The 72089-nt window shown below is 31.3% G+C and overlaps 2 protein-coding genes across 2 annotated transcripts; one reads left to right on the forward strand and one right to left on the reverse strand.

The window, feature by feature from the left end:
• Nucleotides 1-8527: 8527 nt before the first annotated feature.
• LOC120081166 (ARM repeat superfamily protein) lies at nucleotides 8528-11657 on the forward strand. Its single transcript, XM_039035849.2, has 6 exons — nucleotides 8528-8677; nucleotides 8758-8824; nucleotides 9850-9948; nucleotides 10055-10153; nucleotides 10817-10942; nucleotides 11228-11657. Exons 1-6 carry the CDS (start codon nucleotides 8648-8650, stop codon nucleotides 11371-11373), a joined length of 567 nt encoding a protein of 188 aa, XP_038891777.1. The 5' UTR covers nucleotides 8528-8647; the 3' UTR covers nucleotides 11374-11657.
• Nucleotides 11658-18294: 6637 nt separating this feature from the next.
• LOC120081868 (amino acid transporter AVT6C-like) lies at nucleotides 18295-23361 on the reverse strand. Its single transcript, XM_039037044.2, has 5 exons — nucleotides 22808-23361; nucleotides 22420-22572; nucleotides 22116-22319; nucleotides 19718-20180; nucleotides 18295-18628 (listed from the first exon to the last, which is right to left on the reverse strand). The coding sequence occupies exons 1-5, from the start codon at nucleotides 23163-23165 to the stop codon at nucleotides 18502-18504; spliced, it is 1305 nt and encodes a 434-aa protein (XP_038892972.1). The 5' UTR covers nucleotides 23166-23361; the 3' UTR covers nucleotides 18295-18501.
• Between the last annotated feature and the right edge of the window lie 48728 nt (nucleotides 23362-72089).

The following is a 72089-nucleotide window of genomic DNA, read 5'->3' on the forward strand; positions in this document are numbered from 1 at the left end:
TTCTGAGAAGTGACTGACTGGTAGAATTGCTAGGTCTCGGGATGTCGACTGCTATCTGAGGAGGAAAACAATAGAAAATGTGAGCTTAAAATGCCCAGTGAATGACTTCTTGAAAAGAAACATACTTTTATAAACTCATGATATAAATATGTTTATAATAAAACATTTACCTTTACATTCCAAGGTTTAGAAAAAAGAAGTTGAAAATATAAAATCATAGCATTTGAAGCCCTGGTCTAAAACTATCAACATTCCTTGTAAAATTCTTCTACTCCTTTGCATGAACATGCGGGAGAGTCCTTTTGCTCAATCCCTAATGACCTTAGTTGAGAGAGAACCCTTTTGCTCGATCTCATCAACGCCAACAACATAGATCTTACGTGCATGTAGAACTGAGTAGGATCTCCCTTACCTTACCATATCTTCAGTAGCAAGGATCGTCATATAACTGGGTACCTTACCATACCTTTGGTACAAAATGCTCAGGAGTAGGTTTTACATATTAAACATACATGTCAACATTATAAAACAACATTCTTATTAAGCTTATGGGAATTGGTAAAGAGCTCATTTCCAATGCTAAGTTATGGCACGATACTCAAGTGGAACACATGAAAATTACATGTAAATGTCTTTAAATCATGAACATGTGTTCATCCTCGACTCCCATTACTTTAAGCATGCATTGGAACATCAAGATAAAAGTAACTATGTGTTGAAAATTCATAAGTAAAACACTTAGAAAATATTTTGAAAACTAATAACTTATTGTCTTTGGGTTACTTCCTTGAAGGATTATAAGCTTTGATGCGTGAAATTATGATGTGTTATAGTGTGAGTTTGCGATGATGTGTGTTACGTGGTGATCATGCAAATTTTCCTAACAAGACCCAAGTATAAACCTTCTTAGGTTTCCTGGTAAGTCCAGGGTCAAACACAGGGACTACTAAGTAGATATGCGACACTCTTTGATTCTATTGCGGTAGTAAAAACAAATGAAGTGGATAGTGTTTTAATTAAGATTTTTCCTATGCGACGGAGTTGAACGCAGAGTTGATGAAAGCGTAGAGTTACAATAAGTATGCGATGAAGGGGTTGAGAAGGAGTTTAGCTAACATTTCCTAAGGTTATGCACAAGTTATGCGATCATGCTACACACAAATATCAGTACTACATCTCTCGATGCAGAATGTCATAATTCTTATTTCTAGGACGCATGCAATGTATATGCAAAACAGTCGATAGGACTTATTTCTAAGTCTTTACTCTTGCCTATGCAATGATGAATGATGCACACATAAAACAAGGTGACCGTATACCATCACTCCTATTTCTAGGGTGCATGCGATGTGTAAATAACAATAGAACTTATGTCTAAGTTTCTACTTCTTGCTTATGCGATTCTAATCCGGCTCTCTCAAGCCTAGATTCTAATTTTACTCTCTCAAGTCTAGATTCTATCTTTAGACTACTCTTTCAAGCATGTCTAAAGGGTGAGTGATGCATACATAAGACAAGATGATCGCATAAAATGTAAATCTTAAGTCATGCTAGCTAAGTACTTCTCAACCCATTCAGAAATTTAGCTACTCATGTGTGGTATGGAGAGATTGAACATAGATAGAAATGAGGTTTCCATTTTCTACAAATAAAGTACTGAATACAAAATAACAAATGGATTTGAGAGATAAGGTGTCTGGTAAGCAATGTCTTGCTTCCCGTGGCCTTTTACACTGCTCTTTATCACTCAAACTCTGTTCTAGTTGTGTATTCTTACTCTCGCAAATGTTGGCCCTCTCTTCTTTGTGTTGCTTTCCGGCAGTTTCTTGATCTGTCCAAGAGCGATTTCTCTTGGCTTCTTCCTCGACTCTTTGCTTTTCTCCGTTCGCCATGTATATGTATGAGTATGTGCGTGAACAGACTAACTAACTGACTCTTTTTTTTCTCTGGTGGCCTTCGGTATTTATAGATTTCAAGGTGAAGCAGCTTTTCATGCTAATGATTGTAATGATGGGCGCCATTAATTCCCCTATTCTGTTGCGCCGTTTAATAGTCATCAAAAGTTGAATGTACTTGCTACAGTGTGGCTTTTAACGGCTTGTCAACTAAATTCGGAATCGACCGTTATCAGCTTTCCATCCCATCATGCTTTATTATGTTGTCACCTTGATGCGAGGTCTTTATGCGATCGCCTTTTCAAGAAAACTTCTCATGATCGCAACTTTAAGCGCGTTGACGCATTGTGCCTTTGGATCGCAATTTCATGTACGCCGTCGCATTGTATCTGCACAAAATAGGTGAATTAACTGCTTTTATGCGATGAGCATTTGCGATCGCAATTCCTTTCAGTTTAGCACTTTCGGACATGATATTGCCTATTTTACCATTGCGTTCTCTCATTGTTTTACTTATTTGAGTTGTAATAACTTATATTTCTACCAGTTATCAAGCTTCCTCTATACGAATTTGCCCTTGCAACTAACTAGATAAGTGGCAGCTTGCATACAAGAGGCTCCTAGGTGACAAAACGTGTTAGCTTCGCCTATGCGACGAACGCTTGTCCACACTTAGCATCTGCTGACCAGCTGCTTGCTTATGCGTGGGTTGCAACTGCCTATTTGTTCATCTAACCAACATTTCAGATTTCATTTCCAGCTTAAATAACTTAAATTCCAGACTTAATTTCATGAAACTTCCTTCTAAGAACTTATTCCTAGACATCTCAACTATCTTACCTTAGAATTCCAACTTCTTATTCCTTTTTGCGAGCTTGAAATTCACCAATCTTTACAACTCGTCTGCGTAGCCTAAGATCCTTGAACACTTGAAGAAATTCTTCAACCTTCAGTTCAATTCCATGGAAAATTTCCTTTGGCAACCTTATTTCAACTCCTTCAACATCCAAGCTTAAAGTTGGCAGAAATTCTCCTCCCCTAACTCACGTAAAATGTCAAAACCAAGCACCTCCATTCAAACTTTCTTTTTATACTAAAGTTGAATGGTTATTAAGTTTCTTAAAAAAACAGCTGGCACACTTAACCCATCCTTAAGGCCTTTAAGCATGCCACATAGCCTACTAATTAAGTGTTTAAGTTGAATGCTTAAGTATTTTACCAATGCCCAGGCTTGCATTCTTGCTAGCTTTCTATCCCGACCAACGCATACCACGACTAACACCGCATCCCCTTGCTCATGCATCACTATTCAGCGCATACGCTAGTTTTACCCTTAGACATTCGTGTTTAAGCCTACTGCTCATAAACGCACCCCTTACCTCTAGCACGCCTCAACACTCCTCGGCTACCATGCGTTCACTTAGGCAACCTCAAACACCCACATACTATCCATCACAGGATTTCACTGACCTCTAAAGCCCTTGACGCATACCTCCTGTTACACTTAGCCAATTTCCACTCTTAGGCCTACAGTCGCTCATGCGTTCCTCACTTCTACATTCCTGATTCCTTTTCTAGGCGTTAGCTTTTTTATCTTGCCCGAGAGCTCAACTTCTAGCACTTAGGTAATTTCCTACTTCCCTTTCAACCTGGCGTCGCACCTACTTGCATTTGTCCTAGCTTCCCCAAATTTTGTCTAAGTGTTTGCTGCTCTTTACCACTCGAGAGCACCCCATTTCAAGACTTAGAAATTTTTCCTCATCTCTACCTCACATGCCTACTCATTATAACTTCCATAATATTTCAACTACTACAAACATCATAGTTACAAGCTTAGTAAGATTAAAACACATACTAGGGCAATTAAACACGTAATTAAGGAAACTTAAACATGATTAACTAGTAAGATAGGTTTAGGGGTTTACACTAAGGTCGTGACAAACATGGTGCATAGCGCCAGTGTCTATCCACCATCCCTCAGCACTATCGATCACATTTACTTATGTGATCATGACAACTAACGATTCTTCTATCTGGTTCACCTATTCAACAGGACGACACCTGTTTCTACAGTTCCTTGTCACGTGTCCAGATTTACTACAATTAAAGTAAAGGAACTGTACCATTTCTCCCGAGGGGATTTCTGCTTTTTCTGATTGTTCTGGTTGCCAGAACCATGGTTCTGACCTTTCCTCTTGGTTTCCTTGGACTTTTGGTCAGACTTTATCATGGCAGAAGCAGATCTCCCAAGAACGATATTCAATGCCTCAAGCTATTCTTAAAATCCTTCCACAAATGAGGCAATTTATCAATAATCACGGCAATTTGAAATTGCTCGTTTAGGGGAATACCTCCACAGATTTGTCATCCGTCATCTAGAACTTTAAGGTAATGGCTGACGACATACTTTTTCAACCCAGCCTCCTCGGTATCGTACTTCTTCTACAGGATCCCAACTTCTTTTGTTGTAATACTCATACAGATCATTAGTCAAACCATTTAATATGAATTTTTATACAAAACAATCTTTTTTTTTCCCACTCAGTAGCTTCTTCCATCTATTGATCGGTCGGATCTTTCTTTGGGACATTTGGCTTCTTTGTACTACAAACATCAGCAACATTCTTGATTGTGAGGAAAAATAACATCTTTTACTTCCACTATTTGAAGTTCGCTCCTCTGAACTGGAATGGAAAGTTGATGTCGGAGGTGATCATAATGTCGTTCTAATTTGAAAAGGTCATAGCAACAATGACAGATGTAAAATGTCTTAAAATTATTGGAATGGCTACCCATCGGTAGACAGAAGAAACTCATTACAAGCCAAGTTGCGAATCTTGCTCTTTTAAGACGCTTTGCGACTCTGCCTAAATGTGCAAACAGTTCTATAGAATTGCCATGTCATTAAAACAGCCTAGAAGAAAAAAATTGTCAGTTGCACGGTAACCGATCGAAAAACTCACACCCTTCAGAACTGATATGCTTGAAAAACTATGAAGGAAGAAGAAGAATTCATAGAGAAGAAGAATTCTGTGAAAATATCTTGTGAAAATATCGAGGACTAACTGTGACGCAAAACCAACGAGGAAAGAAGTGCGCATAACTCAATAACTTAAATATTCCATTTAAATTCATCTAAAATTTTAGAATGTTATACTATTGGATTTAGAGAATCGAGGAATAAACATCGATACATTTTACTAATTTTTTTCATCCTTAAATTGAAAAAAAATACACATATATTTTTTTTTCAATTTTGTATCTAATTAATAGGTGTTTGGTAAACAAATTATATAAATTCCATAATGATTTTGGGTTTTGTTGACCAATTTCCAAGCATCTCTCTGCCACATGGCTACCAAATTTACTCTATGCTAAATTTCCCCTCCAATCGTCCCACTATGTGTTCTGTTACATCTTCGATGCAGGGCCCAATTACATGTTGAATCACATAGGTTTTATATGGACTGAAGTGGTCGGTTTACAACAAGGAGGAACCATTAAAAACCAATTTAGTTAGGTTTCGGCTTTTGAACTGAACCTGATTCGATTTGATTTATAATAATTTTTTATTTTTATTTTTAGGTTAGGGAAAAAATATTTGTTTAAATTAAAATTAAAAAAATAAAAATAAAAGTTAGAAAGATACAATCAAATGATTTGTCCCTTTTATTTGATAGTTAAATTGATATGTGAAGCATTTTTATTTTAATTATAAAGATTAAATCATTGGTAACACTATCTATTTATCATTTTAAAATTTTATTATTTTATTATTTTTAAATAATTTTTAGATTTAATTTCCAATTTTTACATTAATTTTTTATTAAAAAAATTTATCAACCACCAGATTAACCAATACAAAAAAAAATTGTCCTATCACATTAACCAATTCAAACATTTCAAAATAAAATAAAACTAATATTTGAAAGGCTAAATTAAGCCTCAATTTTTCATCCACTATTTAATCCTCTTTTTTTTTTTTTTTTTTTAACTAATTTTAATAATTTTGAATAATTTTGCTTCAATTTTTTTATACATTTTTTGGGTAAATCTATGTCCATATTCATTTTATTAAAAAAAAAAAAAAAAGTTAACATCATTTGTGTTTTTTTTCACACATTCGATTTCTTTATTAAGGTATTGTTTAGTTTTCAAAAAAAAAAAAAAAATCTTTTAAATTAAAGTTTAAAATTAAAAAAAATCAAATCATCCAAATTAAAATACCAATTACATTTTTTATCCAAGTAAGCACAATTTTTTTAAATATTTTTTTTTTACTAAGATGGTTATCACAATTTTTTTAAAAAAATTAGTACAAAATATATTAATTTATATGTTCTTTTAAAAATGTTTAATTTATATATTTTTAATAATACATTTTAAACTTAATTAAAATAGTTTTTATTTTTCTTCACCAAATAGCCAAAATTTTAAAATGTTTTTTTATGACTTATTTAAAGAATAAAACTATCTCATGAATCAAGGTTGTATTATTAAAAAATCTTATAAGTTTTCTTTTTAAATTTTACACAATACATGCAACGTACATAGTATCAAATTAGGAATAATAAAAGTGGAGGTGATGACCTTATGGATATCTAATAAGATTTTGTTAAAAAATATTTTAATTGATAAAATTAATTTTTGAAATAAATTGACAAAACGTTTTAAAATTAAAAGTTGAAAGTAATAGTTTTTTAAATATATTTTTTAGAGTAGGGTAATCTAGTAGATGGGAGGCGATTAGAAGTTAGTGTGAGAGATAGTTTAGTTCTAAGATTGGCGAACCTATTACTTAAAAAAATAATTTAAGTTAAAATATATTTTGATTCTTGTATTTTGAGTTTCATTCGTGTGTAGTTCATATACTTTTAATAAATTTTAAAATTATCACTACTATTAGTTTATTATTTTTCTAAAAAACAAACAAAAGTATTCTTAAGTATTATACGAATAAATTTTAGCAATATAAATGAATTTCTATACAAATATGGATGTAAGATTATATATATATATATATATATAAATAGTATTTTATCTACATCAAATGTAATAGTCATATGTAAGAAATTGTAAAATATATTTGAAGGCTTTTGATTCACATCTCAACATAGTGTTAAAAAGTTGGAAAAATATTTGTGTAGTTGAACGGTGGAACAAAAAGTTAAACAAAGAAAAGCCATAAAAAATTCGTACTTTTTGGTTACAAAAATTAGACTAGATACATTATTCAACTTAACTTTGCATGCTAAATGTACCCTAAAAAATTTAAGAAAATTGATAGCAGGTGTTCAAGGACATAGATATTACATAAATTTGATAAGATTTTAAATAGAAGTAAACAAGGGTACCCAAAAAAACAAAAGAGGAAGAACTGATATTAAATATGTATTATTGGCCAAAAGATTAGAAATCTAAATCTCCACTCTACATATGATTGATCAACCGCTAGATTTTTATTAAAATTGGTAAGTTTTGAAAAAGTTAATAATGATTAATTTATGCATTAATCAAATTTAAATACATGAAGAACCTAGTATTATAAAAACATGTGAATTTTAGAAACCATAACATTAGCTTTTCGTCGATATGTCAATATTTTCATCGATATTTTCATATTCTTATGGATTCGACATCGACGTGGGGTGAATCGATATTTCTATTATATCATAAAAAAATCCATTTAACATAAACATTAAGCATCTATATGCCACTGTTATAAATATAATATAAATATAGACATGTTAACTTGTTTGAAAATCATAAAATGTTTATTTATTAATATAAATTTATTTTTAAATATTTTATTTTCATATATTTTCTAGAAATATCCATCAAAATCGATCTTTTATTGATATTTTTATAGTAATTTCCGTAAAATTTGGACCTAAATATTTTCATTGATATCGACATTTTAAACCTTGATAGAAGCTTTTAAGACTACTTTTTGTTAACAAAAATTGAGTTTTATTTAATAAAATTGAAAGTTTAAGAGCGGTAAAAGTTGAAAATCTTTTCTTTTCAAAACTATTAAATATATGGTTAAAAAATCTTTGATTGTTGAACTTTCCAATTTAGTCCCTAAACTTTAGTTGACAACAATTTAATCCTTATACTTTCAATTTTATAACAATTTAGTCTTTATATTTTCAATTTTGTAACAATTTAGTCCTTAAAATTTAACAATCAACAATTTAATCCTTATCGTGAAAAATATTAATATGATTTAATGAAATTTCATAAGGCATAGATTGATAAACTTATCGATAATCAAGTTTATTTACAAACTATAAAGACCAAGAACCCATTTGGATTGACTTGAGATTTTTTAAAAAGAAAAAAACTCATTTTTATTTAAACACTTTTGACAAAAGCAGTTGAAAATACACTTCAAAAATTATTTTAAAATACAAATGACCATTATTTATTAAAATTTAGGAACTAATGGTTATAAATTTGAAAATGAAAATACAGCTTCTAACTAAAATTTAGTCGCACACTTTTATGAAAGTTCAGGTTTGCTGTTTAACCTTTCTTTTTTTCCTTTTTCTTTTTTCTTTTTTCTTTTTTTTTCCCTCATTTAGTTTGGATTTTAAAATTTTGTTTTTTGAAATTGGGTCATTTCATAGTCGGCCCAAAACTCAAAGCCATAAATCCGTAACGGCGACGGAGCAGGTCGCATTTCACAAACGGAGTCAGACCCACAGTGGCGGAGGCCGGAGCCGGTGGCCGATTCTTTGTTCTTCACCATGCGCATAATCGCATCAAAGCTAACCACTGTAAAATTCTCCTCTCTCTCCAACTTCCTATTTTGAGAATTTTCGTCCATGGTTCTTCCCCTTACTTAAATTAGTTTCAGCATCTGTGCAGAAGGGAACCTGTGCGAACCCTGCAATTTCGCACTTTTTCAGCTTACGACGAAAGAGGTAATTCTTGGCTCAGTTGATTTTCTTTGAAAATGATCGACTCCTTTTCTGTTATCTGAAGAAATGGATTGTTTGGTCGCTTAGATGATGCACTTTAAATGGGATTTAAAGAATTCCTTAGAATAGGAATTTCAAGCCCTCAATTAAGGATTCTGTGAAAACCTAGATATAAATGTCACTGAAGTAGGGATGTTGACATGATTAAGTATTTTAGATTTGTTGATTAAGTTACGAATATTATTGTTAGTATTTATGTTGCCATTGTTGATAATTTTTTGGCATTTTAATTTTCAGCAATATTTGTACAATATATTAGCAATACTGGTTGATCTGTAACGTTGATGTTGTTCATTTGATTTATGATAATATGAATGGATTATTATTGGTTAAGTTATCCAAAAATCCCCTGATGGGGTTGGTTTCATTTATATCCAAAGCTTTGAAAAGTTTCATTTTAATCAAGTTTGAAGTTTGTTTCAAAACAACCTTTGTATATTTTTGTCGTGAACAATTCTAAACACATACATGGAAAAGAATAAAGAAAAATGATGCATTTGTCAACCATACCTATTGTCCTCTTCCTCCAATCAACTTCACGCCCCCAATTTGTTGTTATTTCATCTATGCTTTTTTTGCTAACCTTAACTCCTAAATTTACTTCTTACATGTTTAGATTTCTTCACTTAAGCAATAAATAAACATACACAAACTTTTTCGTCTTATTTTCAGGGGTATTTTGAATAATTTATCAATTTTTATTATGTCGATGGATTTTATACTTGGTTCTAACTACTAAGTGCTGGGGGACAGTACATTTGTGGGTTTTTTTTTTTTTTTTTTTTTTTAAATTTTTAAATTTTTAAAATTTTAAATTACAGTTCTGGTAATTTTTTAAGAATGATATTGTGATATAACTTACTCTCCAATCTAAAAGGGATATTTGCAATCTGCAAAAGTAACTAGATGAGTTCCATGCTTATTGTCATTGTTTTTGAACGCCTGATTGAGATTTTAGTTAATTTCAGAGATTGAGAAAGAGGCGGAAAGAAAAGTAGGATGGTTATTAAAGCTAATCTTTGCTGGGACTGCGACATTTATTGGTTACCAGATTTTTCCATACATGGGTCAGAAATTCTGTCTCCTAATTGCTTTTTGATTTCTTTGGATGTGAAGTGTTTCTAGTTTTCAAATCTTTCACGGTGTTATCTTGAGTTAAATTTGTTCTTACAGGGGATAACTTGTTGCAGCAATCCGTATCGCTCTTGCAAGTTAAAGATCCATTGTTTAAGAGGATGGGAGCGTCTAGATTGGCTCGCTTTTCGATTGATGGTACTTCTACCTACCTCCTCTTATTTTCCTCTCCTAAAATGGTTATATCTTTTGAAACTATTGATTGTTAAACTTATCTCATACTTTTATATGTTGTTGGAACTTTTCCTGGGGTCAACAATGCCATGCCTGCTCTCTTTCTATGGTAGATCTTGTTAACCCATCCCATTTTCTCCCCAGGATTCTATATAAAAATATTTTAAGACCTTTTTCTTTTATTGAGATTCAGTAATCTTGACACCAACATAAATACATACAACGGTAGCTAAAGCGAAGATTTTCAAATTGAAGATGAAGCTCTTTTGTACTGCAACTTAGAGAAGTGTAAAATGCTGCATTGGAAGATAAAAGAAGCATCTTTCAAGAAGGGATCATAGATTTGCACTCTTTCTACCTTAGAAAATTGACCTTTAACTGAAATACATTTTGCAGCTTTTGCTTGCTAAGTTCTAATGACACTTTTTCAAACTTTTTCCTGGTGCATTTGATCAAAATTTGCCAATTTAGAAGTCTAACTAGAAAACATCAAAAGTTTAGACAGTCTGTCTCTAGTTTTACCTGAAACCTGATTGCACTTTTATTGGTAACTTTAAGAATCATAACTGCCTTTATAGTCAGGGAAAGCCTTGTTGAGTTTATGGTATACTTTCTTTGCAATTACAGATGAAAGAAGGATGAAAATAGTGGAGATAGGTGGCGCTCAAGAGCTCTTAAACATGCTCGGGGCTGCCAAAGATGACCGGACACGTAAGGAAGCTTTGAAGGCTTTACATGCCATCTCACATTCAGGTTCAAATTCTAATATACTCATATATTACTTTAATTTATTATTTAAACTTTAGTTCGTCTTATTCACTTAGGATTCAAGTACATAAATATCATTAACTCATTTGGGTTTGTGATATGCATGTTGAGCCATGCTCGCTTTGGCCAGTTGAGTCTTAATCTTGAAACTAACACAATGATTTAGAGCTTCCTAATATGCCTAGAAACAGCGACGATGTTGGTGGTTTTACATCCATTTTGAAACATTCATTTTTCATACTTAGTTTTCTCCTTTGTTATATTTTTCAGATGAAGCTGTTGGTGCCTTGCATAAAGCAGGGGCAATCTTGGTTATTAAATCTACTCCAGATTCGGCTGAAGATATGAAAGTGAACGAGTACAAGTCAAACCTAATGAAGAGATTTAGAGATCTTAGCTATGATGTTTCATCTTGACAAGTAAGAATTTTATTTCTTTCTTTATTATTATTATTATTTTGAGAGAGAGAGATAGAGAACAATAACACTTACTGGCGATGTGAGGAGGACGGTACTGCAGCCTGACGTCATTGGAGGGCGGAGGCACCTTGGGCATGAGAGATGGATTGAGGGAGATGGGATCGAGAGAGGAACCATGCAAAAGAGAGGAGGGTGGGGGGAAGGGTTTTGAAAGAGAAACCTCTTTTTTATTTGTTCATTGAAATTTAACGCTACTAATTTCGATCGTGCTTTTGCTCTCATACATATTCTTCTTGTTCTCATGTCCTCTATTCGTTTTTCTCTTGCTCGTGTTTCTTGTCTAGCTTGCACTCTGGTTGAGGATTCTATAAAAAACTTTCAATCTTGCTTTTCCTATCATACTTCTCATTCTCACGTCCTCCCTTCGTTTTTTTGCTCTCGCCTCGATCATCTATACGTACACTCCATTTCAATAGAATGCTGTGTCCTATACACACCTGATTTTCACTGTCGAGTTGATGATGTTTGAATCGTGTTTTGAATAGGTGGAACAACGTTTCAAAGTTGACAATAAGAAATTCTTTTACATGTTGAGAGGTTTGCTGAAATAATCTCTTTACATGTACATAATTTTTTCCATATTGATGAGTAGTATTGGTAGATATAACTTATTTTTTCATTAGTAATGATAAGTGGGTTAAATTTTATTTGCCCCAAAAATTTGGGTCAATTCATCAATATTCCCCAAACTTCACCACCTTTCCATATTTGTGAAGAAGAATGAACTTTTAACTTAAATTATAAGTTTAGTTTCATTTGTCTGGTTGGGAATGACTTTGGGTTTTTGGTTCATAGCAAAAGAAAAATGAAAAATGAGTTAATTTTTAATACCTTTCTCTTTAATTATTTTAATAGTTTTATTAGCATTTATTTAAATTAATTCCAAGAATTAATTAGTGGAAAATTAACTTGTCAGTTAATTCTAAAACAGTTTTCATTTATTTCTTCAATTATTTTTCCTTAAAAGTCTTCTTAGTTGTGAAAAAAAAAAGAGAGAGAATGTTTGGTCTTTCTTCATATGTTTTTCCTCTAGATCTAAACATTTTTTCCTTTGATTCCAATTCGTTCTCTGACGAGTGCACATCAAAGATCGGGAGTTGTGTTAACCTTGGGGAGCAATCGACTTTGGTGATTTAACACCGAGGTTGCATCGATCTTGCTTTCAAGGCAGTGAGTTTATCCAAGGTCAAATATCTACATCTTGGATCATAAATAATGTGATTGCCATGACTTTGTTAAAGGCTGCTGGATGGTGATTCTTTGTTGGATTTTACTTGATTTTGGTATTGGATTTATAAATCAGGTACCTTCATTTTCCCCCAATAACAATTATGATATTTTTTTTATAAAGGTGAGAAAAAATTCTAGTGTAAGAATGCTAGAAGAAGCAATTGAGAATAGTATGATCCATGAATAATATATATTCTAAGGACATACCAATTGCTACATGAAAGTTGCAAATATTAAGATGTACTAGAAACTTTTCTATAAAATGGGTAAAAAAAAAATGGAATGCTTTTGAGAAGTTATGGATGCTTTGCTAAGCATGATCTAAAATTAGGATTGATTCTCCAAATTGAGAAGTAAAATTAATAAAGATGGAAAGTAGATATTTGGCAGAATAACTTAAGTTATTGTCCAAATATATCTATATATATTATTTAATTCTTTTCGAAATGGTTATGAGGAGTTTTGGAGACAACTCAGCATATTGAGTTTTCACTTTATGATGAGTAAATTAGTGGATTGATTTATATTGATTGTCATATATGCTTGCGATAGAATTGTCAAGAATAGTGTGTATAATCGTCAAATGAGATATATATACACCTCAGTCATAGAGTCGTGAAGCAATGGTGGAAAGACAATGGTGGAAAGATGGAGTTATCTCCTTAAATTTTGTGAAGGTTGAGAAAAATTTGACGAATCCTCTAACCAAAGCCTAACAAGGAGAAAATTCAAGAATCCTCAGTGTGCATGAGACTCAAACCCATAAAAACTTCATAGTCCTTTTTTTGGGCGGCCTTAGTACGGGACTTGATGGATAGAACTAAACCCTTAAAAGTTCCATAGCTCTTTCTTCGGGCGGTTCTGATATGGGCTTGATGGATAATTGTAAAATCTTCATAACTCAGTTTTTGAGTGGTTTGTCTTCGATAGACTTGATGAAGTTGGTTATGTTATAGACTAGATGTGAAGTTTTCATAGCTCAGTTTTTGAGTTGTCTATTGCGATAGACTTGATGAAGCAACAAATGTGAAGGTGAAGGTGTGGTCGCTTTCAATGAAAGAGTTTAAAGGTCTCTTTCTAGAGCTTTCAGGCAGATCCAAGGTTTATGTGCATGGCCTTAAATAGCATGCTTTGTATCGCAAAATCAAGAAAATTTATATAGTAAAATATGTAGTGGAGGTTTCAACCATAGTTATTGAAAGTTCAAAAGGTAACTCACTCTTTCTAACAAAGTTATTGCCCTACTTCACTATACATCCATTCAAATAGTTAAGGGGGAATTTGTACGAATGACCTAAAAATTGGGTCGAAAATGTCAAATGACTCATTTTTTGAAAAAAAAAATGTCGAATGACCAAATTTGGGTGATATTACCAAAATATACTCGCGCGTACGCGGAAAAGCATTTGCTCTTGCTCTTGCTCTCGTTGATGATCTATTTGCAAATATCCATGGAACAATGGGTTATCTTCTTCTCTCTCTTGCCTGTCTTGCTCTAGTCGGTCTCGTTTATCCATCTCATCCATGTGCTTCACTCTCTCCATATCTCTTGCTCTCTCTCCATAGCTCTCGCTCTCTCCATATCTCTCTTTCTCACTCTCTCTCCCTCTATATGTCTCGCTTTCTCTCTTTCTCTCTCTCTCTTTCTCTTTCCATATCTCTTGCTCTCTTTCGCTTTCTCTTCATATCTCTCCATGTCTCTCGCTCTCTCTCCCTCCCTCCATATCTCTTGTTATCGCCCCTTCTTCCTTCATAACTTTCGCTCTGTCTCCATCTCCTTCCATATATCTCGCTCTCTCTCACTTTCTTTAGTTTTATCAACTTTAGGAAATATTTTCTTTAGACATTCTCGCTAGTCTCACTCACATTCTCTCTTTCCACTTGTCTTCAACCTAATAACACATTGGGAGGGAAAACAAAAAAAAAAAAACCCATAGGTTCACAATATTTTTACCCCAGAACGACCCACCCTATCCCCATTACCAATCAGTTTAAGACACAATCAGCACATATTGAAATCACTTTCCGATCAGATTCGATTTATCAGCGGCAATGGAAGATTTTATAAGCCTAAATGATGGATTTCAAATGATGGGTTTTGCAAGCCATTACCTTTGAAGAGTTTTAGTTTAGTTTTAATGTTCAGTAAAAGGGTAAGAAGACAAAGAGATGAGGATATTTACGTAATCTGATATAGTGATGATGTAAGCAGAGGGTCAATTGACATTATTTTAGCGGGTCATTTGACATTTTGAGCCCAAAAAATGAGTCATTCGTGAGGGTTGTTGAGAATGACTTTGGTCTTTTGGCCTATAACAAAAGAAAATTGAAAAATGAGTTAAATTTTAATATATTTCTCATTAATTATTTTAACAATTTTATTACCGTTTATTTAAATTGATTCCAATAATTAGTTAGTGGGAAAATTAATTCTTCAATTAATTCTAAAACAGTTTTATTTAATTCTTCAATTATTTTTTCTTAAAAGTTCTCTTAGTTGCAGGGAAAAAGAACATAATATTTGATATTTCTTCATATGTTTTTCCTCTAGTTCTACTGTTTTTTTTAGCATTTTTCCATCAATTCCAATCCATTCTTTGACAAGTGCACATAAAAAATCGAGAGTGGTATTAATCTTGGGGAGCAATTGATTTTGCCGATTTAGCATCGAGGTCGTGTCGATTTTTCTTTCAAGGCCACGAGTTTATCCATGGCACAACTATCGTCATTTGATTTCTACATGTCTATTTAATTAATGTACTTTAAAAAGTGTAACGATCTGAGTTCAGGAGGGGTACGTGAATGAACCGATATCACATATGAATGAGAGGGATCTTGAAGACATGAAAGTATGACTAAGAAAGGCTTAAAAGAATTAAAAGTTACTACCTATATCAACAAGATGCACCTTTTTTGGTGGCTCAATCATAAGAACTTCAAAACTAAACGTGCTTAGCTTGGAGCAATCCTATGTTGGGTGTGAGTGAGGACAAAGCATCCTGAAAGGACCCGTGTTGGTTTGTGGAGATAACTTTCACTTCTAGAAGCATTCGAGGCAAGTGAGGATGACATAACCAGGTCGTAGGGGAATGCCGGGGCCATTAGGGACCGAATCCGGATTCCGAATCCTAGGCCTGGGGTGTTACGAAAAGTGTTTGATAGGTTCTCAAATTTTCATTTTTGTATCTTATAGGATTGAAAACAGTAAAAAATGTGGAACAGGTCGTTTACTCAAAACCTATCAAACACTAAAAGTTTTATATTCATTAGGTTTCTATTTTTTTTTTATTTTTTATATTCATTGTTTTTATTTTTTTTGTTTAAAAAAAAATAATGGGTCATTTCCTACTTAACAGAAACACTTCTTAGATTTTACATATTTACTAGTTACAAAATTGAAAGTTTAAGTTCCATTAGACATGATTCTCAATTTTATACTTTAATTGTTTATCCCATATGTTTCATAACTTTTGTCTAATACGTTCAACTTTTAGTTTTCTGTTAATTAGGTCATTGAATTTTCAATTTTGTGTTTCATAAATCATGAACTCGGTCAACATTATTTAAAATTTATATACACAGCTAAGGGCCCATTAGACATAAATTTCTACTTTGCTATTCTATAATTAATTTTTAAAAATTTTTAATATGTCAAAAGTCTATTGTGCACAAAATTAAAAGTTGAGGAAACTACCTAATATTTTTAAAGTTTAAGAACTTGTTGTACACAATTGAAAGTTGACGGGCCTTAAACATTTTATTATACAAACTTAGAAATTTCAGGGAATAAACTTGTAACTTAATCAATATTTTATTTCTTTTATAGTAGATAATTGTAGAAAAAACATAGATTTGTTTCTTGAAAGAAATGGCGACCTATCCAGCTAGATGAGGAGTTTCATGGTAAGAATAGACTTTTTAGAAAAATTTTCAAAAATAGCACGTAGGTTTTCACCTTACAAAATTAGCATATTTTTAAAACTCGTAAAAATAATTTTTTTTCAGTCTATTTCGAGTGAGATCGATCAAGAGATTTTAGTTAAAAAAAAAAATAAATTTTTTCCAACTTATCGATTGTCTGAAGCCTTCTCGGTACATCTCACTAGATTATACATTGAGATTATGTGCATCTCGGTGTTAATCTCGGACAAAATAACATCGAGATTCTTTATATTTGAGCTTTCTTTGTGAAATCTCAGGCATAATTAAATTAAAATTCATATATTTGAGTTTTTTTTTTTGTGAAATCTCGAGTATAATTAACACCGAGATTCTATATATATCCCAAATCTTACCCAATTTTTCGAAAAAATTGATTTTTCCCAAATTTAAAAATGTTGAATCAATCTGGAAAATGTATTTTGGTAATTGAAAAATCCATTTTGAATTTTGGAAATTCAAATAATTGTGGAAACATAAATTATGCTAAAGATTTGAAAAATTGTATAATAATTTGATATAATATTTAATAAACATAATTGAATTCGGAGAAAATTTGAAAATAATATAAAATTTGGTATAAATTTGGAAAGATTACAGGAAAGAAATTAGCAAATCTCGGTGGGTAATCAAGCTTATTGAGAAGGCTCAAAATAATTGATAAGTTAAAAGTAGATTTCTTAAGTGGTCAACCTCACCTGAGATGAACTGAGAAAACCTATTTATACGAGTTTTCAAAAAACGTGTTAGTTTTGTAAGGTGAAAACCTAAACGTGCTATTTCTCACAATTTCTCAGATTTTTACTCGAAAAGTTCTCTATACACTATATATAGTTCATAAATGTCCTAGATTTTGCATTATTTCGTTAAAAGTTTTTTAGTTTTAATTTTGGACCAATTTAACATTTTTACCATTATTTCAAAATTTTTGAAATATTTAATTGTTTTTTTATTAACATCATTTTTTAATCTTGACTTTATTTTTGTTATTTATTAATTTTGGTTGATATTCATTTAATGATTGTTCAAATTAATGTTACCTTCATTTTAGGAGACTTTATTTATTTTCTTCTATATTCCTATTTTTTCTAGCTAAAAATCGACCACCTTTGCATTTAGATCTCAAATATATATCAAATATAAAGGTAATGTACTAGAAAATGTAAATATACATTACATATATTGTTTGATATTTAAGATAGTATATTATTATACAAATTGTCTTGTTCATGCATTTATCAAATATATCATGATTTATCTCTAGAAAATCAAATATATATCGAATATATTGTGTTGTATATATCAAATATACATTTTTTTCTTCCAACCTTCTTTTCAATTTTTGCTTTCATTTACGTGGGAATAAATTCTAAATTTTTCGAAAATCTTTCTTTATTTTTGAAAAGAATATCATTTTAGAAAGTTCACAATCATGAGAAACTTCTCTTGTACGTGTCTTTTAATATTAATATTATTATATATTAAATTATTTTTTAAAAAACGAAATGATTTGGTGTGTTGAAAAAGTAAATTTAACCAAATTTTTGTGTAAAATAATGATCCACTAGACTATTCACGTAAAAAAATGGAAAATGTAGATAAATGTATAATTGAGACTATTTATTTAGACTAGTGTTTACGCTATTTTTGCTATTAATTTCTCAAAAATAAACAAGAGAATACAACAAATGGAGAGAATCCAACCATAAATTTATAAAGTTATTTCAAAATATACAAAATTGAACTTAAAAATAGGAGAGAGAGAGAGAGAGAGAGAGAGCTCTTACAAATACAAACTATACAACCAATCATCATCTCCAAAAACAAATAATTGGAGTTTCCAAAACATTTTTTTTTTTAATAGACAGAGAGAATTTCCAAAACATTCAATAATTTCTAATGATTGCTTTTCAATGCTTTATTTATGTTTATGGAAATGGCAATAATGCTAGTCAACACTGCCAGAATTACCATTCCTAAAGCAACCACCTTATCCTTCTTTGTTGCTATTCCATTCACATCCCTGCATCCCCAAACAATTTTTTGTTAAAAAAAATAAAAAAAAAATCCCTAAAGTGAGCTATAGCTTAATGGTAACGGAAACTATTAACATGTTTTATTTTAATTATTGTTCTTTCAAATGTACAATTTTAATCTATATATTTTTAATAAATCTTAAATTTAGTCCCTCGAAGTTATTTTTGACAAAATTAAATAATGATAATAATTTTCATATAAGAAATTAACTAACCGAAATATGTTTCCAAAATTTGTAGGAAAAGTTATCTTTTTAGTCATCGGATAGGTGGGTTTGGTTTCTATATTTTCAAAATGTATCTTTTTAGTTTCTAAATTTTTAAGAATAGGGATATTTAATTAAATAAGTTTAAAAGATTCTTCAAATAATTTTCATTATTATTTTAAATAATTGTATGACATTTAAATTAGAAAAACAAGTTTTAAAAATTTTCTCTTTCTCTTTAGAATTATTCTTAAAAATAATTTTCTAATTTTAAATATTCTATAATTATTTTAGAAAATTTTAAAAAAAGTTACTTCAAAGTCCTTTTAAACCTATTCTTAAAAACTTAAGAGACTAGAAAAAATACATATTGAAAAATCAAGAACCAAATACACATATTCTTATAAACTCAGAACTAAAAAATAGCGTTTTTAAAGCACAATGACCAAACCAAATACACATACTCTTCAATACTAAGAGTTAAAAAGATAACTTTTCCTAAACTATAAACCCATTTTGGGAAAATCATCAACAATAAACTAGAAGTAGAGACTATTTTTTCGACGATTACCATACCAAAAAAAAAAAAGAAAAAGAAAAGAAAAAAAGACCGTTAACAAACATGATTTTCAAACAAATCTGAACTGACTTCAAAACCCTTATGTTAGAGATTTGAATGAGTAAACTTATTCATTTAAAATGTTCTATGTCAACACAAGACCCTACAAATGATGATCAACCTAAAAATGGAAACAAAGTAACATCATATAGAGAGAGAGACTTGAACTAAAAACACTCTATGTTAATAGCACACTAAATCATTGGTAGACTTAAAAAAGCTTAAGCTAATAAGTCAGAGTAACGAAGTACCTGAGAGCAATGGCACCGGGGAAAATGAAAGCGAGGCAAGCAGCTGAAGTTGAGCCCATGAATTGAAAGATGTACCATATATTTGGGAATGCTATTGCAGCTAGGTAGGAGAAGACCAACAAAGCCATTGTAATTGCCAGAAACCTGGTTTGATCTGTGCCCAAAGGAGCCTTCTTTGGGAACAATAATTCATTTATGTTGGACCTTAATGGGAAGTTTAGCAAAGGGAAAACAAGCATCAAATGAACTGCATAGCTTAATCTCACTACATCATTCAACAAAGCCCCTGTTGTATCAGCACTCTGATCAAAGTTCATCAGAATATCTGACATTAATGAGTCCCCAAATAACAAGTACCCGAAAATTCCGATCACGAAATAGACAACGGCGCAAAGAAGGAGCGCGATCCGAACCGCAATGATCATATTTGATGGCTTATGAAGCTCAGAACTTATTGGATGAACTGTAAGATTATTGTATCAAATAAAAATGACCCAATGAGGAAGTTAGTTCTGTTGAATAATGAAGAATAACATTTCTAAAATTTTGTTTAAAACAGATCTAAATGGATCTAAGGCTCAAAAGAAAGTGAAAAGATAATAACTTTGTAAAAGAAAAAAAATAAAGATAAAAACTTGAGGCACCAGCCCTGCCCTCTAATATTTTACCATAGGACAAATATTTCTATTTATTTTTACTAGCATCAGAGAAGAGATGCATAGATTAAGTGTAGGGATGGCAAATTCTCTACATGATTGGGTCTTTGCGGGTTCCGATCCAATTGGAGAATCCTCAATTTGATCGGATATGGGGTCAAATTGAGGATTTAAATTGGGTATGTAGAGAAGGGATCCCCACCCTCTATTAGCTACCGTTTTAGTTATTTTTTTTTAAATTTTAATTTTTTAATATAATAAATGTCATTTTTATTAAATTTATAATAAAAAATATTAAAATAATTTTCTAAAATTATTAATTTAAACAAATATATGTAATAATAATACTAATTTCTTATCCTAAAATTTATAATTTATAGTGAATTTAGTTAATTTTAAATAATAAAAATAGTAAAATAATAAAATAAAAAGCGGCAATGGGGATTAAAAATCCCATGGAGATAGGGATGGGAATGTACCCCGCTCTGCCCAGCTTCATTGTCATCGTTAACTAGAAGTAGTCTAATTATGGTCAAAATAAGTAGTGGCCAGTGGGGCAACATATTTCACATCCGATAATCATGTGCACCCTATGTTGGTACTTTCTTGTTTCACTTCTTACCTTTAAAAGGAACCTAAAGCTGAAAACTAACAAATTCTTTCTTCAAAAAAGGTAGCAAATTAAAACCTACTAAACTAACGAAATAAACCACCATGAAAAGTCGGTGGTCGGTTCGGTTGACGGTCCATTTTAATTTACTATACAGTAAAAACCAATCAAAATTGGTCCATTTGAAGAAGAGAATTCAAATTTCATAAACCAAACCGACCAAAGAGTATTTAAATCAAATGATAATATAAGTCCTATGCCCTAAGAAGAAAGAATCATTCTAAATCCGTCAGCGTATGCCCCACCCACTCCACGCTCCACTTGAAAACTTTATTCTATGGGCCCACTACCCCCACATGCTGATGTCAATAATCAATTAAATCTTGAAAACAAATATGATGGAATATATTGGGAAAAAAATTAAAATATTATTTAAATTAATAAATAAATATTTTATACCTAAAATAGGTAAAATACCATTTTGATTCCAATTTAATTTTAATACGTGTATTTTCATATATCCAATTTTAATCTATATATTTTCAATAAATTTTAAATCTAACCTTATTTGTTAATTGTTAATTTTTTTAAACTCTTTTTTATATTAACATTTTTGTTGTCATTTTTAAAGCATATTCACCTATTATATTTTTCTAAAATAAAAATTGTTATAATTATTAACTCAATTTATAATGACTAAAATTAGATATTTGAAATTACATAAATTAAAATGGTATTTTAACTTAATTTATATTATACTCATCCAATAAGAATTATTTTGTTACTTCTTTTTAATTTTTTTTTTAAAAAACAATCATTTTAAAAAAGATATTTATCACTTAACAATTCTCTTTAAACAAATGTATAAGTTGCATAAAAATAAGTGTAGTTTAAGAAATACCTAATTTTTTTTTTTAATGATAAAATGAAAAGGATCATGTGAAACTCCCGTAAATTTAGAAATGTGACAAAAAATTTGAGTAGGGCACGACACTACACTACATCTAATAAATTGCTTTCGATTTGGTTCGGTTCGGTAGGAGGCAATGAAAACCAAACCTATTGAACTCGATCGAAACGAACGGAACGGACCAAATACTCTGTTTCAAAGAATGAGGTTTTGTAGGTTTACCATTGAAATGGAAGCAGAAAGCTGTGACGAGAACTGGTACAGCAGTGAAAAGGTCGAAGAAGGAGGTTTCTTCGTCAAGCTCCGGTACCAATCTGGTGCTCTTTGTTTTTCCTTCAAAGATCGCCATGATCGCCATTACAGAGCTTATCCCAACGAAAACAACGGCCAGAACAACCGATACAAACGAACTGAATCTCAAAGAATCTGGAAAATCGCAGAAATCAAAATCCAACGCCATTAAAACGAATAACATAAAATCATACACTCATCAGTTTAATTCATTCCATAGTTTCCAGTTACTGACCGACTCGTCGGAGGAGAACCAGAGGAAGTAGAATGAAAACAAGAGTGAAAAGAATCGAGAACTCTCTGGCGTTCCACCAGTGATTCCCAAACCATTCTTGTAAAACTCCTAAATGTACCTTTCCCCCTTCTTTATTGCCGGAGAACACATCTCCTGGAAATTCCACACATCATACAAAATTAACAGAAACGATTACGAGAATCAATCGGAAAATCAGAGAATCGAAACAATATGCGATTTCATGAATCTTTTCTCTAAAATCCATGGCCGTTTCGGCAATCAGATAATGAAGAATTTCGCGAATCCAGCCCTAATTCCAGCGTATTAAACTACGAAGCAAGTAAAATCGAGCAGCGATTAAGATCTGTAAAGTCCGGAAGAAACTTACCTATTATAATCTGATACATAATCAAGCAACCGAGATTAGTAATCATGATACAAATTTGCGTAGCAATCGAACCAATCGGACCGAACGACTCCTTCATGACGCCGGCGTAGGTCGTCGAGTCGCCGGAATGAGTGAATCTAAGCAAAAGCTCCACCGATATGTCAGTAAGGAAAGCGACAAACACGATCAAAACGAGGGCGGGGATTATGCCGAGGACTTTTAGAGCGAAGGGAATCGACATGATTCCAGCACCGATTATACTGGTCGAGACGTTGAACACGGCGCCGGAGACCGACGCAGTCCTCGTGCACGGCTTTGCTGCCGGCAGTAGAGGTACGTTTTCCGGCGCCGGCGACATCACGGCGGCGAGAGGATGATAAACTGAAGAGAATAAAGCTGGAAGGAGATGAAGAGGATGAAGAGAAGGATAAATGTCGTCAAAAATCTTCTATTACGCGGCGTATGGTGGTTGGTGCTGCCTAATTTTATTATATATATTAGATTTATATATAAGAGAAACAAATATTTTAAAAGTATAAAGACTAAAATAAAGGGTTTTATTTGAATCTATATATTGATATTTAGAGGATCATAATCGAGATATGATTTTGATATGAAATTACCAAAATGTCTTGTGAAAAAATATTATTATTATTATTTTATTCAGATAAGGACAAACAGAAAAAGAATCAAATTTTGAGCTATAATTTTAGTAGGCCACAACAGTTTAATGATCAATGGGCAAGAAAATAAGCTAATTCATTGTGAAAACAAAGGGTATGATAAAAAGAGATTTCGTCGAGCACTTGTGTCGCCTTTTAACGAATTAAGATCATGAGTAGATCCATTAATAAAAAAATTATTGAATTCAAATAAATATGTATTTGACATCAAATTTGAATTCTATTTCTAAAAATTATCTATAGATTCTGTGATTCAAACCGTTCAAATTCTAAGAAACAACATTTTTATGTTTTTATGTATCTATTTTGAATTTTGAATTTTATAATATAAAATTATATTATATAAAGAAAATATTTCTAAATATAATATGTCATGTTATAAACTCAATTAATTTTTTTTTAAAATATAATATGTAATTTATATGTACTATATTATAAATGGTATAACATTACACAATAATAATTATATAAATTTTTTAACATAAATTATATTCGTAAATAAATTAATAATAGTTTATGGTCAACTAAATATTAATACGTAATTATTATAATTGGATTTATAAATATATAATATCAAATAAATTTTAAACAAATGTTTAAATTGGAATCCAATTTCAGAATCTACAATCAATTAAATATCTGAAAATATGAAATGAAACCCTATTTTTATTGAATTTCTTGTTTTCAAATTCTTTACCAAACAAGCTCTTAATCACCTCGATCTTTCGAGGAGTCAACTGAGGGATACAAGAAAGACCTTATAGCTTCTAGGATTTTGATATCATAGATTCTAGGAATGTACTGCATTCCTACAAACTGGACACGATCAAGATGTCATGTAATACCCACCTCCATCCTGTGCTTTTTTTTTAGGGCTCCACACAGCTACTTGTTTTTATATTATATGTTGCAATTTTCTTTATATAAATATATCTTTTACGTAATTGAACCCCACATCAAGTTTAAATAATCAATCAATGAGAGTTATTAACTGTTGTAATACTTTTGAGATAATTTGAGAGCTCTTGCTGACATACTCTATATGGTTTATTTTGATGCTAAATAATTTTATTGAAATACAATAAAAGCAAGCTGGTGAAAATATAACCTCTTAATAATTGATGCATAGGGGTATGTCTAATATATATACACATACATACATACATGTAAAATTGTAAAATAGAATATCAAAATAAGTAACTACGTGGAGCCCTCAATAAAAAGCAGAAGGACGGAGGTGGGGTATTACATAATCATCTCGATTGTGTCCAATTTGCAGGAATGCAATACATTGCTAGAGCATATAATATCGAAATCCTAGAAACTATAAGGTTTTTCTTGTATCTCAATCGACTCATTGGAAGATCGACGTGATTAAAAGCTTGTTTGATAGAGAATTTGAAAAAAATAAGAGATTCAATAAAAATACATTGCATTTCACACCTATATATATATAATATAAGGAATGTATGAGGCCAAGATAATGGGAAGGTGGCCAAATGTTTTTGTCTATTTGGCTAGAGGAAAGTAATAATGGTAGGTTCTTTAAATTCAATTATTGAGATTGTTACTCCATTAATAACAACGAAATTCAATCTAACTTTAACTTAACTTAATTATAATCATTTATAGATTAATTAAGGATAAACTATCATGTGTAATGTATTTTTTTTTCAAGAAAAAAACTATTTTATGTAATGTCATAACTTATAATATATATATATCTATCTATTCTATATTTAAAAGGTACTATGTGGGGAATTTTATCTTTTATTTGATGTCTATTATACCCTTTCATTTAATTATTTGTATATTTTCTTTTCTTTTTCATTTTTTTAAACAAATTATTCTTTTAGAAGGACATGATGGGAGAGGAGAGAGGAAAAACATTAATAGATGGGAGAGGAGAGAGGAAAAAAGTATCTGTACAAATTGTAACCACACTATTTTAGAAATTAAGAATAAATTTAAGATGGGAGATTCGAACCACAAATTCATGGTATTAGTATAATTATATCTCAATTAAGGTATGCTTTTTTAGTTGGAAATTAATTTTTTTTGTTATTTGTAAAGGAAATATTGAACTATGTCAAAATAGAATTTTTATAATCCATAAATTTATTTTAGTCGATAAAAAGGTAAAGGTAACATTATTATCTCAAGATTTAACATTTTATTTCAATTACATCATAGGAAAATTATTTCAAATAATAAAACTATTGAAAATATTTACAAGATATAACAAAATTTTAGAACTATCAATGATAAACATTGATAGACTTTGATAGATTCTATCAGTGTCTATCAATGTCACTAATAGATACCGATAGAAATCTATCAATGTCACTCATAGACACTGAAGCATCTATCATTGATAGTTCTAAAATTCTGCTATATTTTATAAATATTTTAATTCATTTTTTTTTATTTAAAAACAACTCTTCATCATATGTACTTTAATTTTACTCATCCATTTATTTTTTTGTAGTCTTTTCTCTTCTTCTATTCTCTTAATTTCATGTCAAAGATTTAAAATTTAAAATTAATTATAAGTATATTTATTAAAAAATATCATTCCCCATTAAAGATTATGTCTTAGTATTTTTTTTTTTTTGACACATCCAACTCATGCCATTTATCTTGTAAATTAAGCCAAAATAGATATATATATATATATTTTTTTTGTAATTACTTAAGTTTATAATAAATATTTACTAACTAAACTCAATAAAAAAATAAATTCAATCAAAATTGAAATTTTATCATAAAAACTAAGTCATAAACCTTTCAAATCACATGCATCAAACGTGTTTTTCCAACTAGTATATATATGTTGGGTCTTAACTTAAAAAAGAAAAGGAAAGGAAAAGACAAATACATGGGCCTTCCATTTTAAATATTAATAATCAACAATTAATGATATTTATTTTTATATCATTGTTATCTATTTATATATTTATTTTTGTAAAGTTATTATAATTAAAGTGTGACGTGAAAGAATCAAATCTCTGACTTCGAAGACGATAGTACAAGCACTATGTCATTGTTATTTTCTTTCTAGAATGTTTGACTCGTCTCAATTATCACTCTTCCCAATCTCCATTCTTCTTATATTCCTTTTAGTACGAAATATTGATGAGATTGGTAAAAAAAGAAAAAAAAAACACTATGGAGCTAAGATTTTTACTATGAAAGGATGGTGTTCTCAACCATTTATATTATGTAATCTATCTACTAACTATGTGTGCATTTTTTATCTAAAAAAATACTACGGTGCATTTTAACGTGTTAAAAGTTATATTAAAAAAAAAAGGAGATTTTTATCTAAAAATATGAATTATTGTTTTAAATAGTAAAATTATTGAAAATATTTTGAAGCATAATAAAATGTGATCGAGTAGTCTATTGACGATGTAATTGACTTGAACATTGAATGTATTGATTGGACCATGATCTTTCTTTTGTTTCTAGAGGCTTTTAGAAGAGAGATGCAAATTTGCAACCTCTTTCTATTTTCCATTTTTGGAGGCTTTTTTTTCTAAAGCATTTTTTTGGAGGCTTCCACTGATATGGTTCTGTCCACATATGATGTGTTTGCTTGATGGTGGAGCAGTCGGCTCTTTTTCTTTTTTTTTTCTTTTCCTTTTTTTCTTTTTTTAATAATAATAATAATTATTAATTTTAAATTTTAAATTCAATGCAAGTGGGTGATAAATACGTGAAATAATTGTTCTTTATAAGCAACATTTTTAATCCAATTCAATTATTCGAGTTGCGGATTTATTTTATTTATACTTAAATTGAGTATATGAATTAATTATGATAGTTGAATTCTAGAACAGTATGGTACTGTTCAGTAGAGGTGATCAAATTATATTAGAAAAAATTAATCTGACCTATAAAAATGACTGTACTATCATCCTTTGGTCAATACAGCTGAGAGTTTGATAGGCTGTTAGTCCACAACAATAAAACATTCTATAGATTTTATTACTATCTATTAAAAACTAAAGATAAAACGATGTGAATGTATTTAGTAGAAGTAATTGAATAATATCTAAAATTTGATATGATCAACAAAAAATCAGAAAATTAGATGTTTTTAAATATAGAAAAATGACCAAAATATTTATATAAAAAAATTATTGTTTATATCACGATAGACTACTATATATTGTTATAGACGGTAATAATTTTATTATTATTTATAAATATTTTTATCAGTTTTATCTTTTAAAATAATTTTTTTTTAAAAAAAAAAAAGAAAAAATATATCTACTTGTTTGGCTAACTGCTGCAAAATATTGCTCAACTTGGAAAAACCCATGGACACCTTGGGAAGACAAGACTGATTTTCTCATTCCCAATGTTTTTTGGAAATATTTTATTAATATATTATAATTTTAAAAAAGTATATTTTTATTTATTTACCTTTCTTGTTTTATCTTCCCCTTTTCTCTCCCTTTTTTTTTCCTCTCTATTTTTTTTTTTCAATCAAGGGTAGCAACAAACGACATAATGCTTCTTATTCTCAGTTAGAAATGTTAAAAAATCTGATGATTTGAAAAAATCGATCAATTTAATTTAATTCATGTGGTTTAGATTAGATTATTAGTTCATTTAGGTTGGATTCAAATAAATGAAAATTTTATGGATTGAATTGGTTCATGAGTTCACCTAATATAACTCGAACTAACTCGAATTTATTATTAACTTTGAAATATATTTTTTTTTGTTACTCATAACACAATTATTTATATATATATTGATTTTAATTTTATTTAATTTCAATATTTTTGAATAATTTATTCTTCAACAACTCTTAAAAGTAGTTTCTGTGTACTTTAAAAAGAATTTTTTCACTATATAAATTAAAATGGAGTAGTTCATCTTATAATATATGAAAATAATTTAATTAGATTTTTACATATTACGTTTTATTTCTTTTTAGAACAAAATTTTAAATAAATAATCTGATTAACTCGAACCAAGTCAACCTAAATATTTCATGATTGGGTTGGGTTGGGTACATTTTCTAATAAGGATTATTTGGATTGATGAAATTTACAATTCGGATTGGGTCTAAAAAGTCTTTCAATCCAACCCAATGTAATTGATGTATCAATTTTACAACGTCCATCTGAAACCAAAACCAACACCGATTAATCGATGTTGTCTCCTAGTGTTTCGGTTTCAAATTTTATTTTAAAGTTAGTGTTACATTGTTATAGGTCGTATTTATATTCTAACGTTATAACAAATATTATGAAAAGTCAATGTTAATGTTTGTAATTTCTGAAAATAATACGAATGTTTTTTAAATAATCCGCAAAGTTTAAAACCATTGTAATTTTTTTTAGTAATAATAAAAGAACATTTTAATTAGCCTTAAAATATTGAATAATTGTCCAACATTTAATAATAGTTAGTAGAAATATTCTTGTTGACATACGAGCAAGGACTTTTTTCCAATTAGATTTTATAAAATACCCCAACCTTTTTTTAGCTTAGATTTTTATTATATTTCTAGACTTTACAAATTTTATTTTTACCTTGAACTTTGAAGAAATTATCTTTTAAACTTTGAAATTGTCCCAAATAATATATTTTCCAGGAAGAGAACGAACGTAATCTAACTTGGCAACTGATACAAATGAAAATAGTATCCAACGGAAAAATAAATAAATAAATAAAATTAACAAGACAAAAATATTATATGATATAATATTAAATTTATGTTCATATATCAATTTAAGTTTTTGAATCAATTGGTGATTTAATATGGTATTAGAGTAGATGGTTCATAGAGTTTTGTGGTAAAAGAAACCTATGTGTTTAATGGCTCTGAAGTCTGTATTTTTAAAAGAAAATATCTCATTTGATATCAATTACTTTCTAATTTTTTAAACTCGTGCTTGTTTTTTTTTACAATTTTTTAATTGTAGTTGTCATTTTTCATAAGTACACATTTGAATCCTTAGTCAAAATCTAAATTATAAAAATAAGTTTTTTGAAACTATTTTTTTTTTTAACTTTTTAAACTAGGCTTTGATTTTAAAAAACACTCATAAAATCTAGAAAACAAATTTAAAAAAAATCAGTAAATGTAAGTAGTTTTTATAACCATTTAGTTTTTTATTTTTATTTTTTTGAAATTAAACTTCAAAACATTCATTTCACCTCAAATTTCTTGATTTATTATCTTTTTTATTAATGTTTTCAAAAATCAAGTCAAATTTTGAAAAAAATAATTTTTAAAAATTTGTTTTTATTTAAAAACTTATTTAAAAATTCAATTTCTATAATTAAAAAAGATGTGATTATTATAAAATTTGAGAAAAAATATGTTTAATTAATTTTTTAAAAATAAATAAATGATTATCAAATATGATCTTGGTAATCATTTTAAATTTTGATTTTTGGTTTGTCTATTGTTTGTTTTATGTTTTTTTAAAAGCGGAAAACGTGATAACTAATTTTATCACCTGTTTTAATATAGAAAACCACAACCATTTTTTTTTTTTTTGGATTTTAAATATTTTAAAAATAAAAAATTATTTGGCAACTGTGTGTTTTTTTTCTTAAGAGTTTCGTTTTATGTGAGTAAAAAAAACCTTTTCCACATCCACTACGGTTAATATTAATGTAAATAATCAACATACTTACATCCTTATATTTTATTGAAATCCTCAATTTTAATGTACAATAAAATAATTATAATATTTTATTTTGTGTTAAACTACCTACATTTATAGTATAACATAAGATATTAATTACAGGTAGTACAATTAAATTAAAAATAAAATGATTATTGAACTTTCATCAAATGAACAATTTAGTTTATGAACTTTGATTTGTAATTATTCAGTTTATGTACTTTCAAATTTGTAACAATTTGGTATTTATATTTTCATACTTGTAATAATTTAGTCTCTATGATGAGACATATCATCAAAATTAATTATCAATTTTTATTTCGTAACAATTTAAAGATAAGAACCGAGTGTCATTTTTTTATAAATAACTAAGATCAAGAGGGAGGAATATAAAAATGATGAAGCATTGAAGAGGAAGTTTCTTTCCCCTATGGAGACTTCCATGAAATGAAAATGGGTACTTTCGTCATATAGTCGACATTTGTTGCCCTAATTTATATCACGGAGTACTACTAATCTTTATAGTTTATAGAGTACTATGACTCTTAATCATTTTATGAAGTTGCATACGTAAGAAATTTTATTAAATCTTAATAATATTTTCATGATAGAGTTAAATCGTTATAAACGACAAAGTACAAAAACTAAATTAATATGTACTATTGTAGTGCTGCATTTTCGGCCATTAATATTAACTTAATTGGTTAATTAATATTTTGAAGATAACAAACCTGAATTAATATACTACTACTTTTAGGTCGCGTTTACGGAAGGTGTATCGCAATAAATGAAAATTAATTTGAAAAGCGGGACCCATTTTTTTTACATTCTTTAGTGTTTACCGGCGTTCCACATTCGTACTGTACTGATAGATGACCCTAATTGAAAATTCGTAATCAAGTAATGTAATCTAAATGACGAGCGTGAGGTGATCAATTGAATTGTATCAGAAAATTACGTTGAATCGTTACCGTTATAGTTATGATTATCATTATTGTTACTATTTCAGTTACCGTTACCGTAACGGTTTGACTCTCAAATGTAAAGTTAACCATAATGGTTATAGTAAAATTGACAAAATTCTTAATAATGTGATAAAAAACAATCTAATTACATTTGCAACTGAGGTCTATTAAGATTTATGTATCAATGAAATTTGATTACGATTATACCAATTTTCATTACGAATTAGTAAGCTTGACTTTAGTGCTTTAAGATTCCAATTACGAAACAAGTTTATCGAAATATACGTGATTGATGATGTGGCAAAAAAGGACCAATCACATGGCAACACGTGGCAATCCGAGAAGGATAATTACATTAATCTGAGCGGCCGAGAATTTCACAAGTGTAACTGAATACTTTGCGTACTTCTGAATATTTTATTTTTCATCACAATATATAAAGTTGAAACGTGGCACGTCATTTCCTCCCATTTGACTGGCCGTACTATTATATATTATTATTTTTCTAAGCCAATCACATACGTGACAGACAATGGTCAATTAAACTCGAAAAATCAGTAAAAATATCTGAAAATTATACAATTTTCCAGCAGAAACATTTTAATTTGGAGCATTTTTTTAAAAAATATTTTTACTTGAGTTTTTGGAGCTATTTTAAGGGTTTAAACTCAAAGAAGAATTTGTAATGATTTGATCTTAAGTTCATTCAACAAAAACCTTTCGTAATTATTTCATTTTAAATTCGTTGAAAAAAATCAAAATGAATAAGATTCTTAAACTAGCAAAAAGATTAACTAGAGGTCTACTCTTGAACCCACGATAAAGTGGGTTGGTTCTCATTTGTAAGAGAATTACTGTAGTAAAAAATTTATGAAACATTTGTTGTGTAAGAATCTAGGATTTCTACTGAATGGATATATGGATTGCCACACTTGTTCTACGGTATGTAACATGTCCAAGTATCTAAAAATGCTCGAGCCTTTATGAGGTACATCTCAAGAGTTTTAGATGGGCTCCCAAAACATGGATTTTCCAAATTTCTATATTGAAGGCTTTTTTTATTATTATTATTTTTTTATTTTTAAATTTTTATCTTTCATTTTTTCTTATGTATGTGTATATATCACGCTCTTCTTTATTGGAATTTTATGTACAAAAAATAAATATTATTAATCGTATATATCAATCTTATTGGTTATACAATATAAACTATATCGATTGAAAAAGTAATGAAAATTAATAAAAGCAAACATGTTATATGAATTTTAAATTATATTAAATTGATGGATAATTGTAAGATTATTGTTGGAATATTTTGTAAATTTAAGACATTATTGAGTAGAATCCTACGAAACAAACGTAGTTATCCATGTATTTGTTGGGAATATCCTAGAACTTGCAGTTCGTGTTAAACATTCTATTTATCAATAATAATAAATTGTTGATTTTGCATTCTATTATGAAAATCTAATAAGCATGTCAATGGCTATAGTCTGAATACTGTAACTTTATATAGTGACATAAATAGGATCAAACTAACAGTATATAGCCTAAATAGTCTAATAAGTATATAGATGAAATTAGGTATATCATCCTAGTAATACTATTGGATACGACCCACTTTGTAGTTGTTACAAAGAGTTGTAACGCTACAAACGATGTGATCCACAAATCGTTCATGTTGAGACATGTGAGTGAGGGCATCCTATGCAATGAGTTTTCATATAGACTGGACCACAAAAATAATCACTTTTTTTTAAAACGACCGTTTACTTTTAAAACTGACTATTTCATTTATTACACAACCTAGGTTAACTCGATCTTAATCCTGAGCTACCTATGAACTCCTGTTTGTTCGGAATTATTCTTTGATCTGCAAATGGTGAGGGTAGTCCAACAACACTGCTCAATAAGCTTCCCATTTTGAGGATAAGACTGGATGAATAGTTGGGGACATAGCCTTGCAAGATGGAATTCACTCCTACCCGATTTACGGTTAGCAAATAGGTTGTTCTCTTAAGTACTGATTTCAGGTCTTGAACAATCAGGGCCCCCCTTGATGATAGAGAAAGGATTTGATTCATAGGTATTATGAATCAAAATTGTTCATTAGAGGGTCAGTGGGAACTTAAGGAACAAGATGTATTCACAGGGGTAAAACGGTTATTTTGACCCAGCTGTGATTACGAACAACCTGTGAAGGATCGACTTACTGATTATGGTTATATAAAGTGGGCATAGTATATCTACAGTGAGGGGAGTTCAACTATGGGCTATAGTGGAGTGACCCATTAGTTAACTAATGGGGTTAGATCGGTCGAATGAGTTTAGCCAATTAATCTCGAATCGTTGGAGCCCATGATCTGTAGGTCCGCGAGGTCCCCCTACTAGCTCGTAAATGGATAAGCTTTAGAGTAGCTTGAGAAATTAATTTGAACGTTCAAATTAAAATTAAATGGAATAGGAGAATATATATTTAAATATGATTTAAATATATGAAAATAGATTTGTGCAAAAATTAATTTAATATTTGATATTGAGTTAATTAGTTTTATTTAAAAATTAATTTTATAAAATTAAATTTTCAGTTGTAAAAATCAAAATAGATTTTGAAATCAAGTTTTGATTTTGAGAAAAATTGAAAATATTGAAATACATGCACAAAATGGAAAATTAAGGATTTCCATTACCATCTTCTTCATGCTCACACAAAACTCATTTCCTCATCTTCATTAAATCTAAACATGAGCTGCAAGTCATACAACATTATTTTTTGCATGTTCACCTGCAATAAATAAAAAAGAATGGAGTGAAATTGAGGCATGCATTCTATAGAAATTTTAGAGAAAATTTCAGCTGGCAGAAGGGTTCTTCAAATAGTATGCTGCCGTGAGCTTCTTCTTGTGGTTTCATTGCTTCAAACTGTTCTTGAGTCCCACAACTCGTTCTAAAGCTCCAAGAAGATAGTGGAGAAGATATTGAAGTGGTTCACGGTGTTCTTTGGAGAAAACTGCTGCTGATTGATCGAGATTTTGAAGTGTTCTATAAAGATATGATCACAAACCCTCTTTATTTTAGATGAGCATGCTTTAGTTTCTGCCAAAATTAGTGAATTTGAATGCTTATTGATCTTTATTACTTCCGCTGCATGTTATTACACTCTTATAGTATTAATATTTCCAAAAGAAATGATGAGGGTTATTTATGGGTATTTTGACGAGAGAGAGATGTGTCTGCAAAAAATGGTGAGTGAAAATTTCGTGTATTTTGACAAAGCGTCGAAAAAACTTCATTGCCACGTTTTCTCTCTCTCTCTCTCTCTCTTTTTTTTTTTTTAAATAGTATTTTGATATTACAATGGGCCCAAAAGGAAAAAGGAATGTCAGTCTCAAGAAATAAGTTCTTCTTGTTTGAGCTAATCCAAAATACAAAAGAAAGTGATAGCTAATGTGTGTGAAGCTCCTTAGGCCACTAATGACATGCAGAAATGCATGTCATCTTAGGCCTTTTACTTAGAATTATGAAGGTTGTTAGGTAGAATATGCGTAAATCATGATAGGTATTCACGAGAAAATGAGCTTGCGTCAATCAGCATGTTGAACCTCAGCTAACCTATTATTTTGCGTTATTATGCATCCAACGTTTTATTTTTGTAGCTAAAACAAGAAATGAATGCAAACGCAGAAACCAGACCACTGCATAGACGACTGCATGTGAAGAAACACTCCATCGAAAGGCCAAATGCGTCGATCAATGCATGGATGTTGCGGTAATCAGCCGTATGCGTCCATCACATGAGAGTTGAGCTCGCTTAGTGATTGCGGTCATCGTGTAGAGTTGCGGTATTAAGCAAATGCGGTCATTAAATGATTGCGGCTACGCGACAACACATACTAATGGGATCAATGCAAGTTTGGTGGAATGAACGCATCAACGCATCTACCTTGAGAAAATAAAAAGATGATGTTGACATTTCACCTACCACGCCGTTAGTGGAAGAGGTTCAGAAAAGGACTAACACGCTGAATGTCAGACTCAGAGCAGTCCATTAATGTTATCGGCGATCCAAGCTTTATAAATAGAAGCCGATGAGCAGAAATTCAGATGATCAAGGTTTTCGCTTGAGGTTTGCCTAGGGCGGATCCTTGTGATCCAGACAAAATGCGTGAGAAGACGCTTGAGAGTTCTTCACCTCCTTCATCCATTCCAAGTGACGACTGAAGCCTTCGACTATAGCTAGATCTCGAGAGAGTCAGCTCATCCACCCATCCATGGCACCACCAACAGCCTTGACGCACATCCGCTGGAAGCAAGTCATTGCTTCCAGCCGGTCATTTCATTTTCCTTTCTTTTCTTATATTGTATTGTATGAAATTTTGTGATTAAGGAATTAATACATTTTGTTTTACATACATTTCTATGTTTCCTTCGATTCCATCTCCATCTTCTTTGCTTAACATCTTTAACTTTCATTGCATCACTTAGTGAGATTGCTAGAGTATCGCATTCTTAGTCGTGTGGATTAGAGATATGAAACATGTAGCAAACCACCGAGAGGTGTGCGTTGCGTGAGTATGTGAGAAAACCTTATTTGCTTAAGTGCGAAGTTGTAGGAACGCCTGTCTATAGGTGGACGCAATGCTTGTCTATGAGTAAAGTCAGTAACAACTAACTGACCGAGAGGGTAAGTGGTTGGTCGCATTAAGCAATGTATGCATTATTCACTAGAGATAGGAATAATCTTGCGTCAACCAAGTTCATGCAGTTACCTTGTCTTATGAGCGCATCATTCCTTTAGGCATACTTGAGAGAGTAGTCTAAAACCTAAATCTAAGACTCGAGAGAGCAGATTGGAACGCATAAGTAAGAATGGGGAACTTAGAAATAATCTTCGTTTTTTTTCACATAGCGTATGTACCCTACGGATAGGATATTGCATGCGTCCAGGAAGTAGGATATGGTGGATGTATGTGGTCATCTCGACACTTATGCATACCCATAACATACATCCTAGAATTAGGCTTCTAGTGTGTGTAGCATGATCACATGGCTTGCATTGACTAAGGTTGCCCTTGCGGTCACTCTTAAGGGTTGCAATGAAATCATCTCCATATTTTATCTATTTTTCCCATTCATTTGTTTGATGTCAAGAGTTGCCGTGTCTCTACCTCTCATGCATATTTTCATTGCGTTTTCTGTTAAATAGGAGTAAGAGTAGGGTTAACTTAGCAACATCCCTTCCATTCTTTTATTTAAACTGCCGCATGCACATTACCTCATACCTATAGCTACAAGTCCCTGAGTTCGACATCGGATTACCCCAGAAACTTGCGTTCGCGTTATACTTGGCATGAGTGCAAGAAAACTTACGACAGGACGCATGGTCATTGAATACATTTGTTGGCGCATTTTCATTCCAACGCATGACCATTGACGCATGACTAACAACACATATCTTAAGAACATGCATCGCATATCGCGTCCAAGGGATTTTAGTTGTCGAGTAAAATTGACTTCTAATTTCCCGTCACCAAATGTTTGCTAAAAAACTGTTTCTTCATTCATTGCAACTTTGTGTTTAGGTTTTAAGAATGCGTTCATCAAAATAATTCAAAACTTTGCGATGACTTATTCAAATGCGACGTTGAACCTGGTTACGCCCTTCGTTTTGGTTTACCCCCACATGTGTCATGTAGGCATCCAACTTCGGTTGCATTCCATATTCAACTCAACTCTTGTCCCGCTTGATTTGGCTTGTGCCGGACAGGGGAGTTGCGCTAATGCGTTGATTCTGGCGACTTGCCTTCGTTTTGGCTTGCCCCCACGTGTGTCATGCAGACATCCAACTACGAGCAAGTGCCTTTCACAACTTAACTCTTATCAACAAGGGTTTCCCCATTGTGTTGACAGTGGAGTTATTATTCTCAAAAGCTTGCTTCACTTTTTTTTTTTTTTTTCAAATGATCGCAATATAATGAACTCAATTCTCCGAGACTGCTGCCACCCCCAAACTTATAGGTTGGCAGCATTCTCACCGCAAAGCTAAACACAAAATTACAAGAATGCGGTAATAAATGCTTGAACAAAGGTTTGCACAAAATAAAACTCAAGACTTTCAAAATTTGAAGAAGCTAATAAAAGTAAAGAATGCCTTGAGTTAATTAGTTAGAAGATGCGGTGAACTATACGTACCATCATAGAAACATCGCAAAACAACGTAATCAGGAAAGAAAGAATTTCAAAAGGATAAGGCATACAAGATAACAGGAAAAGACCTTAGGCGGAAGAAATGAACACAACAATGTATAGGGTTAAGCCTTTCGATCTCAAATTTCTCAGTTTCTAGTGAAGAAGATGAACATGCAATCAGAAATTCAAGGAGAGGAAGAAGAAATGAACACAACAATGTATAGTGGTTCGGTGACTTTACTCCACCTACATCCACTTTGAAAAGATCTTCAAGTTCTTCATTCAACGACTTCAACATTACAAAAAAGAAAACACTCATATAAGTTTTCTTTTCACAGCTCTCTCTCTAAAAAAATATTCACTTATTTCTCACACTGGAAAGAAAGCAAAAATATATACATATATTCTTTACACTGTGTTCCTTTTTACATATAGATAGTTGATGAACAGAAAACAGTTTGTAACAACTTGCTAACTATTTTCTGTTTATTTGAACAGGGACTGAGGAGACAGAGAGCTAAAAAAGAGTTGTTGTTTTTGGTTCATGTTGTCAACACATTTTATTTAAAATGATATATTTAATGTAGCTACAATGTCAGTTTAAAACTGACATTAAACATATATCTTTAATGTCGGTTTAAAACTAACATTGAACATTTGTTTCTTTTCTTTTTTCTTTTATAACCGACATTGTACATCCATTTTTATTTCTTCCAATCGACATCTAAGGCCAAATTGTTAGGAATGTCCTAGAACTCGCAGTTCGTGTTAGATATTCTATTTATAAAAAATAATAAGTTGTTGATTTTGCATTCTATGATGAAAATCCAATAAACATATCCATGGTTATAGCCTGAATACTTTAACTTTATGTGGTGACATAAACAGGATCAAGTTAACAGTACATAGCCTAAATGGTCTAATAAGTATATGGATGAAATTAGGTATCTTATCCTAGTAACACTATTGGATGCGGCTCACTTTGTAGTTGTTACAAAGAGTTGTAAAGTGCTACAAACGATGTGATCCACAGATCGTTCATGTTGAGACATGTGAGTGGGGGCATCCTATGCAATGAGTTTGCATATAGACCGGACCACGAAAATAGTCACTTTTCTTTATAATGATTGTTTACTGTTAAAACTGATTATTTCATTTACTAGGTAACCTAGGTTAACTCGATCTTAATCCTGAGCTAGCTATGAACTTCTATTTGTTTGGGATTATCTTTTGATTTGAAAACGGTGAGAATAGTCCAACAACACTGCTCAATAAGCCTCCCATTTTGGGAATAAGACCGGATGAATAGCTGGGGACATAGTCCTGCAAGATGGAATTCACTCCTACTCGATTTAGGGTTAGCAGATAGGTTGTTCTCTTAAATACTGATTCCAGGTCTTGAACAATCAGGGTCTCGCCTTCTCATGATAGAGAAAGGACTTGATTCATAGGTATTATGAATAAAAAATTATTCACTAAAGGGTCAATAGGAATTTAAGGAACAAGATGTATTCATAGGGGTAAAACGGTTATCTTGATTCAGCTGTGATTACAAACAACCTGTGAAGGATCAACTTACTGATTATGGTTATATCTAGTGGACATAATATATCTACAATGAGGGGAGTTTAACTATGGGTTATAGTGAAGTAACCCATTAGTTAACGAATGAGGGTTAATTCGGTCTAATGAGTTTAGCCGATTCATCTCGGATCGTTGGAGCCCATGATCTGTAGGTCCGCGAGGTCCTCCTACTAGCTCGTAAATGGATAAGCTTTAGAGTAGCTTGATAAGTTAATTTGAAACGTTCAAATTAGAATTAAACAGAATAGGAGAATCTATATTTAAATATGATTTAAATATATGAAGATGGATTTGTGTAAAAATTAATTTAATATTTGATATTAAATTAATTAGAATTATTTAAATGATTATTTATTAATTTTATTAGAAAATTAATTTATGAAATTAATTTTATAAAATTAATAATATTGTCAGTTTTGAAATCAAATTTGATTTTTGGAAAAATTGAAAAATTACAAATATGACACAAAATGGAAAAATTGTTTTTCCATTAGCCATCTTCAACTTGCTCACACAAACACCACTTACCTCTTTTCAATTACTCTAAGCATGAGCTGCATCTCATGCAATGATCTTCTTTGTATGTTCACCTGTAATAAATAAAGAAGATTGGAGTGGAATCGAGACATGCATTCAAAAGAAATTTTAGAGAAAATTTCGTGTTGAAGAAAAAGTTCTTCAAGAAAACTGGTACTGTGAGCTTCTCCTTATTTTTCCGTTGCTTCAAGCTGTTCTGGAGTCCCACAACTCGTTCTAAACCTCCAAGAGGATAGTGGGAAAGATCTTGAGGTGGTTCACGGTGAGTTTTGAAGAAAACAACTGCTGTTGATCAAGATCTTGAAGAGTTTTACAAAGGTATGACTACAGACCCTCTTATATTAGATGAGCATGCTATAGTCAAAATTAATAAATATTAATGCTTAATGACCTTGTTACTTCCGTTGCATGTTGATACACTCTTACACAAATTTCTTGTAGTGATTCCTAATTATCTGAAAAAGTATTTCTTCCAAGAAAATAAGGTTCTCTAAAGATATCAACCATCTATAACTTCGAACATTAATAATTTTATAGTGGAGTAGAAATTAGGGTTGACAACGGGATTGGGGTAGGGTAGGGTTCCATGTCCCCATCCCCGTTGGGGGATTTTACACCCATCCCTGCGCCCATCCCCTCCATTTGAAGGCGGGGATGAGGGTAGGGATTCCTCGTTACGGAAAGAGGTCATCGCGGGGACCCATTCCCCGTTTTCCCTTTTGTTTCCTATGGGGCTTTTTTTTTTTTTTTTTTTTTTTTTTTTTTTTTTTTTTAAAAACCCATATATATATATATATATATATTCAAAAACCTAATCGGGCCAGGATTGGGGACGAAGATAGGATGGGGAGACCTTCCCCATTCCTGCCCTGTCCCCGGTTCGGGACCTTAAAAGGGTCCTTGATTTGACCCCATCCCTGATCAATCTGGGGATTCACCGCCTCGATCGGGGTGGGACCCTACGGGGACCTGACCTTGTAGAAAATTTTGCCAACCCTAGTGTAATATAAAAATTAATGGTGTCATCTTTCCCTCCATTCTCTTAACTTTTGTTATTATTTACTTTATTTACTCTCTCTCTAGTGTTATCATACATTCTTATATAAAATTTAGAAATACTAACTTATTATAAATTTAAAAATACAAGACTAAATTGTTACAAGATTTAAATTGTTACTTCTACAAAATTGAGATTTTTTTTTCTTTTAAACTCTAATAAGTTACGTGTCATGCTTAAAATTTTTTAACTAACATATTTTAAAAAAAAAACTGTTTACTATTTAGGAAGGAAAACGACACACCAAAAAAAAAAAAAGTAAAAAACGAAAAAGAAAAGACATCACAATTCACAAGACAACACACAACGCATAATAATATCTCCCACATCCCAACATGGCTCTTCACCCCATGCCCAGGCCCCCAAGTCAACGGTCAACTTTGGGGGCTAGAAATCAGAAGACCATTTTTTTTTTTTTTTTTAAAAAAAAATTGTTTTCACATTAAAAAGGATTAAATTTAAGAATAACGTAATTTTTTTAAAGTATTGACAAAAATAGAGTAGTAAAATAGGTGCACGATTATTGTTGTGATCTCCATATCAACATATGTTATAGTGGTTCTAACTTAAAAGAAAAGAAAATTCGACTTCATTTTAATGGTAACAGTTTATTTTTTTTTAAAAAAAATGAAAGGATTTGCTTTCAAAATCCATAAATATTAAAATCAACTCTATTTTGTCAATACTTTCAAACAACCTCTATTTTTTTGTTAAAAAAAAATAGAGAATCAATTAATTATCAAACGAATCTAAAAAATTTATCAATAAAATGATACTGAAAGGCACAGACAGAAACAAATCAGCTTGTGTTGCTTAATTTTGCAAGTGTACAAATCCCATTACAAACAATATTGTAGTTTGCGTGCATGAATATTGTAAATGAGTGCTTACTAAATTACTATATTCAATAGCATACGGATATATTTAGAAGTAATTCTAAAATAGTTAAAAATCACTTTTAAACATGTTTTTCACAACTTAAAGTCAATTTTAATGATATAAAATCTACATTTAAAAGTGTAAAATCAAATATTAAATTAGTTTTGAGTGATTAAATTTGTATTTTGGAGTGATTTTAAATACGACAAAAGTGATTTAAACTACGTGGTACTAAATTTTGTCAATATTGATTAGTAAATTAATGGATAGAATTTAAAAAGCTTTGAATTAATCAAACTATCTAAAAGTCTAAACTAACCAAAACAAAGGGATAATTTTAATCACTTAAAACTCAAGAGATTATTTTATTATTGTGATCTCCTCATTTTTCGTTCATTAATAATTAAATCTTTTTTTTATTGGTTGTTGGCAAGCTCAAATCATATACCCTCGTTATCTTCCCTCAAATGATAATGAAATTCTTCGAACAATAAATTTTCCATATCTCTATGATAATTTAATCCATTAAAATAATGAAGAACATAGAGCTTATAATTACTTTACCACAAATATCTAATGTGAAATCGATGCAAAGAATGGCCAAATCTAAACATGGATTAAGATTTTGTACCAAAACATGCATTAAGATTTTATAAGCAATAAAAGAGAAGGGAAAATAATGAAAAAAACGAATCGCTATTTTGTTAAAGTTAAAAGTTAAGTAAGATGCTATTGTTATTAAAAGTTAATATTGTTTCTTTTAGAGGTGTTCAAAGAATCCAACAATTTGTAAAGTTAGACCAACCCAATCCATGTTGGAAATGACTTGTCATGGAAATATGTATTTCTTTAATTTTGTGACTATTTTAACGTTATAGATTGAAAAAACTTTCGATGGTTATAAGCTTGATAATCATTTGATGGTTACCAATCTAATATTTTAAAACAATTTGACCGTTGCAGACATAAAATTAATTTTAGATCTTATTGGAATTTCCTTTTAAAAATAGAGGACAAATCTTGGTATGTGAGAGATTTTCTTCTTTTCTCTACATCTATGAGATTTCTCAAAGCAAGTTTTTCTTCTTGATTCCATTCATTTCTTGTACGAGTGCACGTTCGATATTGGAGATTGTTAAACCTAGGGGAGCAATTGACAATTGTGATTTAGCATCAAAGTCGCATCGAATTTTACTTTCAAAGCAGTGGATTTTCCACGACACAACAATGATCAACATTTAATTCTTACAACCCAAATGATAAATGTTAGAACAACATTTGGGTTGGGTTGTACTACAAAAGTTTTGGTTTTTCCCTACGAAACTTTTTCCAATACAAAAAAAAAAAGCGTCAAAAGTACCCATTTTTCCCGACAATATTCTACAACGTTGGGGGAAAAAAATCTCTCGACGAAAACTTGATTAGCATCGGGATAAATCGGCTATCCCGATGGTATAGATGAGGCGTCGAGTTTTAAAGAAATGTTGGAAAAATTTTACTAGAGTTATCTCGACGGTGTTTCAATGACCGTTGGGCGAACGTACATATTTTGATGGATTTACTAGCATTGGGAGAGAATTAAACTAAAAAATGTTGGGAAAATTTTAGTAGCATTATCCCAACGGTGGGTAAATAACCATCGAGATAATATATTTCGCCCGACTGTTATAGAAACGTTGGGAGATGCTAAATTTAAATAAAAGGATTTCCAAAATTTTATTAAAATTATTCTGATGATGATTCTAACAACCGTCAAGATAATATACTTCGCTCGACAATGTGTCGGGAGAAGGTCAATTTAAAAAACTTTGGAAATTTCTATTAGAGTTATCCGACGATGGTCCAAACGACCATTGGGAGATGGTCAATTTAAAAAAACTTGGGAAAGTTTTTTATTAGAGTTATCCCGACGGTGGTTTAATAATCGTCTAGATAACGTATTTAGCCTGACGGTTTTAGGACCGTCGGAGAATGTCAACTTAAAAAAAAAAGGTTGGAGAATTTTGATTAGAGTTATCCCGACGGTGGTCCAAAGGACTGTCGGGAGAAGGTACTTAACCCAATGATTTTAACAGCGTGTGTTTACTCTTGGGTTAACGATCTGGTGTCCCAAATCGATGTGTAAGTAAGGGTTGTTAATTTTGATATTTCCTCTATTCCCTCTAGAGTCAGTATTGAAGGTAGCGTCACTTGTTTTGGACTCTTGCCGCTACCAAGGTCTACCACTTGGATACATCTTCCTACATTGAAAGTCATTTCAGGTTATATACTATATTTTGGTTTTATCCTATTCTAAATCATCATCCTATGGGTCTATATTTTACTCTTATTCCTTCCCTAAATTCCTACGTTAACTTCTTCTATCGTTCCCAAGGTTTTTGTGACCCTCTTCCCTAGGCCTGCTATGAGTTAGCCGAAAATCTATCTATCTGTCTTTATATATATATATATATATATATATATATATATATATATATATATATATATATCCTCAAGGCTTCCTAGAACCATATGCTCTAATACCAACTTGTCATATCCCCTTCTGAGTTCAATCCCCCAACCCGAAAGAAGATGTGAAGACAGTAGACACCACCCTTGTGATATCTACTATCCATCCTTAACCAATTCCTCGGATAACAAATATGTTTAGTACAATTAACTTTTAATGACAGTATGAAGAGTTTACACTAAAAACATTCTTGATCTTAGCTAGCCCTAGTGATTTCTAATAATAACCAGATTCAAGATTTTGTTTCGGGAGAATGGCAATTCCAAACCTTGAATGTGAAGGATCTCTTAACGAAGAGCATCTATGAGTGCATTCGGATCTTTCCGATTTCACCGTGACCGAAATACAACATATACATTCTAACATACAGTTATGTAAACAAATAGTAATTAAAGGCATTCTTCGAACACTAAAGAACAAAGGGAGAGAGTTCTCATACCAGTTGAAGACGCTCTCCCAGCTTTGAAACTCAACGCAATGGAAGACCTCTATGCGATCTCTATCGCCCAATAAATGCGTTGGCTGCAATAGCACAAACGTCTACACGAAGCAACACGAACTGTCATGAATAAGTAAACGCATTGGGGATGACACCAACAAAATGGAGCCCTTGGTATTCTCGGAGTGAGAACCCAAAGTGTGGTCTTTGGTGAGTTTGGTAAAGGTAGGAGGAAGAACTAATCGTGTAGACGATAAGCAAGTGGGAGAGAAAAAGAAGCTATAGTATAGCTAAGTGTTTATTGTTTAGAAGAAGCTACACGATCGTGTAGGTCTTACTAACTGATCGTTTAGAAAAAGGTAGACGATCATTTAGAAAACACGACACACCGTGTGATCGTTTAGGAAAGCTAATTGATCGTTTAGAAACTAGCGTGCGATTGTTTAGGCGCGAGGTGTGCGATCGTTTAGGTGCTGAGCGACTATCGTATAAGCTCTCGACTTATGTGATCGTTTACATTTCCACACCGATGCCAATTTTTTCGAACCTTTGTAAAATGAAACTAATTTTCATTTTATTCTTCGGTTACCATAACCGAAGCGGCTGCTCTCACTAACACACGTCTGAGAGAAATTTTAGGCCAATTATCATATAATTAACCAATTAAATAATTAAATAAATATAATCATATTATATTCTTACCCATAGTTGATATCACATATCTAATATAGTAATTTCTCCTCTACTTGATATAAATCATATTCTTGATATAAATAATATTTATATCTAATTTCCTCCAAAATAATGTATCTCATACATTTAGCCAATTATATCATATATAATCGAACTTCCTTTTGTCAATTTGAACATTTCAAATTAACCCAAATACTGATTCTCGACTTTATCCAAGCTACCCCAAGGACCTAATGGACTTGTAGCTTGAAGCTCCAACGGTACGTGAATAGCTAACTAAACTCTTTAGCCATGAGATCCACCACCTGTTAACTGTCAGACATTCCACTAAAGACCAACAACTAAACTCTTCTTACCACAGATATATGTCTGTGTCCATCGAATATAACCAATCATGAGTTTGATGACCCTTCATAGATGCTCATAAGTACAAATAGGCCAATTTACCGTTTTACCCCTGTAGTTACATCTCACTTCTTAAGTACCACTGATTCCTCTAATGAACAATACAAGATAGTCGAACTATGTGTGAACACCTCTCGGGCCAAGAGAAGGTGTGTGGCGCCACATCTTTGAAACCTTGGAATCAGCCCTTAAGGGAGCTATCTATCTACTTACCCCTGCCTCGGGGAAGGAGTGAATTCCATCTTGTGTACCTGAGTTCTTAGCTCCCAAATCAGACGAATCTCCAAAATGGTAGGTTTGAATCGACGACCCGACCACTCACACTCATACAAATCAAAGGACCGCCCTCAATGGCAGGAATTCCCAACTCACTTAGGACTAAGGTCATGTTACCTATGGTCATCCTAGTGAAGTGAAGTCCCTGTCATGAACGGTGTTATATAACAGGACGTTAACACTTCATGGTCAGGTCTTATACAAACTCTTTATATAAGACGCCCCCGCTCGCATGTCCCCAACACGAATGATCTGGATCAGACCATCTGTGACAAATCACAACACTTGTGACCATTCCACAAAGTGGGCCGCATCCGTAGCGTTACTATGATAAGGTTTCCCTCCTATATCTATATACTATAGACCATTTTGGTTATCACTCAAGACATGATCCACTTATTTGTCACCATATACATGCTTAAGTTACATACAGATAACCAGGGATTTTATGTTTATTGGTTTATGGTAAAGCAAATAAAAAATGCAATTAAGAAAAATACAAGATGTGAAGTAAATATCATATATTATACAACACAAGCGTTCGTACAAACTGTTTACAAACTACAGGACACGAGATTTTAGGACATCAACTTCAACATAGTGGCACTTCCAAAACGTCATTTTTCCGCTACCTAGGGGGAGGGGAATAAAACTTGGGAAAACGTGAGCTCGAAGCCCAGTGAGTGGTATACTTTTTATAAGAAAATAAATTTTGCTTTGAAAATTCAATTTTGAAACAAATTTCTTAATCAAGCATTCATAACACATAAAAATTTAACTCTCCCAGCGTGGTAACTGGCTCTTTTTGGCATGATCATGTGAATTTTCAAGTATACCTATTTATTCCCAAATGCAAGTTGAGGAAACAATTCCAGTACCCACAGTCCATTGAATGTGCACATATCGACAATATCCCATTAGTTGTGCTTGAGACACGTTAACAATTTCCTAGAGACAATCCTAGTTTCCCGCCAATTCATGTTAACTAGCAAAGTCAAAGGTAAAACAATCATTCTAACAAAACAACAAACCCAATCAACAATAGAATCAATGAATAAAAGTCAAGAAGACACATTTTCCGATCATGCCAACTTTCTAAACCTTACTTATATATGTATAATAGTAGATATACATACAATTAACAAATCACATGAAAGTAAAAACCACTCACAATTTCTTATTGTGACTTTTCCTACTGTTTTCCCCCGATTGGTTATTGGTCCTATTTTCTAAAATTCTACTTATTTAAAAAAAAAAAAATTCAAAATTAGCTTAATTTCTCAAATAAATCAATTTTGGTCTTAAATATATCATCAAATTGAATAACTGGATTTACCCACCTCAACTTACTCAAAAATAGGTTCAACTTTCGAAAACACAACTTTTGAGGTAAATTGGGTGGGCTGGTGGATGAAGTGGGCAGTCAACGTGCAGGATGGCCACAAGGCTGCGTGTAGATGGGAAACAATCCTAGCACAGATGCGGTGTGACACAAGCATGGTGACTGGGACGTGGGCGAGCGCGCGCAAAGTGCTAGGGCAACATAGCATGCATTGGATCACTTAACCGTGCGATGTGCATGCTAACAGGCGTCCATGTTGTTCAGAAGGCGCACCTTGCGATGGGCGTGCGTGCACGTATGCACTGTGAGCCAGGAAATGGTGTAAGTGATAGCGCCTACCCTATGTGTCCGGTTGACCCTTCTGCCCTCCAACATGAATTCTTCACTCCTAACTTTTCCAAATCAAATGGTAGCCTAGGATGACTTAGTACACTCCTTCTCAACACTTTCATATAAAATTTTCTTGATTTGCACGAGTGAACTGTGAGAGCCAACATCATTAAGAGGCCCTATTTATAGAAGTCCTAAGACCTTCGGTGTTTGACACTTCACCAACTTTGCATGACTAGCTGCTTTTAGCATGCATGGGCCAACACATCAACTTTGACACCTTATGGCATGCAAGCTTAGGTGTCTTATTCTTGCTTAGGCCAACAAATAGCCTTCTTTTGAAATGTCATTTCCACCTTTGCATGTTCTACCAAGCGCCTACCTCATCCTTGGTTTAGCCAAGGCTTCATTGGGTTTAGCCACATGCCCAATTTGTTGTCAACCCAAACTTACTCCCCAAGCTTACTCAATTCAACGCATATCACCCCTTCCTTAGCCGCATACTTCACTCAACGCCTAGCCTCACTTGGACACATCACCCTTTCCTTGGCCGCAAAATCATACTTGGACACAACTCTTACTCGGTCAATTCATACCTCAATGCCCCATTTGTGCCCAATGCCTAGTCTCACGGTTGGCGCATAGCCCTACCTCACGCACACTTCATCTGCCAACATGCATCAACCCACACTCAAGTTTCCTCACCTAAGGCCACCTTGCCCTTTGTCGTGCGCATTACCTTGTCCTTCTAACCTCAACATGTGGCTTGGCCAATGCACACCTCCTCAAGAATTCAACACATGGCTTCCATACTTAGTCTGCCCTTCTTAACCACACTTAACTATATCTTTACCTATTACCCATGTGTTCCATAACCCCTAAAATATTTTCCTCCTTCTTCCACCATCCTCAAGCTTTCTCCTTATAATCTCAACTTATACTTAGACCTCTTTAACCTTAATATCCAAATTTTGTTTGATTTTCTTTTGACAAGACTCGAGGGTTTACAATGTCAATGTCAATGGTCATTCGGTGAATTTTTTTTTGGAAAAACATATAGAAACCAATAATTGTTTTGGAACTAATTAATAAAGCTTTAATTCTTTTTATTTTTACTTTTGTTATTGTATTTTCTACATTCATTTTGGAATACTTTTGCCTATTTTTTATATCATACATCGATTTTTAAGTTTTTGTCAACATTTTTATGATACTATGAATATATCAATGAGTCCTTTTCGCATCGTTTCAAACTCTTCTATTCATTAAATGAGGATGTATTTTTTTCTCAATGGTTACGAGGTAATTATCTAACTTGAGGGATCTCTTGTATGAAATTGGTCATTGTCGTGTTTGATTGGAGCATAACGGTTGTTGTAAAGGTGAAGTTATGAGCATAACATAAATGTTTCTATCATGACCAATCTTATTCCCAGGATGCTCCCAAGTGACTAACTAAGCTATGGACAAGAAAGATGTTGTAGAGGCTACAACTGGATTCATACCAGAATGTAATTTTGTGCTTGAAATGAGTGGGTTTACAAATTGAATTTAGTATTCCAATTTTCTATTTCATTTTGACCTTTTTTGTTTGATTGGATTACAAGGGATTGCCAAGGGAGTGACAATCCCTGGTAATAAAAGAACGGGACCCTTAAAAGAAAACCTTATTTTGAAGGATGATAGGAGAAATTCACCCAAAAAAAAGAAACACAAACAAGAAAGAAATGAAATTATATTAAAAGTATTAATATATATTTTAACTTGGGTTTATTATTTGTGGTCAAATATTGTTCTTAAAGAAAACAACCCTTCTAACAAAAAATTAATACTTAGAAATTGAAACTATGTGTTATAATATAACTAATTGTTTAAATCATACAGGTTCAACTTATCACATATATTATTAAGAATGGATAAATAGTGGATTAAGATTAGGAACAAGTTATCAACTGAGTATGCTGAAGAAGTATACCAATTCCTTAAAGTTGCATCAATGTGGGAGCCAATAGATGGAGTTGAACGACATTTATTCGTTAATGAAAATTTTCCATTGTATCATCAATGGGTATATCATGGAGACCCAGTCGACTTGTCTAGGGGATATGAGAGTCACACATCTCAATCGGCACATGATTGTGAATTAAATACGACAAAGATAAATATTATAAATGAAGAAAATGAAAATTTGAATATTATAAATTATCTATAGTGTCCAATTATTGATGTAAATGAAGAAGATAACAAGAATGAAATGCACACCAATGCCCAAGAAAGAGATAACAATTTAATTTTATTTGAAGACTTAATAAATGAAGCACGTAACCAGTTGTACCCTGATTATACGAAATTCTCTTTATTGTTGTTCTTGGTGAAGTTAATGCATATTAAGGTTCTTAATGTCATTTGATTTGTTACTTGAATTGTTAAAATATGCATTTCCCGTTTGAGCATCTATACCTAGTTCATTTTATGAAGCTAAAAGAAAATTACGTGATTTAGGACTAGATTATGGGTCTATCCATGCTTGCAAATACGATTGCATCCTATATTGGAAGTAATTTGTCGATTGGAAACAGTGTCCAGTGTGTGGTGAGTTTCGATACAAAGTTGAAAATGGAACAAGTAAAAAGATTCCACATAAAATTTTACGACATTTTCCTTTAATACCAAGATTAAAGTGATTATTTGCATCTAAACATATTGCATCTGAAATGAGGTGGCATAAAGATAAACGTATTGAAACTAATGGAGTATTACGACATCCAGCTGATGCTGAAGGGTGGAAGCATTTTGGTCGTGATATTCCTCATGTTGCTTCAGACCCATGAAATGTTCGTTTAGGATTAGCTTAAGATGACTTCAATCTATTCGAGAATATGAGTACTTCAATTAGTATGTGACCAGTGGTACTCATTCCTTACAATTTGCCACCTTGGAAATGCATGAAAGTGATAAATTTCATTGTCTCCATTATGATACCCAAGCCGAAATCTCCTGAAAAAGAAATTGATATTTACTTACAACCATTGATTGAAGAGTTAAAGAAGTTATGGAAATAATGGTGTGCACACTTATGATTGTGTTAGCAGCGAATACTTTCAACTACGTGCAAGCTTATTGTGGACTACCAATGACTTTCATGCATATGGTGACCTATCTGGATGGAGTACCAAAGGTTACCAACATGCTCTATTTGTAAAGAGGATACATCATCATTAAGGTTAAGAGGAAAACAATATTTTATGGGGCATCGACGTTATCTTCTAGATAATCACAGTTGGCGCAAGAGCAAACAAATAATGGAAAAGTGTAACGTAGACCTTCTCTAGTTTTCATGGATGGAGAATATATCTTACAAGAGATGAACTTGTTAAACTTTTCCGTGCTTAGCAAACATCTAAAGAAATGTGATAAAAATGGAAACAAAGTTTAAATTGAAATAAAAAAGTATATTTTTCCAACTTCCATATCGGTTGAAACTTTTACTGAGACATAAATTGGATGTATGCATATCGAAAAGAATATTTGTGATAATTTGGTAGGTACATTGTTAAATATTGAGGGAAAAAAAAGGATAGAACTAATTCTTGTTTGGATTTAGAAGATCTAAATATATGAAAAGAAGTACATCTACAAAAGGTATGAGGATAAAGTTGTAAAGCCAGACGTTATATACACATTGACTATTAGCGACAAGGTTACATTCTGTAAGTGGATGAAATAAGTTAAATTCCTTGATGGGTTTGTATCAAATATATCAAGATGTGTGAGTGAGAAAGATGGAAAGCTATGGGGGCTAAAAACTCACGACTCTCATTTTCTGCTTTAAAGGATTCTCCAATTGGTGTTCGAGCATACATAAAAAAATATGTGTCCATTGTAGTTGTTGAGTTATGCAACTTTTTCTGTGATCTATGTGCAAAAACAATATCTATAAGGGATTTGGATTGATTACAAAGGGGCATTATAATCATACTTTGTAAGTTAGAAAAATATTTCCACCAACATTTTTGATGTAATGGTGCACCTAACAATCCATTTGCCCTATGAAACAAAAGTTGCAGGTCCACTTAGTTTTAGTTGGATGTATAAGAGCATCCTCAAGTATCTACGGAGAATAAGGAACTACATGCTCGTGCATGGTTCAAAAGATTTGATCCTTACAGGATACATGGACTCTGATTTTTAGATTGATAAGGATTCCAGGAAATCAACGTCAAGATTAGTGTTCACTCTTAATGGAGAAGCCGTAGTTTGGAGAAGCACTAGGTAAGGGTGCATCGCTGACTCCACTATGGAGGCTGAATATGTAGCGGCTTGTGAAGTTGCTAAGGAAGCTGTATGGCTCAGAAAATTCTTGACTAATCTAGAAGCCATTCTAGACATGTCGAAGTCCATCACACTTTATTGTGTAATAGTGGTATTGTGACTAATTTTCGAGAGCCTAGGAGTCACAAGTGCGGGAAGTATATAGAGCGAAAGTATCATCTCATCCGAGAGATTGTGCATCGAGGAGACGTGATCATCACGCAGATAGCTTCAGAACACAACATTGTTGATTCGTTTACAAAGACCCTCACAACTAAGGTATTTGAGGGTCACCTACAGAGTATAGGTCTATGGGACATACCACGTCTAGACTAGGGCAAGTGGGAGATTTTGTATTGAGCACGTGTTTATGCCCTAGTTTATTTGTGTACTTTGTAATTTGACTATATTGTACATCACACTAATTTTAGGTCAAATGGGAAATTATTGGATTTGATACCCTAAATCTCGTAGGGTCCTATAGTTTGTAAATGTACAAACTCATTGTTTATTTAATAAAATATATGATATTTTGTTCCATTTTTTGTTGCATTAATCACAAACTAATAAAGTAAGTTCCATGGTTATCTTGTAGCTTAAATATGTATGTAGAGACATATGGATGGATCATGTTTTAAGTGATAATCTAAATGGTCTGTAGTAGATGGATAAAATTGGATACCTTATCCTGGTGACACTACAAGTATGGTCTACTTTGTAGATGTTACAATTGTTGTAAAGTGCTACAGTGATTTGATCCTGATCATTCATGTGGAGACGTGTGAGCGGGAATATTCTATACAAAGGAGTTTGTATAAGATCGCACCACGAAATAAGTAGTCTCATTATATAGTATTATTCTTAATAGAGACTTCCATTTCATCAGGATGACCATAGGTAACACGACTTAAATCCTGAATGAGTTGTGAACTCCTGCCTATGAAGTAAGGGTGTACATAGTCCGAGTTGGAAGATTTTTGTGAACCAACCCAAAAATTTGGGTTGACTAATAATGAACCCTATTAGTTCTTTTTTAGAGGGTCAACCCAACCCAACCTAACCCAAAATTTTTGGGTGGGTCCGAGTTGGGTCACCAGTTTTTTTTTTTTTTTTTAATAATAAATTTGACTATTTTTTTTACTTTTATTTATATATATAACCCGACCCTGAAATGGGGTAACCCCAGACCCAACTTGAATTTAATATTTTTTTAACATTTTTAACTCAACCCAACCCAAAATAAAATTTAACCCAACCCAACTTTTGCGGTTTGTGTTGGGTAGTCCGAGTTGGTCGGGTTATCGGATTTTTTGAACACCTTTACTATGAAGGCTGTCCTTTGATTTATATGGGTGAGAGTGGACAAATCTCCGACTCAACATGCCTACTATGTTGGGGATTCGTCTGATTAGGGAACTGGGAACACAATTACACAAGATAGAATTCACTCATTCCTCAATGTTAGGGAAAGTAGATAAATTGCTCTCTTAAGAATTGATTCTGGGGCTTGAACTTTGTGGCACCACATCCTCTCCTAGCCCAAGAGGAGTCAAACATAGTGGGACTATGATTTATTGTTCATTAGAGGAATTAGTGGTACTTAAGGAGTTAGATGTAACTACAGGGAAAAATGGTAATTTAGCGTAACTGTACTTACTAGCAATTTGTGAAGGGTCGTTGTACTGTGGATTGGTTATATCCAATGGACATAGAAATATATCTATCGTGTGAAGAGTGCAGCTGTCAGTCTTGAGTGGAATGCCCTACAATTAACGGATGGTGAATAATTTAATTAAAGAGTTTGATTAATTATTCACGAACCGTTTAAGCTTCAAGCTACAGATCGATGAGGTCCCTTCAATTGCTCATCAGATTTTATGAGAATTAAGTTTTGGATTGATGTGAATTGTTCAAATTAATTGAGGAAATTAATTATATATGATATAATTAAGTTTGTGTAATTATAATATAAAGAATTTATGAGAGGAATTAAATATTTGAATATGATTCAAATGTCAATTATATGAATTTAATTCATATAATTAAAATTTAATGTAAATATGATTTATAATAAATACCATAACAGAGAGAAAAGAAAGTATAAGTTATATATTGTATATGATACAATTTTAAACTATATATTATATGTTATATATGATATAACATATGATTATATAATATATAATAAACTAGTTAATATATATATTTGTTATAATTTTACTTGTGAATTAAAATTAATTATTAATTATTAATTATTAATTGTTAATTATTTAATTTTAAATTAATTAAAGGGAGGGACTTAACTCCCTCCCCATCTTTTTCTCTCCACCACTCATGTAATAAGTGGTGGAGATCTCTCATTCTTAAACCTGCAAAAGAAAAAAAAATTAACGATGGAAAGAAAGTTGCTCTCTGTAAGTTTTTTTTCCTGAGTTTTTTTGCATGTTTTTTCTCTCAAATTCTTTCTTCTCCCTCAATCCCAGAACACTCTAGAGTCCACACCTCCTAAATTCTCACCAGAGAATACTGAGGACTCCTTCGTGGTAGTGTTCAAGGGATTCCTAAACCTTTTTTGGTATGCTGTATGATTTAATTTTTCCCAAATGCATGTGGTGTAAAATTTTTTTAAAAAACGATTAGGAATTAGGATAATCCGCTTCCGCTGCGACCTCTTCATAGGGGTTCCTTCATATATATATTAACTAAGTTAAATTTATTTTATTTTAAATTTAATTTTAAAATTAAAGGGAGGAAGTTACAACTCTCTCTCCTTAATTCTCTCTCAATTAAATGTGGGAACGAGTGGTTCAGTTTCCTATGGTTCATCATTTTCTTCATAAAAGCTTCACAAAGAATTCTTTCTGGCTTTTCTCCCTAGGAACACACAGAGAAGAAAAATACCTCTTAAAATTCCTCCATTTCCCAAAATTCAGAGCTCATAACGTCTAAATTCTCACTCTTAAGGAGAATATAAAGGATTCTCAAGTGATGATGGTCATTGTATATCATTGGTTTTGTTGGATTTTATGTCCTAAAACTCGTGGTTTGTAAACAATAAAATTATTCATTTAATCGATAAAGATGTTATTGAGTTTGATTCAATAAAGTAGTTATTGAATATATGAATTGATCATTTCGTTTTAGAAGTAAATCCAATAAAATTAGAATCCATAGCTATTACATGAGTACTTGAACTTTATGTGGAGACATAAGAGTGGATCAAGTTTGAGTTGATAGCCAAAATGATCTATGAATAAGGCTGGGTACCTTATTCTGGTAACACTATCGGATGCGGTCCACTTTGTAGTTATTATAATCGTTGTAAAATGCTACAAATGAAGTCATCCTAATTCGTTCATGTGGAGACATGAGGAGTGGGGGCTGTGAACCCCGAATATTAATTTCTCTACTTGAGTATGTTCCCTACTGAGACTAGTATGGTGAGTAGGTTGATGTAGAAACTAGTGTGTAATGGTAGAGAAAAGGGTGGAAAATTAGAAGAAAAGAAGAAATTTGGACGCTTGATTTTTGGGAAAAAACTTAGAAATTTGGCTAAGTATAACATTATGTGATGGAAATTTGGCTAGACCACAATTCGAAAAGACATTAAAAAGAATGGGAGAGCTGAGTAAACATTGCGTTGAGAGCAAAATCTATGCGTTGATCATAGAACTTCAAAGAGGACGCAGTGGACAGTGAAGTTTGAAAAACAGCATCAACTTGGGACGAAAAGTTATCCCAATATACTCGTGCATTTGGAGTGATTCCAAAGCCACCTGAAAGCTCTAAAAGTCTAGTTTTTAGGGTAGGATTGTCGGAGAAAAATCTCTAAAGGATTGGGCTGGAAAATGAGAAGAAGATAGAAGGGTCAGGCTGTCGGACAAGCTTGGCCAGTCTTGGAGATTTATTGATTCCGGCCAAATACGAGGAGTTCTGAGCTCAGATTTTAGGGTAAGCTTCCTGAGATATTAAAACATTTTTGTAGAAGGAAGTGTCTCAAAATAAGGCATAGAACTATGAGTAATCTGAGTTGTAAATTGAATCTGGATTCTAGGGGTGAAAAAGGGAGCCCGAGGTAAACAAGGAATTTCTAGAGTGAAAAGTTCGTAAGCGATCGAGGTGAGTGACTAAAACATTTGAAAAAATATTCACAATGTTTTAAAGAAAGCATGTTTTAAAGAAGATTATTCTCATGCCAGCTAGTTTTACAAAGTGATTTCCAAGCAAACTATGAGTTATGTTTTAAACGCATGCATGTGTGGGAAGTTTGTTGAAAAGCTATTTATATGTTTTAAATATACCCAACATGCGTTAGTATCTTTAAAGCCATATTTTTATATGTGTTATACTTTACACGCTTTAAAGAGAAAGTCATTTATGACTAGTTTTACTTAAAACGCGATACCGAAGTACATTTGAGATGTTATCCGCCCAACTAGATACCGAAGGACATTTGAGAAGGTATCTAACCAACTTGGTACTGAAGGACGTTTGAGAAGGTACCAAACCCACTTGATATCGAAGGACATTTGAGAAGGTATCTGAGCAGAAGTACCTAAGGTATGATGGTACTTAGTATGGCCACGTGCACGTAGATAGTTAAAGTTAGAGATTGAGCAAAAGGGTTCTCTTTTTACTAGCAGTTAGTGTTGGGATTATTTTTAACCACAGTAGGGTTATTCTCAACTGAGAAACAGTTTTACTGTTTCGTGATTTAAACAGCTTTATATGTTTTATGCTTGGAAAAAATTTATACTGCAGTACAAGGTTACTATAGAAGTTTATATTCCAGTTTAAATCTCTTTACTGAGACTTTTGCATGAGAAACAGTTATGTTTCTTAAGCCACTCACTAGGCTAGCAAGCTCACCCCGTTTTCAAATGTTTTCCTTTCCCCCAGGTAGCGGTTAAATCCTCAGGAGATAGTTCTTCATCTGCTCTGCCACTAAAGGATAAAGATATTGTAACCCGTCGGTTTAGGTGGTTATTGTAAATATTGTACACATCTTTCCATTGTTCATATAGGGACTAGGGTTTTTGGGCTTTGGGACTTATGAATCTAGTGTTGTAATGACTCTAAACATGTTATGTTTCTGAATTGATGATTTTTTGGCCTAAAGACATTCCGCTGTATATGAGTTATATCTTGGTATCAGAGTTATTTCGCAAGAGTTATGAGCCAGTAAATGTCAGCAAAAGGGTTGATAACTGCTGTTAGTCACCCCCTTTCTTAGGCTAAGAGGGTAGTCTGGGGTGGGGATTGACAGGGGCGTCCTATACAATGAGTTTGTATAAGATCAGACAAAGAAATAAACCACTTTACTTTCTAACGCTGTTTATTGTTTAAGACTGACTATTTTAAAACAATGACCTAGGTAACTTAACCTTAAATCTGAGCTAACTATGAACTCTTGTTTATTCAGGATTATCCTTAGATTTGCATGGGTGAGGGTTGACTCAACAACAGTGGTTCAATAAGCCTCTCATTTTAGGGGTAAGACCGGGTAGATAGCTGGAGACATAGGGTGCAAGATGGAATTCACTCTTACCCGCTTTTAGGGATAGTAGAGAGGTTGTTCTCTTAAGTGCTTACTTCGGGTCTTGAACAAGGGGTCTCACCCTCACGTTGACTCGAAAGGGGCTTGGTTTGATGATTGGATCTCAAACCAATTATTCATTAAATGATCTGTGAGACTTACGGATCAAGAGGTAATCTCGGGGGTAAAATATCTATTGACCTAGCCGTTATTACGAACAACCTGTGAAGAATTAACTTACTAATCATGGTTATATCGAGTGGACACAATATGAGAAGTGCAACTACTGGGTTTTAGTGGAGTGACCTAGTAGTTAACGAATGGTGGTTAATTAGGTTAAAGATTTTAACCGGTTAGTCTCGGAACGTTTTAGCCCATGATTTATAGGTCCATTAGATCCCCCTTCTAGCTTACAAACGGACTAAACCTTAGAATGACGTGATGAGTGAATGTGAAACGTTTAAATTCAAATTAAGGGAATTAGTAATTATATGTGATATACTTACATGTTTAATTACCGAATTAAACAAAATTGGAGAATTGGTTGATATTTAAATTCAATTTAAATACCAAATTACATGAATAGAGAGTCATGTTGGAGAAATTGGTAATTAATTAATTTAATATTTGATATTAAATTAAATACTTAATTAAAATTTTTAATTAATTATTAATAATTAATTTTATATGAAATTAATTAGTGAATTAATTATATATAAAATTAAATAAAGTGTCCATTAATATTAATTAAAGAATTAATATCTTAAATTTATTTTGAAAGTTAGTTTTCAAAAATAAAAAGAAAATGAATTTTTCAAAAAGTTGAAAAATCAGTTTGAAAAACCCATTTAGTGGGTTTTTCCAATTCTTGGCATTTTGACTCATATTTCACTCAACTTCCACTCAAACTGATCAAGTAGGAGCTGTCTTATTCAAAAACAATCTAATTGCATGAGCCTCTTAAATAAAACTCAACAAATTGAGCTAAGAAATGGGCATGCAAGGTGAATTTGGGAGCTGAGATAAACTGAAAAAGGGTTCTTGATTTTCTCAGCAACTTTCATCTTGTCTCCTAAAATTTCTTACAAATTCTTACTCATTTTGAGTTCTACAACTTAATTTAAGGTCCTAGAGAATAGTAGGGAAAATCCTTTGGTGGTCCACTAGCTTTTAGAGTGGTAATTAAAGCTGATTTCATGGAATCGAAGGAGTTCATCAAAGGTATTTCTGAAACCCTCTTCATATTGTATGAATATGCTTAATTTGTTGCTAAAATCAATGAATTAGAGTACTTAATGATCCTGAATTCTTCCGTTCTTAACTTGTTAAAACCAATAGATTCTTGATACGAAGTGTTTGTTACCAGTTCGAGGGAATTCGGGAAGATTTTTTGGCTTCAAGGATAAGTGTTTGTTTCTTGTCTAATTATTCTTAAAAGCATGCTTTAATTTTATTATAATGCATAATTTGATTGTTCTGTACATTTGGGATTCGTTGGAAAAATGAAAATTGGGAACAATCCTATTTCCATTGTGGAGCTTCACCGTTCCTTCAATTAGCATCAGATCCAGGTTGTTAGTTTCCCAATTATATTTTATTTCCAGAATTTTCTTTTACAGATTAATGGTGGGTATGCATTCTGTATTATTCATGTGATGAATGGTTGAATGTGGTTTGCGATTTATGGATGTTTTGAGATTAGACTTTAGATTTAAGCTTTATTTTTACAAATTGGTTTGTAAAGACCTGTTGTTTTGCGCATTAATTATTGCAATAGAGTCTGTAATTCATTGTTAGTGTCGTTCGTGAATTTTCCAGCGATGTACTGATGAAAACGAGGCCCAAATTGGAGAAGAAACAATACAAAACGCAATTGTATAGTGGCTACTGTACAGTTGTGTTGCAACACTGCGAAAGGGGGACGAAATTTTTTTTCGAAGAGTTGCAACACTTTGAGACGGAAAAAATTTTCCAATTCACATGCGTTTCGGTTCGTGGTTCAGCTGGCTCGTGTTCAGTTCGCTTGGTTCAAGTGGTTCGTGGCTGGTTTGGGTGCTGGGCGGTCTGGTTCGTACGGTTCAAGACCTGAATTCACCTATTTTGAACCCGTTTGAGTCTTTTTTTATGTAATAGTTAGTCTTTTGATTAAATTTAATTAATGATTTAGGAATCCAATCCCAATCCATAAATTGCTGTTTAAATTATGCATTTGATGTGTGGTCTAATTTTATTATATATGTCATAATGTATGTCATATAAATAAAATTCCACCATAGGTTTTGCATTATTTATATTATAAATGTTATAATATATGGTTGCATGATTTTATTTTATAGCATACTCATGCATCATCAGCATAAGCTGACTTCTCCCGGAGAAATAACTTATCCCGACGGTATCATTTAAGGTCGACGGTATCATTTAAGGTCGGCAAAAGCCCCCTCCTTGTTCCATGGAGATATCTTTTTTTTTTTCCTACGACAAAGATTTTTTGGGTTTGGAAAGGTTTTCCTGACGATGCTGTTGACGATTGGATTGCCGTCAGGATAGGTTTTACTAACGATGTTTAAACTTTTTTCGACTATTGTCGTTGTTGGCAAATGTCCAAATTCTTGTAGCGTGGGGTTGTATTTTATCTTTCAGAAATCATATGGTTTTATTTGGTTCAGTTCACAAATTAAAAGAAACAAAATTATGATTCAATCTGAACTGAACCGAACCGATCTCATATATAAATTTCATGAATTGAGTCAACGTTCCTTAATTCTCTCATCTCTTGAACCTCTTTTGTTCTCAATACAAAAATGAAATGACCTTCCCCTAATTCTTTCGAATCGTGAGACACATTAAAATGCAATATGCTTATAGACAAAACTTCGTTTAACCAATTTTGTTTTTTTTAAAGACTTCGAAAGCTACAGTACGACGAGGTAAGCCTTTTTTTTTTTCCTTCCTTTTCATCAGATTAGATTTTATGACGTGGGTGTGGATAAAGATCAGGAAGTGCTGTTTTCAAAAAATAATAAGAATAAAAACAATAAAAAAAATAAATAATAGTTAGATCCGTGTTAAATATTATATCCACAAAAAAAAAAAAAAAACAAAAGATATACGTCATCGTTTTTATCATTAAAGAGTTCTTAATAAAATATTAGGTTACTTGTTCTACTTTCTCTCTTTATTGTTAATCAAACATGAAATTAGGTACTTATTTGGTGAGAAATTATGAAAAATGCCGCGTTTAGGTTTTTCATCTTATAAAATTAATATGCTTTTTTAAAATTCGTAAAAATAGTTTTTCTCGATCCATTTTAGACGAGATCGATTATCGAGATTTTAGTTAAAAAATAAATTTTTATTGATTGTTTTGACTCTTCTCGGTACATCTCGATTGGTTAAACATTTGCTATTTTTTTAATCTTCCCAAATCTTATAATATTTTCAAATTTTCTCTAAATTCGGTTATATTTACAAAATATTATATCAAATAAATACATAAATTTTCAAATATTTAATATAATTTATGTTTCCACAATTTTATTAATTTCCAAAAATTCCAAATACGTTTTCCAATTATCTAATTATATTTTTCAAATTGATTCAACATTTTTAAATTTTGGAAAAGATCAATTTTTTCAAAAAATTTTTGGTAAGATTTGGGATATATATAGAATCTCGGTGTTATTTCTGTATGAGATTCCACCGAGAAAGCTCAAATATATGAATTTCGGTGTTAATTATGCTCGATATTTTACCGAGAAAACTCAAATATATAAAATATCGATGTTATTTTATCCGAAATTAGCACCGAGATGCACATAATCTCGATGTTTAATCTGGCGAGATGTATCGAGAAAACTTCAAATAATCAATAAGTTGGAAAAAGTTGAATTTTTTAACTAAATTCTCGTGGTCGATCTTGTTCGAGATGGATCGAGAAAAAATATTTTTACGAGTTTTCAAAAAAGATACTAGTTTTGTAAGATAAAAATTTAAATGTGTTATTTTTCATAATTTTTCTTATTTGTTCCTTATTATCTAAATTTTAAATAAAAACCGTACATATTTCAATTGCAATATCTTTCAATTTTTTTTATATTAAAGTGTGAGTAAAAATTCGAATCTACAATTTTTAAACCAAAAGAAAAGTATTTCTCTTTGATTGTTATACTTGTGTTGGTAACATTTTTTATTTTTTATTTTTTTGTTTATTAAAAAGTGGAGAGATGTGTTAAAGAATAAATAAAGAATAATTATAAGACATCTCCGCAAGAGAAAAAGAAGATACCCAATAGATAGAGGAGAAGTTATATAGTGTTCCAAATTTTTTAATGAATTATTACTTCTATCATTGTCAAAATGTATTACGAGTATGTTAATTATTCATATTATTCTTAACAATTTTAACGAGTGTGAAATTAAGATCATTCGTACAATAAAGCTCACACACATTAAAAATCTTCTTCTTCCACCCTCTCTCGTGCTCCTAATTTCTGATCCCTTTACGCTCTCTCCCGCATTCATAATATTGTTCTCAAATACTAGCGCTCTTCCTCTACTGCTCCCTCATGCTTGTGCTCATCTTGTATTTGCGTTGGCACTCGTTACTCTAAATTATCATATTAAATAACATTAGGTTCCATCTTAAAACTGATTGGCAACAAGAGAAGGTGAGCCATCTATATATTATAAAGATTATGAGGTCCTCAACATGCCCTTCAAGATAGTGTTCGTTGGATTCACAAGTATTGGATTGTATCTCAATTTTTGTTTTTAGATTGAAGGCCTGTTTAGGCTTTATGCAGTTCGATATCATATTAAATATCATGGGATTTTATCTAAAAATCCATGTATAAATAACTTAATAATATAAAAATGTATTTAATAATTGAATTATATTTTTAAGATTTAATGAAGTTGATTAAATTTCAAATATCGTTGCTAGAGAATTTGTGCTATGTTTGGGATTGCTTTTGGAGGGTCAACAGTAGTTCCAGAAGAATCTTAATTTTTCGGTGATGTTTGATTAAACAAATTATTCTTTAATTTTTAAAAAATTACTATTTAATTTCTTCATGTATTTAAAATCATCTACATGCCAGTTTTAAGCTTTCTTAAAAGTCTGTTAATCTCTATGACTAACCGTTTTAAATTAAATTCTCGTCTTTATATATATTTCTTCACATTTATTTCATCCTATATCAATAAAATTTTGAATAATTCAATATTTTTATAACCATATTTTTATAATAAAATATCTTACAATTTACCTCATGTATTTTTTTAGAAAATATGAACTAATATTAAAATATTTAAATTAAAATAATATTTCTTCATTTCAATTTTATATAACAACGATTTTTTCTATACTTTTATCAAACAATTTAAAGAAATATTAATACATAATTCGTAATTTAAACTATAACCATTATAAATAATGAATTTATGATAGCTGACTTTTCTAAAGTTATAATTGTTAATAATTATTTTAAAAGTTACGACGATCCCAAACGAATTCTCAACGCACTGTTTGCACCTCATATTTGAAATGATTTTATGTGTTTGGATACTTAAAAAAATAAAATAAAATAAGGGGCAGTTTGATAACAATATTTGTTGGTTTTTTATTTTTTATTTTTAGTTTTTAAAATACAAGTGTATTTAATATCTAATTGAGTTTTCTGTTTTTTCAATTTTAAAACGTTTTTAAAAATGATAAGAAATTTCAAAAACAAAAAAAAATGGATTTTTATTTTTGAAATGTGTAGTGTTGGTCGGAGTTGCAAGGTTGCAGAGAAGCTCTCACTCTCTTTTGTTCTCTCGCACATTGTTGATTGTAGTTGGTCACGCATTATTCATCGGAGATGCAAGACGGAACATTATTGGTCGGAGTTGCTTGGTTGCGGAGAAGAAGAAGAATTTGTGCCAGAGTTTTTCCAAAGGCTGGGTCTATGAAGGAAGGAGAAGGAAATCGTATGTTGGGAAGAAAGAAAAAAAGAAAGGGCAAATGTGTAACTTCACGCATCTATGACATCAACAAAAAGACATTTGGTTTTTTTAAGCCGGTTCATTTGCCATTTTGAGTCTTTAAAACAACTTTTTTTCTTTTTGCAATTTTCCTTAAAATGATGGCTAAAACTATATATATATATTTTTTAAAATAATGTTATTTTAATAATTATTAACAAAAATAGGATTGGGTTGAAAGTATTGGCAAAAATAGGTTTTGAATTCATGTACTTGGTACACGATTATCCCTTAATTGTGTCGTGTACCTGATACACGACTTCCTTCAAAGTCTCGCGAAGTGGCAGTGACCTGGACTGTCCATATGGACAATCGTTGACCACCTAATCGTGAACGGGGTCCACGATTACCTAAGTCGTGTACAGTGGTCCCAATAAACTGCACGAACCCCCCCTTCTTCCATCCGAAACTTTTCATCTTCCTTCCTCTCTCACAGCCTAATCGCCTCTTCCCCGCAGTCTCCGATCTTCTTGCTGCTGTAGCCATCCTACTCCGCCACCGTAAGCCGATGTACCACCTGCCTTAAGTAAAAGTTTTATTTATTTTTCTAAAGTTTGTAAATTTGGGCTACCCTTTTGTTCCAATATATAAAATTTCTTCCATAGATCTACTATTTTGTTTTCATTTGGGTTGATTTAAGTGTATGATTCATATTTTATTTGGGCTTATTTAAGTGTATGATTCATAGATTTTCATTTGGGTTGATTCATATATCTATTTTTTTTTATTTAGGCTGATTCATATATCTATTTATTTTTATTTGGGCTCATTCATAGATCTATCTTTTTATTTTATTTGGGTTGATTTAAGAAAATATTTAGATTGTTTGAAATATTAATTTTTTGGGATTTTCTTAAAAAGAGGGAACAAATTTTTTCATTTTAAGAAAATTTACAAAAGTTGAAAACTAAAAGTTGTGACAAAAAGAGGATTTAAAAATTGTGACAAAAAGAGGATTTAAAAGTTTGGAATATTTATTTATTTCGATTTAAAACTTTTTTTCGTATTAACATATTTTTTGTCAACTATAACAGTTGTCAAAATTTAAGTAAATATGTCATTGTGTCCCGAAGATTTAGTCATTCTTGAATCTGAAAACACTGGAGACAGTGATATTAATGTTGAACTTGATGAATTATTTGGAAACGATAGAAGTAGGAAACATGATCTTGAGTTGGTACCGTCAGATATGTACACACAAATAGATTGAGAAATTACTAATTCAACATGTGAACAGTGCTTCCTCGTCGGGCCATTGATGACTTTGTGTAATGAATTTTTATTTTGTATGTAATAAAAATTTATTTTTATGTAATGTAACTTTTATTTTTTCGGGCCATTGATGACTTTGTTTAATGGGATTTTATTTTTATGTAATAGAATTTTGTGTAATGGAACTTTATTTGTTATGTAATATAATTTGAACTTCGTAGGTAATGGAGCCCGGTCCTTTTAATCTTGTGCAACTATATTAACAAAATACTCATCGTTCAATGATATGGGATAGTTTTTCTACCATAGTTTTGGGTTGTCGGAGAAGGGAGACATCTGCACAACATATTATCCTATTTGATCCACGGATTACTCCTTATGTTGAACAGGTCGATTTTCTTGGGGTTGCACTGTTTGAATTTATCCAATTTGATTGACACCTCATTACTACTTTAGTAGAGCGTTGGAGACCAAAAACCCACACATTTCACCTACCTTGTGAGAAATGTACAATTACATTGTAGGATGTTGCTATTCAGTTTGAGTTATAAGTGGATGGAGAACCTTTGACACATTCATTATAATGTGATTGGAGAATTGTTTGCGACGAGCTCTTGTGCGTTCTACCAAATGATTTAAAAGGCTCAAGATTGAGTATCTCGTGGTTAGCATCCTAATTTCCAGAATTTCCTCCTGATGTCGACGACATCAGCATATGTAAATATGCACGAGCATATATTATGAACTTATTGGAGGATTTTTATTCGTTGACAAGTTGAACACTTTGGTACATCTTATGCTTCTCCCTCTCCTATTTTATTTCGAGCATATTGGTACGTACTTGTGGGGTGGTGCCTATTTTGCATTGCTTTATAGAGAACTTTGTCGTGCTACTAATGCACAAGCGTTGGAAATAGCAAGGCCACTGATACTATACTACAGGTATGGGGTTATGGTAGATTTAAAATTATAGCACCACAAGTTCAGTTACAGGCTGCAGGTCATCGTCCACTAAGTGCCAGATGTTATTCATTTTTATATATTTATTTCATTATCATTTTAGGTAAGAATATAAGTTTATTGTATTTTTTTATAATTTTAGATGGAATGGTGTATTAGCTACCTCTGAATAGTCAGCAAATATGTCGCTAGTATATTGACAATTATTTGACAGATTGATGCACAATCAGGTAACAAATGTATATATAAATGAATATTTAAAATTTTTTGAATATATAATTATTATTATTTTTTTGTCAGATTAATTGGATGTCATAAATGCAAGATATTTGGTCATTACCTGATTACTGTCATGATGGTCAAGACATCTGGTTGACCATTAACCCCCCTCTTATATGATTTCATATAGTAGAGTGGCTTCATCCAAATCGTGTGTTGAGAGTTCGATCTACTGAGAGTTCGATCTACGACAAATGGTACCGTTGTGCTATATACTCCCGACACTACACCAGATTGATTTGAGAGGTAAGCACGACTAAGACTGACGTCGAATTCACGCAGAATATATATCCTACTGGCGTGCATGTCATGACCGTTGTGCACACGGAGAATTAACAACACATCTGACGATCCTTACTATTACTGCATGGTAAGAGATTTATAATCTTACATTTCCCAAATATATGATATGAATATTATTTAATATTAATTTTTTCATCGTACAGAATAATTTCATCCAAGATGTATAGTATATATTCAGTATAGCACAACTTACCAGAGTTGGGTTCAATGTGTGACCAATATTCAACAAATAAGACGACTCAATGTTGCTGACACTGATCAAAGACGTGTTCGTCGTAGACGACAATGGCAACAAGACGAAGCTAATTAGAAGCACACGAAGACAACCCCTGTGGGGTAAGCGTCAGGGGTCGTCTTTAAACTTCATGTAAACTTCTATTTTGAAATTAAATAACTAATTTCTCTTTTATCTATTTTTTTATTTGTAGAGATGTACAACTTAGTCAAGTTAAAATTTTATTTTTCATATGGGTGTAAACTAATTAAGTTGCATATTAAATATATAATTAAGTTTAGTAATGAAGAAATTTATTAGTTAAAAATTAAAAAAATAGTCAAAATTAGAAAGAAAAAAAATACACACACAAAGGCAATTCGTAGACTCGGTCCACGAGTTTTTCGTTGACCAGTCCATGGCGCTGAGTTGGTGTTGACTTGATTAAATGGTAATCGTATACCAAGTACACAATTATCATCCCAAAACCAATCTTATTTTTGTCAATACTTTCTATTCCTACCTATTTTTGAAAAAAATTTCCTATCTATTCCATTTTTGTCATTAGTTTGAAAACCACTATGTTTTTGAACTTAACCCCTAAAACTAATGCAAAATGGTTTAGCCATTTGCATATAGGTCATGCACAGTCCACATCCAATTTCTAACTCTACAAATAGCATTTTCTTTTCTTCTTTTTAATTATTTCTTTTACATTTTATAATAACGATTTTCACCTTTTATATGGAATTGAATGGTAAATAGTGTCGAGAATATATTTTTTTTACCTTTTCTTAAAAAAAAATTCTGATTTTATATTTCAACTCTACATAAATTCTCTTTTTCCTTTTATTTCTTTTCTATTTTATAATAACGAATCATTTTTTACATGTAATTTAATGGTAAATAATGTGATTTTTTCATTTTAGTTCTGTATCAATTCTCTATTGTTTAAACAATATCTTAAGTTTTTTTTTAAAAATATTTACCTATAATTTGTTGTTACAAAAATGGAACTATAATTTTCTCTAATAAAAATAAATTATTTTCATTTATTTTCTTTAGATTTTTTGGATTTTTATTATTCTTCTTTATTTTCTTTGTGATCAATTAATATCTTTAAAATATTAGTATTATTTTATCAACAAGAAATTTTCAAAAAACTTAAAAATAAACATATAATTTTATAATTATTACATTAGATGAAAAATATTGTAAATATATTTTGATTTTATTTAAATAACAAAAAAGTCATCCAGACTTATTTTGGGGTTTTTAGAAAAAAAAAAAACAAAAAATGAAACACAATTATCAAACATGTTTTTGATTTTCAAACTTTTAAAATAAAAAATAATTATCAAACGTGTTTTTTTCCTTGTTTTAGAAAAACAGAAAACCAAAAACAGTGACCAAACATACATAGTATTTTTTCTTAAAAAATTTGAAAAACCAAACATCAACGACTAAAGCCCCGTTTGGTAATCACTTCATTTTTTGTTTTTGGATTTTGAAAACTAAGCTTATTTCCTCCCAATTTCTTAATTCTTAACCAAATTCCAAAAACAAAAACAAGTTTTTAAAAACTATTTTTTTAGTTTTCAAAATTTGGCTTGATTTTTTTAAACCATAAATAAAAAGTAGATAAAAAAAATGAATAAATCTAAAAGTGGAAATAGTGTCTTTAGACTTAATTGTCAAAAAAAAAAAAATGATTATCAAATGAGACCAAGAATTTGAAATCAACTATGAAAATCTCATTTTTCTTACAAAAATCCATTCTAATCTGATCAGATTCGACCAGATTTCAAACTTTAAAAAATACGTTTCCAATTTTATCCAGCCAATTTTTTTTCTCCTACACTCCATATACATCCATAGATTCTTCCATATTGAAGCAAACTTTGTATTCCACATGAAGAAAACTCAACATCAATCACGCAAACTCAAAAGTTAGTTTATCTATTGAATTTTGTAATTTTTTAATTGAATAATTTCAATCTTTTCAATTTAAATTTTTTTCCAAAGTATTTTATATAGTTTAGAAAACTACCGTTTTTTTTTTTTTTTTTTTTTTTTTTTTTTTTTTTTTATAAATTACTTATTTCATCTTCTTAAATATTTTGTTTCTTCTTATTTGTTGATTCAGATGAGAATAGTATGTGTTTTTCTTTTAAATAATTTTTTATTAGTTAATTCAAATAAGCACAAATTACAAATTAAACAACAAAATAAAAGAAATTAAAACAAAGACAATTGTATAAGGAGGAGAATGATTCTTTTTTAGTTTCATTATTATTAGTTTGTTTTATGGGAAATAGGGAGGAAAAAGATTATTTAATTTACATAATTTTCAAGGAAATTATAAGGACATAACAGTAAATGGTTATTTTTTTTTTTTTTATTCGTTGTGAGCATCTAAACAAGAAATTTCAATTTATGTTATTTTAAATCATTTTGATTAAAAAATAAATAAAAACTTGAATTTATTTCTATATTTTAAAACCATGAAATATAAATTTATTTCTACCAAAATCTAAATGCGAAACAGAGCAGAAGTACAAATTAAACCTCATAACATTAAATAAATTTATTTTCTTTCAAAAACCATAAATTACTTTAGACCCAACCTATACATATTAAAATTGATAAATATTTCATAAAAAAGCTAAAAATAAATGTAAATAAATATAAAAATAAATTATTATTTTACTACAAAAAAATAAATGATTGAAAGATATAAAATTAAAGTATTAAATATTAAATATTGTTTCCGGTAATTTTTTTTTTTTTTAATTCGCCTAAAGCTTGAAGTTGCCGAAGGCGAATTATTCCATCTTACAATCATTAGAATATATAAATTCCTCCAAACTTACATTTCATAAATAAAGGAATTTTAATATTAAAATTGTTCTCAACATCAACCAAATTTAATAGTTATTAGTTAAATTATGAGTTTAGTTAACCAACTTTAAGCCTTGTGTCTATTGTAGTTAGAAATGTCCATGGATGGGGTGAGATCGGGATGCCATTCCCTATTCCTGTGTCCGCTCTCCATTTCATTCTCATCCCTGTAAAATTCTGCACGGATCGGGGTGGAAATTCTCTGCGGAAAATTTTTTCCGTTATATTTTTTTTAAAAAACAATTAATTTAAATTACTAATGTGAACAAGTTTTAATTAAATAATTAACTTTATCACTAAATTGTTTATTAGGTTAGTTTTACATGACAATTTGAATTTAAAGATAAATTTCTCAAATTTTAGCCTAAAAAACAATTAATTTCTTATAACAAAAAGAAATAAATATGAATTAAATTATTCACATATATAATCTAAATTTAAATATTCAATTTAAACACATTATATAACTATACTAAATAAATATGTAGAAACTAATCGGGATGGGATGAGAACGGAAAATATGAATGCATTCTTCGTCCCCATCCCCATTTAGCTTACGGAGAATTTTTTTTCTACTCCCTCCCCTCTAATCGGAGAATCCCGCGGGTCTCCGTCTCTGCGGAGAAATTGAACATCTCTAATTGTAGTGAATGAATTTTCAAAATTTTCTAATAGGTTTCTAAAATCCTATTTGATGAAGAAATTGTTTTTAAAATATATACTTATTTTCTCTAAATTTCTCATTATGATTTTAATATTAATTCTAAACCCGAAGTTTCACTATAAGAAATCCAGTCTTTTCTGATGCCAAAAATTTGGTTGAGAAAGAAAGGTTATCCTGATGTAAAAAGAGTTGTCAAGAAAAATAGTCCAATCTCAACCTAAATGCACAAAGCACGTTGGCATAGGCAGTTTCACTCGACACTAATTTTTGTAAGTGTCAACAGACGTCTCTAAGTAGCCACAGCTGAAGGGCTTTACGACGCTATGAGGACATGCGTCGTGAGAACCCCCAACGCTGATTTTCTTTTTGTGCTGAAAATTTTCCTTTTGTTAAGTTAATTTAATGTTAATTTGTGGTTAATTATTGTGTATGATTTATATTTTGTTAGGTATTTTATGATTTTCATTTTTTGAGGTTGAATATTATTGTTGTGTTTGTTTTGTATGTTGGTATTAATTTGTAGTTAAATATTGTTGGTGAGATAAGTTAGAGCCCATTTGTGGTAGAATTAGATGTATATTTAGAATTGGTGTGGTAATTTGGAGTTAATTTGTGATTGAACTTCTATGATTTCCTTTTGTGGTTGAAAATTGTTGGTGAACGTTATTGTTGTGTTTATATATTTTTGTATGATGGTGTCAGTTTACAAATCCAGCAATTGGGCTGGTCTAAAAAGTGTTTTAACCCAATTCAATTGAACCCATAAACATCTCTACTCGCATTTAGAGGACATTTGTGACGTTAAGTTTGTTATTATAATTAGTAGGTTATAATAGTCAACGGGTTATAATAATTAGTGTTTAGACGCAGACTATTTTAGGCTACATTATAATAGTTAGTGTTTCGAGTGTAGACTACTTTAGTTTGGGTTAAAATAGTTTGTATTTGAGGTGTAAATTATTTTTGACTTAATAAAAAATAGTAAACACGGTAGCAAAGAAGAAAAGAGAGCATGAGCAAAAAATAATAAATACGGTAGCAAAGAGAATTTTGAAATAGTATTTACTAATACTTAATTATAGGTTATAAATAGTTGTGCACGCTACTATTATTGTTGATGCCCCAATTAACTTGGGAGGGGCTATAATAATCAACTCCATCAACTTTTAGTCGGTGCCCCAAACGGCTTTTTAATTATTAATAATGATGACATAAAATTATAATTCAAAGGTCAAAGATGTAGTAATTTTTTTAAAAATTTAAGAATTTAAAAAATAATTAAAGTTCACATATTAAATTGTAATTTTCGTTCTTTTTAATTATAAATTTTCCAGTGTTATATTTATCTAGTTATTTATTTTTTAACCTTTTATAAAAAGAAAATATGCCTTCCTATCAAGATGATTATTCTCTAGATCCATCACTTTTGATACTTTTGAATAATTTTACATTTAAAAGATTATCCCTATTTGTTTTCTCATCAATCATGTCTCATGGAAATAAAGGTTTAATTTGAGGGGTTATTTGAACATTTAAACAAATACAGAAAAAAAAAAAAAAAAGATTGCAACAGGAAAGAATATTACAACAAATCAAATGTCTTTTAGAAAATATTAAAATAACAACTGTAAATGAAGATTTTATTGAGTAATCTCACTTTCTAAAGTTTTTGTAAATATATAAAATCTATCAAAATGTTAGGGAAAATTGATTAGGACCTAAAACCATCATGTGCTATGAAATGGATTGAAATTGGGTATTAAACTACTATATATCATTGTTTAAGATCATCATTATACCTATTTCACGTCCTAATTTCAATCCAAAGTACTAATGGATCAACTCCAAAGATAATTTTGAAGCATTTATGAAACGTCAAAAGATAATTACTATTGTAACTTTTTAAAAGATTAAGAATATTTTTTAAACAACATGCAAAGTTTTGATTTTTTTTTTTTTTTAGTTTAGTCTAAAAATACCATTTGAGTATGAATAATAACAAGATCTATATCTTTGTTTGAAAGTAAATTTTTTTTTAAAAAAAAACTCAATTATTAATTTATATTTCTTTATTTACATAAATATTTGTCGATATTATGATTTCGTCATTGACATCAATATTTAGTTTTGGATTGTAATCACATATGAAAATCAATCAACATACAAATAAAATAGTTTTAATTTGGATGAGTATATCTAAGGCCCCATTTGGTAACTAGGTCTTTTTTGGTTTTTGGTTTTTGAAAATTAAACTCATTTCCTCCTCATTTCTTACAAGGTTTGCATCTTTCTTAAGTACAAATAGTTGAATTATAAGCAAAATTCCAAAAA

Source organism: Benincasa hispida, chromosome 7, assembly GCF_027475165.1.
Source record: "Benincasa hispida cultivar pf3 chromosome 7, pf3_genome.v1.1, whole genome shotgun sequence".
Lineage (NCBI taxonomy): Eukaryota > Viridiplantae > Streptophyta > Magnoliopsida > Cucurbitales > Cucurbitaceae > Benincasa > Benincasa hispida.

Bases quoted from the DNA above. Each gene is read 5' to 3' on its own strand.
- LOC120081166 (XM_039035849.2), top strand. From the start codon at position 8,648: ATGCGCATAATCGCATCAAAGCTAACCACT. The intron at 8,678-8,757 runs GTAAAATTCTCC...AATTAGTTTCAG, and splicing joins TCGCATCAAAGCTAACCACT to CATCTGTGCAGAAGGGAACC. The intron at 10,154-10,816 runs GTACTTCTACCT...TTGCAATTACAG, and splicing joins GGCTCGCTTTTCGATTGATG to ATGAAAGAAGGATGAAAATA.
- LOC120081868 (XM_039037044.2), bottom strand. From the start codon at position 23,165: ATGTCGCCGGCGCCGGAAAACGTACCTCTACTGCCGGCAGCAAAGCCG. The intron at 22,320-22,419 runs GTCAGTAACTGG...GCGATTTTCCAG, and splicing joins GGTTCTCCTCCGACGAGTCG to ATTCTTTGAGATTCAGTTCG. The intron at 18,629-19,717 runs GTACTTCGTTAC...TTGGGGATGCAG, and splicing joins CCCGGTGCCATTGCTCTCAG to GGATGTGAATGGAATAGCAA.